Below are 72,089 nucleotides of genomic sequence, written 5' to 3' on the forward strand. Positions count from 1 at the left end.
CCCAAGATAACGCAGAGCCGGTTAATACAAACATTTAAAGAGCCAAATGATGAGGCTCACTGCAGCAGTTACAGAGAGAGGGGGACAGGGGAAGTTGATGGAGGTGGAAGAGCCCCCACGCTCACTTCCTGTTTGGAACGCAGCAGACAGCGGGTGAGATATGTCATTGTAGAAGTTCACTTTGCTGTGGTGTCCTACCCCACTCTTCCCATCGAACTGTGTGAGTGAATGATTGGGGTGGATGGGAGGATGGTGGTACATCTTCAAGTGAGACATGAGGGGGTAACACTTTATAATAACTACACCTTATTTAGCCTTGATAAAGCATGAACAAAGACTTAATTAATAATGATTCACGCTTAGTAACTACTTAATTACTACCTTAATTAGCACTTGCACTTAATTTGTCTGTGCTGTAAATAGTTACTCATAATTATTTCATACTTAATTACTCATGGACTAACCATTTGAGCATTTATTAATCATTAGTAAACTATGAGAGAATGATTTACTAATAATACAATGCAATGATCATTCAGGCAGCTGTTATCTGTTAGTTAAGTCTTTGTGAGAGCTTTTCTAAAGTGAAGACTAATTATCCTTTATTAAACATTTACTAAGCATGAATCATTATTAATTAAGTCTTTGTTCATTATTAATTAAGTCTTTGTTCATGCTGTAAGGCTAAATAAAGTGTAGTTATTATAACGTGTTACCATTCTAAAATGTAAATGTATGATTTTCTACTATATTCCATGTCGAATTTTTCATCTGATTTGCCTGATTTTCCTTTGAAATGGTCGACAAAACGGCATGACTATTACTGACTCATTTAGTCAGAGTAAATCCCCCTTTTGCACACAGCACACTCCGCTCTCTGACACGTCCAATAGCAGCTTTCTCTGTGGGAACAGATTTAGTGTCATCTACATAGAAGTTTGATTTTCTTGTCTCAACCGCTGCACCTGTAAAACTCTGCTCTTTTTTTCAGAGCAAAATTGGAGCAGTTTGGTGACAAAAAGACACCAAATAAATGCACTTTCATCCTGTATCCGGCTGCAGTGGTTGGCACATCTCCATTTGGCCACAGAACCACGCCACAGAAATCTCAGCATGTCTGAGCCTTCTTCATTCTCTCTCACCTGGTGAAACATTCCTTCAGTTTCTGCCATTCTTGACAGAACCTGAGTTGGTCAGATCAGATCTTTGGAGCAGCTCTTTATTTAGGGATGTGTCCTGGAATGAGGTGGTACAATCAAATATGACTCTGATGATACACACTATGGTTGGCTATTTATCACACTTTGCCATTTTTATGTGTAGACCTTTATACATATTTTGTACTCCTGCAAAGCCGTTATGTTTGAACTGTATGGTCAGACATTGAGCTCTTGTTCAGTGAGGTGACAGTTATTTGACATCACAGTGTCTGTTGCAGAGTGGTAAATGTAGTTAATATGATGAAGTGAGATTCAGGAGCAGGACCACGCCTCAGCCGCCCTCTCCTCTCAACAACCACAACTCACCTCGACCACACCTCAAATTTCCCAGAAGCCTATATGTAGCAGCCTTTCCCATCATCCCAGTTTGTCTGGGCTAACTGGACCCCACCCTCCCATCCCCTATTTTGTCTTTCAGTCATAAGACCCCTGCAAGGGCTGGGTCAGTTGCAGATTGAGACGGAGCCTCCACCTAGAGTCTCAACCCAGCCATCCCATCTGGAAAAAAAATGGAAAAAAAAAATAAGAATTTACTACTGTCCCTGTCATGTGTGGTTTACTCCTGAAAGTGTCCCCCTTTTGCATTTTTCTCATACAAGTAGATTATGAAAAACTAGTAAAGATAAAGTGAACATTTTGCATGACATTTACAGGTAATGTGCATGATCAACTACATTTTCTTTGTATGTTTCATGTAATGTTTGTATTCTTTAATTATATGTTGCAAAAAAAAATAAAAAATCAGAGTCTGAAGGGGGAATTGACCCCAGATCGACCATGTGAAAGCCCAGTGACTCACCAACTGAGCAAACTAACTGCTGATTCCAGAGGGAACAATAGCAGATACTGAGGACAATTACAAGTACCTTGGTATTTGTAACTGATATGACGTCTTGTCAGTTGAGGCATGTGAAAAAAACAGAAGTGTGTAGCTGCTTTTTGGAATATTACAAGTCAATATAGAACTTTGTAATAATTAGGATTTTGCAGTAGAAATCTTTTTACAGCCTGATGTTTGTTCACTGTGAGATCAGTGGAAGATGTTTTTTAAGGTTGTAATGCAAGATTTACATTACTGTGTTTACCCCCATACTGACCAACACACACACACACACACACACACACACACACACACACACACACACACACACACACACACACACACACACACACACACACACACACACACACACACACACACACACACACACACACACACACACACACACACACACACACACACACACACACACACACACACACACACACACACACACACACACACACACACACACACACACACACACACACACACACACACACACACACACACACACACACACACACACACACACACACACACACACACACACACACACACACACACACACACACACACACACACACACACACACACACACACACACACACACACACACACACACACACACACACACACACACACACACACACACACACACACACACACACACACACACACACACACACACACACACACACACACACACACACACACACACACACACACACACACACACACACACACACACACACACACACACACACACACACACACACACACACACACACACACACACACACACACACACACACACACACACACACACACACACACACACACACACACACACACACACACACACACACACACACACACACACACACACACACACACACACACACACACACACACACACACACACACACACACACACACACACACACACACACACACACACACACACACACACACACACAACACACACACACACACACACACACACACACACACACACACACACACACACACACACACACACACACACACACACACACACACACACACACACACACACACACACACACACACACACACACACACACACACACACACACACACACACACACACACACACACACACACACACACACACACACACACACACACACACACACACACACACACACACACACACACACACACACACACACACACACACACACACACACACACACAACACACACACACACACACACACACACAAACACACACAAACACACACACACCTATTACCCTGTCTACTCTGGGAGTTCCACATCTGCATCAGTCTCATTTCAGTCTCTGTTTCAGGTAAGGCCATTTAACAGTGTCAGTTTGTTTTTGTCTATATGTTTGCTTTTGTCACAGGAATGTTTGTCTAAGTATCTTTTCCAGTTCAGTAAAGTTATCATCACTCACATCACCAGCTTGTAAACCATTTATTTCATACCTGTAAACTGCTTTTCTTTGTCCCATTCTTTGCAACAAAACCTTGGTCTTTTTTGCCATGGATGTTGAGCTGCCTTGTAATATTTTCTGTACAGAATGTGGCTGTGCTTTTGGGGGTCAAGGAAAGACTATGTCAAGATTGTCTTGTGTTCTTTTGCTGTTTTTATTTGGACAGACACTTAGACAGTCTGCAGTCACTCCCAGTCCCAGTATCACAATGTTTCTCTTTTCCATTGAGAATAATGTGTCACTTATCACCTTGACAAGGACTAGTGGAGTTAAAAAGATCTTTATTTTGTATTTCTACTGGATATGTTTTATCTGCAGTGTTGGGAAGGTGACTTTTAAAATGTATTCCCCTACAGATTACAGATTACACACCCCAAAATGTAGTTTGTAACAGAATCCATTAAATTACTTAAGGTGAGTAATGTAATCTGAATACTTTGGATTACTTGATTTGCTGTAGAGAAACAAAGACTAAGATATCGCAACATAAGATGTTTTATCTGCTAAAAGAAAATAAAAAGCCCAGACTTTACTGAACCAAATTAAAAATATTATTGATAGAAGACGAGGAGACACGTCCACACAGCAGGATTTAGTCCTGTTAAATCCTGGTTTTAGACCTGGTTTAGATCTAGTTTAGGTCTAGTCGGGTCCTTACTCGAACTAGGAAGTACGAGCACATAAGTCCTGTGCTCAGGTCTCTGCACTGGCTCCTGTGCCTCAGAGAATAGACTTTAAAGCAGCTCTGCTTGTACAAGTGTCTCCATGGCCGAGCACCAAAGTCCATCTGTGACATGTTAGTGTCATATGAACCATCTCACACTCTGAGGAGCTCAGGGACCGGCCTCCTGCTGGTGCCCAGAGTCACGACTAAACAAGGGGAGTCAGAGTTTCAGGTTCATGCAGCTAAAACCTGGAACAGTCTGAACATGTGAGACAGACTCTTCTGTGACGCTGTTTAAATCCAGACTCAAAACATTTCTGTTTAACTGTGCATATAACTGAAAGGTTTTCATTCTGCACTCTTCTCTCCAATTTATGTCTCTCTTTTTTTAATTTTAATCTTCATGATTATTTATGTTTTGATTTGTTTTTATTATGATTTTAATGTATTTCTTATTCTGTAAAGCACTTTGAATTACTTTGTGTACGGATTGTGCTGTACAAATAAACTTGCCTTGCCTTGAATTGCCTAGTTTAGACCTGGTTTTAGTTCTGGTTTAGTCCTGTTAAATCCTGGTTTAGTCCCGGTTTAGTCCCGGTTTAGTCCTGGTTTTAGATCTGGTTTAGATCTAGTTTAGGTCTAGTTTAGACCTGATTTAGACCTGGTTTTAGTCCTGGTTTAGTCCTGGTTTTAGATCTGGTTTAGATCTAGTTTAGGTCTAGTTTAGACCTGGTTTTAGACCTGGTTTAGTCCTATTTTAGTCCTGTTTTAGTCATGGCTTAGATCTAGTTTAGACCTGGTTTAGTTTCCAGCAATGAGTGGAATTACCGAAAAAACAGGAAAATACCGCTGTGTAATCCATTTATTTCAACAAAGTAACTGTAATCCAGTTACCACTCACTGAAACAGTAACTGTAACTGAATACAGTTACTCATAATTTGTACTCTGATTATGTAACTCCGGTACATGTAATCTGTTACTCCCCAACACTGTTGATCTGTATTGTGCAGCTTTGGAAACACTTTTGTTTATGAAATGTGAAATAAAGTGGATTAAATTAAGCAGCTGTACCTTTACTTCATATTAGAGATGCACAGATGGGCTATTTTTTCATCCGCATCCACGACACAAAACTCATCATCCGCCCGCTGTCCATTTGCACCCGAGGTTTTGACCAATTTCAAACCCGCACTTGCCCGCCATCCGCCCATTGATTTTAGAACAATCAAATAGCAAACAAACTAAAGAGCCTCAATAAAAATGCAAACTCTACAGCTCATTCATTCCAAAATTGGCTCAACGTGCATGTTCACATTCTTAATTGCCTGTAACAATCCCAAACTTGCCTGGTTGTCTTGCGCAGTTAATTAATTGACAATGTTTGAACCTTCTTGCCTTCATGTTGGATGTTATTGCATTCTGAACATTCTGCCATTGCCCGATGTTATTTTAGAGTCATATGGAGTTCATATGTCTGTGATTTTACATTTTCACATTGATCCAGAGAATGATTTGATTTTCCACAAATACAGCACATAGTTTTACAGTTATTTACTGACATGACAAAACTGCTGCTCTTGTTTTTCTGAGAGCACCGCTGAGCTCTTGAGTCTGCTGCCACTGTGGGGTCCGAACAGGGTTTTCTAGGAACGTCCTGTGCTTCACCACACACAGGATCCTGTAACACACTTGCCTGTTTCTCTATAAATACCACAAGATCTGGAAAACCTGCCTGTTTTTTTTTTATTTATCTCCAAGAGCTCACATGCCACTGTTCTCCACTTTTCTTTGAGTTTTTAAGTATATATAAAATAAATGATAGATCTAATTCTTGCATTGTTTTTAACTGTCCCTTTGTGTTGTAGGATCCTCCAGATAAAGTGCAGAAGTATGTGGAGCATTTCCATCAGTTTCAGGAGTCTTTCAGGTGTCAGAATAATTTTATTATCCCATATTTGCTAAATACTTGTGTGATATTCTAGGCCTATGAGTTAACCATTTATGTACTACAATTCTTTGATTTATAATGTACCAATCACTTGTCACTTGTTGAATAACCTCTGTGTGTTTGACAACTGTGTGCAGTGTCCTATCGCTCTAGTGAACCTCGAGATGATTCCTCACATGAAGCCAACTCCCACTGTCACACATGCAAGAGTTATGATGGTGTCTGACCTAAGGCATCTCCTGTTTGTACTATGCTTAGCTGCACCAGTTTCTTATTATGTCTTGGCTGTTTCCCCTTCCCCTTGAGAATTATCATTCTGTAACTAGGGCCTCCTAATGAAATAAAAAGAGGAGAACAGCCTTGAGTCATCAGAACGTGTGGAGACTGTTGGTTGTGATGCCCACTCTCTGCCCGTTCTCCTCATGAGTAAAACTGAATTCATCTCTTGTCTTTCTTCTTGTTTTTAATGTTTAGATAAGCCTAACACAGGTAAGAGTCTTTTCAATGAATGCATTTGCATCTCATCTCCAAACTGTGTTTTCAAAAGTTTTTGTGTCCATATTTGCAGCCACATGGAACAGTTCCTCTCTGGCTTGACCACTTATATATTGTTCCACATAATAGGGTCTGTCATCTTCATTATTTGCTTCACTCTCAATGTCATGTTTAAATGCTCTCACAAATGTGTGAAACTGTGACAGTAGGAGACTGGGTGGCTCTAAAACGGGACATCATTTTTTCACATATCACATACTCTATGGGCTGCAGTAAAATCATACAAGTTATAAATACTTGTCTGTCATATTTTGTAATTTCAGGTTTGTAAAACCATGGTGTGTCTGCAGAAGGATGGGACAGGCCTGGGAATGGTTTTGCTTCTGGGCTGCTGCTGCTTTTTCTTCATTTATTTTTTTAACAGGGGTCTTGGTGTTCACCAAACTGATGTCATGTAAAGGTGACTGGGCGTGATCACTCTTCTTGTCTTGTCTTGAAAAAAGAAATGAGACCCTTACAAATCTACAACAAAGCAAACAGTGTTTCACACAGGGACTTGCAGCTACTAGTCCCCTACATTTATATAAACATATGAGGAAGGGTTAGTCCCACTGAATATGTTCAAAAATAAAAAGGATTTACACCTGTGTTTCATGAATAAACAGCAGTGTATTCAGTGTTAGTAACTTTACCTCGTGTGCGTGTGTGTGCGTGTGTGCGTAGTGAAAATGTACATGTGTAGAAAGCAGGCTGCATTTTCATCATCATTCAGTCTGTAATTGTAAAACTAAAGAACACCACCCACGATACTTATTTGAAATGTCACACATTTGTTAAATTGGGGTGAACTTGTAAAAAGTGCTTACGATACTCGATTAAGTGACGATACTGATCTTCATCAACAACTGTACAACATAAAGCTACATGAGGTTTTCACCGGAACCTGTTTGACCAACCAACCACAGCAGAACATCACCAACTTACCAGTGGAATGACTGATACATGGAGGTGTGTGATGCGCAAGACCGTGAGGGTGGTTGCAGGTGGAGCGCCCTGGAACACCACTGTGTGCGCACTAATGTGCGCGTTATTGTGCGCACTGGTGTGTGCGCACTGGTGTGTGCGCACTGGTGTGTGCGCACTGGTGTGTGCGCACTGGTGTGTGCGCACTGGTGTGTGCGCACTGGTGTGTGCGCACTGGTGTGTGCGCACTGGTGAGATGAAGGCGGGTGCATGTGCGCGTGCAAATGCGGGTGAAGGCGAAAAACCACAGCTGCATCATGAACCTACAGTCACCTGCCTCCATGGACTACAAAGCACAAAGGCATGATGGGAAATGCAGGGCTGTCACACAAGTGTGATCACGGCTGACTGACAGCTGACTGGACCTGATGTGTTTTGATGAAACGGGACGTCCTGCCCCTCCCTCCTCTTTCTTCACATCACATCTGTCCACTTTTCTACCAGCAGCGCACTTCAGATGAGACAGAACAGGGGCCGGGTGTGGTACATGAGGTGAAAGGCATTGTTAAGTTTATTATGAGTTTTGTGTTCTCTGCTCTGGTGATGTGGGGTCAGTCCGTGGTTTGTGGGAAAACAGGAGAATAACGGTCATTTTAAACACCCTCATTATAAAAGTGGTCAGGTTTTCTGAGGGTTTTCTGTATTTTTACTTGTGCCATTATGGTGGAGGAGCGCTCCTCTCACGTCACATGAAAACTGTCGATAGATCAAACTTAGGCTTCTTCTTAAACATCATGGAAATCATGTTTCTAGCTAAGGCCTTTGTGTGATTATCACACAACACTCTTACATACTTCTCCCTCCGTCTAAAAATACAGACAGGCATCTTTCTGGATTTGCGACACAAACTTGGCCTGTTGTAGTCAAATAGCTGAAACACTTGTAAACTATTCTAGTGCAATACAAAGCTGATGTGCACAGGCTGATGTCGCCCTCATGTGGTCAAGAGCTGTAAACTCAGCCACAGGGAGACGAGACCAAACAGCTAAATGTAATGTTCATTGATACAGATCATTTTGTATTTTCTACTCACACAACTACTCCTAATAATGTCCACCAACCCCATGTCTTCATTAAATAATACATTTACCTAAAAACAGTGGCAGTAGCGCGCCTGAGGAGGTTATACTCTTTTAATACTTCTGTTCAAACCCAACGGTTCATTCGCCTGTTTTTCTTTTTTTTTTTGTATTTTGCACTATTGTCTTTTTCTTGCCTGTGTAATACGTCTTTGAGTTGTTTTATTTTATTTTATTTTAAAGAACTGGGCTATGAAAACTACTCGTTATTATTATTAGGCTACTTCACATATTGAGATAAAATGATTAAAATGAAAAGTGCCATCATCATCATTATGTCTGGGAAACAGTGTGCAGTTGTTAAAATACATTTCCTCTAGCAACATCATAGTAAAAAAAAAAAAAAAAAGCAAATACAGTCGAGGTCTCCATATATTTTTTTACAGGTTTGAGAATAAGAAGAAAAAAAAAAAAAATATATATATATATATATATATATATATATATATATATATATATATATATATATATATATATATATATATATATATATATATATATATATAAAGTGTTTCTCACCTTCCACGGTGGTTAGGTCTCTCACCCTCATTCAGCTCGGGTCGTCTACCAGAGGCCTGGGAGCTTGAGAGTTCTGCGCAGTATCTTTGCTGTTCCCAGTACTGCACTTTTCTGGACTGAGATGTCCATTGTTTTTCCCGGTATCTGTTGTAGCCTCTTCCAGTTTGGGGGTTACAGCCCCGAGTGTCCGATCACCACAGGCACCACTGATGCCTTTACTTTCCAGGCTCTCTCCAGCTCTTCCTTGAGCCCCTGGTATTTCTCTAGCTTCTCGTGTTCCTTTTTCCTGATATTACCATCGCTTGGTATTGCGATGTCAACCACCACGGCTCTGCTCTGTTTCTTATCCACCACCACTATGTCTGGTTGGTCCATCACCATTCTGTCAGTCTGTATCTGGAAGTCCCACAGGATCTTGGCTCGGTCATTCTCCACAACCTTTGGAGGTGTTTCCCACCTTGATCCTGGGGTTTCCAGCCCGTACTCTGCACAGATGTTTCTGTACACTCTGCCCGCAACTTGGTTATGTCGCTCCATGTATGCTTTCCCTGCCAGCATCTTACACCCTGCAGTTATGTGCTGGACTGTCTCAGGAGCCTCTTTGCACAGTCTACACCCTGGGTCTTGTCTGGTGTGGTAGATCTATATATATATATATATATACAGTGTTGTGCAAGTTCACACTTTTCATGAACTAGTTCAAAGTTCAGTTCACACTTGTTCAAAGTGAATAGTTCACGTTCATAGTTCACAATTTTAATTTTGAACTAGTTCAAAGTTCAGTTCATTTTATATTTAGATGAGATCTGTAAATGAAAGGCTGCATTTATTTTTCAAACTGACTTCTAGTTTACTTACAAGATCCACTGTTGGACAAGTGACTTTTAAAACTGTAATGTTTTATTTATGACTTGTTACTGTCATTTCAAAGTCATTTGTTACATTACAATATTACTGTATTTAAAATGTAAAACATTATATGACTATTGCAGCACTTTTAATTTACTCTCACCAAAAGAACTGTTAAGATGCTGAACTTTTGCGCCGTATATGGACTGAACCAGGACTAAACCAGGACTAAACCAGGTCTAAAAACCAGGTCTAAACCAGGTTAAACCAGGTCTAAACCAGGACTAAACCAGAAACTGAACCAGGACTGAACCAGATCTAAACCAGGACTAAACCAGGTCTATACCAGAACTGAACCAGGACTAAACCAGGTCTAAACCAGGTCTAAACCAGGACTAAACCAGGACTAAACCAGAACTGAACCAGGACTGAACCAGGTCTAAACCAGGAATAAACCAAGACTAAACCAGGACTGAACCAGAATTGAACCAGGTCTAAACCAGGACTGAACCAGGACTGAACCAGGTCTAAACCAGGAATAACCCAAGACTAAACCAGGACCTTAACCAGAATTGAACCAGGTCTAAACCAGGTCTAAACCAGAACTGAACCAGGACTAAACCGGACTAAACCAAGACTAAACCAGGACCAAACCAGGACTAATCCTGGACTAGAACTTGGAATCTAGGGTCGTTTTCACACCGCTAGTTCGATTATTTGGTCCGCACCAGGCAATAAAATTGTTATTATGTAGCAAATACACTCCAGTGTGGTCCGCGTTCACACCGGCAAACGAACCAAAACTGGTTCGATTCACGTGTCTCTGTTTCCCCGGTAAAACAGCGATACTCCAGTTATCAACACCGATGTTCCTGTTAATACCACGGGCCGTCCTCATCTCAAATTATCACCATGAACTCATAAAACAGCAACATGTAGAACTTTGTACAAACTCACCGCATCAGCCCAGAGTTCGGGTAACAGCAGCAGCCAACAGCGCTCACAGTAGCGCGCAGCTCCTCAGGACGGGGCTGGGGTCTGGTCCTTGGTCTTCTGTTACAAGCGCGTTGGTCAGATGGTCCGGAGGCTTCATCCTCCATGTGCTGGTTCCAAACGGTGGCGAGCAAGACCAGTGCGCAATGACTGGGTCTGAGCGGGTACGTTCCGTCGTCTGCGCGCTGGTTCTGTGCGAGAAAAGCAAGAATGCGCTGTGGACTACAGGTCCGGCGCGCTGCTCCTGTCCTCCGCGCTCAAGAACCACGGCTGGTTCCAAGGTGGTGCAGCATCCGGACAGAAGCGTGAGTCCAGTTTGGTTTGTTATATGTTGTTCTGAGCGTCCGTCCTTGGCGCATTTGGTTCTTCCCGGGGAAAGCGCTTCCTCAGGTCGAGGCTCCCGCTCCAGCTCCTCTGAGCCCGGCCTGAACCGGAGCTGCCCCCGCTGGTTCAGGACTCTGGTTTGGATCTAGTCCGACTGTATTTCTCACACTAGGCTAAAAACAGGGACTTTTTAAAGTTGTATCAATTGAATGGGCGATTGCCTATTGCCATAAAATTATTTTGGTTAATTAAAGCCTAAAATAACAAATGTTGGTTGCTGTGTGATCACGGGGGAACACCGGGTCGTCTCTGTGCGTGTAGGTCCCGAACAGGCTTACGCACCCCCAATTTTGACTCACTCTGGAGCCACACGTTCGCACATACTTGCTCTAATCTTCGTGTATTACGTTCTCAGTAATGGCCATTGTTGGTAAAATAATTCGAAAATGAATCGCGGCTGCCTCTGGACAACAATCTGTTACTGCGCTGGAGTCGTACAGCGCGTCATTTCAGGCAGAGGAGACGCGTGTCCCTCCCATGATGCATTTCGAATAGTCCGTTTGTCCATACTGTCTATGGTTTGGACCCGGGTTCGCGTTCACACCAGAGGAATCGCACCAAAGTTGGTCATTTGGTGCGGATGCAAGCGAACCGAGACCACCTCTTTTTTGCGGTCTCGGTCCGCTTGATTTGGTTCGGGTCCGAGTCCGATTGACGCTTTCACACCAACGCAAACGAACCGAACTAACCACTTTTGGTTCGAATGGACCGTTTGGTGCGCACCAAATACTGTCGGTGTGAAAACGCCCTAGGAGCGCCCCTGAGAGAACCCCGAGTGCGCTCGGGCGTCAGCTGCGTTTATCTCGGTGGAGCGCGGACTTCTGCGTCGGTCCTTTCGCTCAGGATCACGGTCTACGCGGGCGCACCTCCGGCGTTTCACCACTGCTGATATCGCGGTGATTTTAGCAAATTTGTATGAAGAAAAACGAAAAACCCACCATTTCAGTCCAGGTTAAAAAGCATTTTGACGCGCGTTACTGACATTTGTACCAAGTAAGGGTGTTTTCACACCGACAGTATTTGGTGCGCACCAAACGGTCCATTCGAACCAAAAGTGGTTAGTTCGGTTCGTTTGCGTTGGTGTGAAAGCGTCAATCGGACTCGGACCCGAACCAAATCAAGCGGACCGAGACCGCAAAAAAGAGGTGGTCTCGGTTCGCTTGCATCCGCACCAAATGACCAACTTTGGTGCGATTCCTCTGGTGTGAACGCGAACCCGGGTCCAAACCATAGACAGTATGGACAAACGGACTATTCGAAATGCATCATGGGAGGGACACGCGTCTCCTCTGCCTGAAATGACGCGCTGTACGACTCCAGCGCAGTAACAGATTGTTGTCCAGAGGCAGCCGCGATTCATTTTCGAATTATTTTACCAACAATGGCCATTACTGAGAACGTAATACACGAAGATTAGAGCAAGTATGTGCGAACGTGTGGCTCCAGAGTGAGTCAAAATTGGGGGTGCGTAAGCCTGTTCGGGACCTACACGCACAGAGACGACCCGGTGTTCCCCCGTGATCACACAGCAACCAACATTTGTTATTTTAGGCTTTAATTAACCAAATAATTTTATGGCAATAGGCAATCGCCCATTCAATTGATACAACTTTAAAAAGTCCCTGCTTTTAGCCTAGTGTGAGAAATACAGTCGGACTAGATCCAAACCAGAGTCCCGAACCAGCGGGAGCAGCTCTGGTTCAGGCCGGGCTCAGAGGAGCTGGAGCGGGGAGCCTCGACCTGAGGAAGCGCTTTCCCCGGGAAGAACCAAATGCGCGGAGGACGGACGCTCAGAACAACATATAACAAACCAAACTGGACTCACGCTTCTGTCCGGATGCTGCACCACCTCGGAACCAGCTGCGATTCTTGAGCGCGGAGGACAGGAGCAGCGCGCCCGGACCTGTAGTCCACAGCGCATTCTCGCTTTCCCGCACAGAACCAACGCGCAGACGACGGAACGTACCCGCTCAGACCCAGTCATTGCGCACTGGTCTTTCTCGCCACTGTTTGGAACCAGCACATGGAGGATGAAGCCTCCGGACCATCTGACCAACGAGCTTGTAACAGAAGACCAAGGACCAGACCCCAGCCCCGTCCTGAGGAGCTGCGCGCTACTGTGAGCGCTGCTGCTGTTACCCGAACTCTGGGCTGATGCGGTGAGTTTGTACAAAGTTCTACATGTTGCTGTTTTATGAGTTCATGGTGATAATTTGAGATGAGGACGGCCCGTGGTATTAACAGGAACATCGGTGTTGATAACTGGAGTATCGCTGTTTTACCGGGGAAACAGAGACACGTGAATGAACCAGTTTTTGGTTCGTTTGCCGGTGTGAACGCGGACCACACTGGAGTGTGTTTGCTACATAATAACAATTTTATTGCCTGGTGCGGACCAAATAATCGAACTAGCGGTGTGAAAACGACCTAAAATAATACGCGCGTGGAGCAGCACGTCCTGTGCCTGTAGAGCGTCAAAAAATAGGATCCATCCTATTTTTAGAGGCTCTACACGAGCGTAGGCGTCAAAATACACAAAGAGCATGTATCTGTTGTTGTATTTGTGTATTTACCATCAGCACATTGTGCTCCCTGGGCAGTTGTGTATCAAGTGAAAGAGCCCAGATCCACATAGACTGTTAATTAGTGCTTTGAAATTTACTTTTGAAATCCTTGCGTTTGCCGTGGTCAGCCTGTACAGAAGGTAAATACAAGCAGCTAAACGCGCCCAGTCAAGTTTGATTGACTTCTGATTGAGAGACACAAGAGCCCGTACGTTCCGTTAAAGCTGCCGGTGGAGTCGCCTTCGCGTTGACACGCGGCTGTGGTTTTCGCGAGGTGAAGTGCGAGCAGATCGTCACTCGTCAGGTGAAAACAAATTCCGACGTTTAACTGAACCCCAACAGTGACGTACGTCGTTCATCACACATAATTTGAACAAATTCACGTTCAAGTTCTTGATTTACAAAGTGTTGCGTTCAGTTCAAAGTTCACTGAAAAATGAACGTGTTCAATGAACGCGTTCTTTTGAACGCGTTCATGCACAAACACTGTATATATAATATATATATATATATATAATATATATATTTTAATCATAGTTTATATTTTAATATTAGTATAGCCTCTTGTTCTGTTTAAAGTTGAACCACAACAAACAAGTGCAAGTTCCTGTTTTGTTCCCACACAGTTGATAATCCCTTTCTGTTTCTTCACTGAAAAAAAAAATAAAAATTGACAACAATAACATGACTTTTTTACATTTCTCTGTCCAGCATGTTTAAATCTTACAAAGGTCACTTGATTGTGGTGGATGTGAGACCTGCATGTTTTAATCAGGTTGAGGAAACATGACTTTATTCTAATCTGTGGTGAGGCTCCTCCCTCTGGAATTCTCCTCCCCAAAACCTTTGGAGGGAAAATTCCAATGTAACAGGACACAGGACAGATCCAGGAGCAGAGACACACAGTGTGGAGCAGGAGGATTATGAGAACTGATCTGGAGGTGAGACTTTTCAAAGATTTTATATGTTTCTCTGGACTAGAATGTCGTCATTGTTAAAACATGTTTGTGGTGTTTTATTTGAAATTAATGTCAGGACTGTTTCCATGAAACAAATTGTCTTTGACTGTTCATCTACAAGAGTGTGACAGTTGTATCAGATTTGAATGTGTTTGTTCCAGAGTCGTCTACAAACACAGAGTGACGTCCAGAGCTCTGCTGGAGCTGTGGGGAAGTTCATGAATGTTACAGCTGATGTTTCAGGAAAAAGGAAGATGTTTGAGAACCAACAAAACACAGAGCACAGATGAACAAAGTAAGTAACTCAACTAAAATGATTTTAAAAGATTTTTATTTTTCAAAATGTACTTCTACTGAAACAGTTTTCATGTTTCTCCAGGGTGATGTGGCACTAGGAGACTTTATACCAGATGCCCTCCCTGTTACTGTGTTTAGAGGAAGAAAAGCAGCACATGGTGAGTTTTGTTTCTGCAGATACACTTCTAATGTTCTTGTTCTTCTGTTCTGGTCCATTATTGTAGTAATAAGTACTTTAAATGTATTTAAACATGTACAACAGAGTAGATGATCAGAATGTGATCATCATGTGTTATTCTGTGTCCACAGAGACCAGAGCTTCTTCACTGGAATAAATCTTCACACTGTCCAGCTCCAAACTGTGTGTCTCTGTACTTGTGTGTCTCTGTGTGTTTGATTCTGTTTAAGACAAAACAGAACTGTGGAAAACTAAAGACTGTTTTTGTTTTCTTTTACAGAATTAGATCAATTAAATTAAATTATACAGACTTATACATTTCATGATAAGGTAACATAAGATAAATATGCATATTCAACATGATTTGATCAAATTTCATCAACATGAAAAAGTGACGTTCATGTTCTGAGAAAAATATGTGTAGAGGGAATCCAAATAAGTTTCAAAGCCTAAACATAATTTTATTGCATTGCAAATGCAGCCGCTTTTCATAACTTTTTTACGCAAATCCAGGGACCTTTTTTGTGTGTGTGTGTTTTGTTTTTTGTTTTTTTAAATATTGGCTATCCATGGTTTACAGAATGATGACAAATTCAAAACCATTCAAAACAAAATGCTAAGTCCTCAAACTGTTGCACATAACAGGAAGTTTAAATGCCTGAGTGTGCACTGTGGCTTTCAGTGACAGAACTTCATGTGAAGGATGCTCATAAAACTACAATAAACTCACAGCCGGCCGTCAAGCTCCGCACAAGACACAGGCACGGACGACTGGTCTAAGATTAGATTAGATTTAGATTTATTGCCACTGTACAAAATACAATGAAGCAGTAAAAATGAATAAACACAGACACGTTCTCACATCCAAACCAGTAAAAACATGAAAAAAAATAAATAAATGATTGCACCGAGCCCCTTCAGGTTTTTTCTCTGCGCCTGTGCTCCTGTTGTGCAGCCGGTTTGTGTTTGAGTTTTTAGCTCCAAATTGTTGTGTTGAATGTGTACTTTTTTTTAAATGTGTAAAAGGAGCTCTTTTAATATTGTTAACTAAAATAAAGAAGTGTATTTTTCCCACTATTTACTGCCTTTGGCCTACGTTTTAGCCAGACTGTGTTATATTTAAACAAATACATGAAAGTGGGGATCCCCTTTTCAGCCTCCTCCCCCCTCGGCTACAGCACAAAAAGTTGACAGAGAGTGGTGAGTTTTCAAAGAACAGTGGACGACCCACAGTGTTGGGGAGTAACAGATTACAGGTACCAGAGTTAACTGTATTCAATTACAGTTACTGTTTCAGTGAGTGGTAATTGGATTACAGTTACTTTGTTGAAATAAATGGATTACACAGAGGTATTTTCCTGTTTTCACATTTTGGGCTATATATTTTTCGGTAATTCCACTCATTGCTGGAAACTAAACCAGGTCTAAACTAGATTTTAACCAGGTCTAAAACAGGTCTAAACCAGGACAAAACTAGATCTAAACCAGGACTAAAACCAGGACTAAACTAGGTATAAACCAGGTCTAAACCAGGACTAAACCTGGACTAAACTAGATCTAAAGTAGATCTAAACCAGGCCTAAAACCAGGTCTAAACCAGGACTAAAACATGATTTAACAGGACTAAACGATGATGAGCGGACATGTCTCCTCGTCTTCTATCAACAATATTTTTAATTTGATTAAGTAAAGACTCAGCTTTTTATTTTCTTTTAGCAGACAAAACATCTTAATTGAAGTCTTTGCTTCTCTACAGCAAATCAAGTAATCCAAAGTATTCAGATTACGTTACTCACTTTAAATAAATTAATGGATTATGTTACAAACTACATTTTGGGGTATGTAATCTGTAATCTGTAATCTGTAGGGGAATACATTTTAAAAGTAACTTTCCCAACACTGACGACTGATTACTTTTTTGTTCAATGTAAGGAGCATGCAGTTTGACTGATATGTAAAGAAAGTGTGGTGGTTTTCAAAGAATATAATCTGCGTCATCAGGAGCGATAATGTTGCCCCCAGAGAAAAAAGTTCTGCGACCCCCGGTTTAAAAACTTGAAGATTTGAGACTTGCAAAACAACAGCTTCTTAAAAAACAACACTTGTGGCACAGCACAGTTTAACTCTACAAATCAAAAAGTTTTTATTACAGAGCCATGAAAACGCCCCATGAGTTGTTGTGAAGGTCCTAAAAACCTCCAGATGTCAACAAATTTCTCTATAGCGTGTCCTGAAGCAACCCTGCAGTACACAAACGCACCAGCAGAGGGAGCCACACGAGACTCGCGTAAACAAAATGTAAACTTATGGTTTTCTTTTGACACCCCCCCCCCCGACAATGCTCCACCCCAGCGCGAAGAAAAACACGTTTATCTGCTTTCGGTTTATTTCGATGGCGCTTTTAGAAATTTTGCATGTTTATCTTGGATTTTATTTTACGTTAATGTGGGTAAACTTGACGCAATGTAGATTATACGCACTGCAGACACGCGTTTTAGCGTTTACTTTAGTTTAAATTAGCATGAATTTAATAGAACAATTTCCTAGGTGCAGAATTTCAACATTACTACAATATCTGAAACGAAATATTTTAGACTTTTAGCTTAGACTTACTTTATTTATTTTAAGCGTTTGTAGGGCAGGGGGACATTTGCATATTTCGAAGCTTTTCCGGGTTTCTACAATTGTATGACTCTGCTTTGTTTATTATTTATTTATTGTTACGAAGGAGGGGGGAGGACACCTGATTTGACACTAAGGGGCGTTACCAAAAAAAAAAAAAAAAAAAAAAAAAAAGAAGTTTATTGCCGCCTGTCTTGACTCTTGACGAGCGAGTTGACAGTGGATATCCTGCTGCCACCTCAAGACAAGAGCAACATCAAGACCAACTTCAACCAGCTTTACCCTCCAAGCAAATAAAGCTGCAAACATGAGCAGGTAAGTCCACACTTTCAGCCAATATTGTGCCAATTCGGTGCGTAAAAGTGCCAATTCAGTGCGTAAAAGTGCCAATTCAGTGCGTAAAAGTGCCAATTCAGTGCGTAAACGTTGCCATTTAAGCGAACTTTTCTAACTATGTCTCAAAAAAAGAGGAATTGTTACTAACCAGACAGGGATAACAACAATTTTGCATATAGCTGTAGCCTAAATTGTAAAAGAAAATGAAATCTAATGTTATTTATGTGCAAAAAAAACCTTGTATAAACAGTTTTAAGATTCTTGCATTGTCAAATTATTTAGGAGGGGGAAACTTGGAGGAGTTTCTTTGGAAATCCAGTGGTAATTATTGTTTGGGGATTGTTTGGTAATAGTATGGCTGCAAGATTTAAACCCAAAAGTGTAAAAAAAAAGTGAAGTAATCTATTATTATACATTCAAACTAGAAAAATAACAAGGTGGCATCATGGAAGTAGACGCACATATGTTTTACTTCTCTTTACTTTCTCTTTATTGAACTTGTCTAATTTATTTATTGACTTTTTATAGCCTATATCATTTTTGTTTATTACTGGATGTACTATTTGTGCACCTATCTGTAAGTTCAAAACTAAATCTAGTCACATTGTAATTACTGACAACAACAGCGGATACCTTAGTACTATTTGCTAACACAGTATCATAAATTCATTTTTGGGTTTCAGATGCCATCGCAGCTCTCTATAAACCTATAATATTTCATTACATGCAGATTTTTTGTTGTAATAGAGCAAGTTCATGGGTCTAAAGTCTGAAATCGGTAAAAAACATGAAATATCCAGAAGGTAAATTTACAAAGTACAGCGTAATCGATAGAGACAACTGGCTCTTGCCCCATCTGAGAGTCTGACATGATCACAATCTAGAAAACCACCAGTGTGACCAATAAGATGAAGAGACAGATAAAAAAAAAACAAAAAAAAAAAAAAAACACCCTTTACATTTAGGTTTCCTGTTTTTTTCAATTGTGTCACAAAATCACACTTTGTTACCCACTTTATTATCATATATATATATAGTGTTGGGAGGGTGACTTTTAAATATATATTCCCCTGCAGATGACAGATGACATACCCCAAAATGTAGTTTGTAACGTAATCCATTATGTAATCCAAGTTACTTTAGGTGAGTAATGTAATCTGAATACTTTGGATTACTTGATTTGCTGTAGAGAAGCAAAGATGAGGAAATCGTAACATAAGAAGTTTTGTTTGCTAAAAGAAAATGAAAAGCCCAGACTTTACTGAACCAAATTAAAAATATTATTGATAGAAGAGGAGGAGACACAGTCCATACAGCAGGATTTAGTCCTGTTAAATCCTGTTAAATCCTGTTAGATCATTTTTTGGACCTGGTTTAGACCTGGTTTAGTCCTGGTTTAGACCTGGTTTAGATCCATTAATCCATTTATTTCAACAAAGTAACTGTAATCCAATTACCACTCACTGAAACAGTAGCTGTAACTGAATACAGTTACTCATAATTTGTACTCTGATTACGTAACTCTGGTACATGTAATCTGTTACTCCCCAACACTGCATATATAACATGTAAAAGTAAATATACAAGGCAAAGGATTGCTCCAGTATGAAGTTTATGTTTAGTTTAAGTGACGTACAGTAGAGCTGCTCGATTATGGAAAAAATTATTATCACGTTTATTTTGGTCAATATTGAAATCATGATTATTCAAACGATTATTTTTTAGTTACACAATGCATTTAGTCAGAAAAAAACAAAACACTTTGTTATTGGTAATTTACCCAAAACCTCCAAATGGAAAATAAATATAGGTTACAAATCTGAACCTTAGAGCAGTTTTGTGATGTATAAAACATAAAATAATGAGAACTTCGCACATCAGTTACTTGAGAAGGGTGCCGGAGCAGCCTGAGAACATAGAGCAAAAAATCCCGCACACCGTCCTACTTGCAATAATGTATAAAACATAAAATGAATAAAATATACTTTGAACATGAAACAAGGCAAAAAAACGTAAATGTGTCCAAAATAAACTCTATATCCAGCCGTTCTACAATCTCTATATTTAAAACATAAAATAAATAAACTTATTTATATAAAAATATCTTGAAATAAACTTTGTTAAGCTTTAAATCATTTCAACTTGATTATATGAGTTTGGAGATCGTTTGACACACAAATCGAAATCACGATCAAAACTCAATTCATTGCACATCTTTAACATACAATATAAGTCCTGGTCTCAGTCCCTGTCTCAGTCCTAGTCTCAGTCTTAGTATCAGTTCTGGTCTGGTCCCTGTCTCAGTCCCGGTCTCAGTCCCGGTCTCAGTCCCGGTCTCAGTCCCGGTCTCAGTCCTGGTCTCAGTTCCAGTCTCAGTCCTGGTCTGGTCCTTGTTTCAGTCCTGGATTAATCCTGGTTTAGTTCTGGTTTAGTCCTGGTTTAATCCTGGTTTAGTCCTGGTTTAATCCTGGTTTAGTTCTGGTTTAGTCCTGGTTTAATCCTGGTTTAGTCCTGGTTTAATCCTGGTTTAGTTCTGGTTTAGTCCTGGTTTAATCCTGGTTTAGTTCTGGTTTAGTCCTGGTTTAATCCTGGTTTAGTCCTGGTTTAATCCTGGTTTAGTTCTGGTTTAGTCCTGGTTTAATCCTGGTTTAGTCCTGGTTTAATCCTGGTTTAGTCCTGGTTTAATCCTGGTTTAGTTCTGGTTTAGTCCTGGTTTAGTCCTGGTTCAGTTCAGCATCACAGTTTAAGTCACGAAAATGGAAAATGGCTGTTATCTGTTTTTTACATTTTTCATTTAAACATAAAATCGAAAGCTGAAAAAAACGAATCGTTATCGTTTTTTTTCATTTTTGGTTTTGGAGACAAAGAAGAAAATAGTTGTTTTTTCGTTTTCTTATTTTTGGTTTTATTTTGATAAACAAATGAAAGAGTGATACACAGATTACTGCTGCTACTATCAGATCTACATTTGACGTAATCAAAGCAACTTATCAAAAGAGATTGTATTTAAATGGAACATGCAAAATAGATTTGTATAAGATTTGAACCTTGTTAGAATGGTGTTGTCTTCATCCCAGCTCACTCAAAGTTAAATCTTGATTGATTGATGACTCATTATGTCTGAGTAATCCTGTAATCCTGCACTGTCCTGGAGTCGAGGCTTCCTCTTCTCACCAGTCCCCCATCCTGTCCACATCCCTGAACATAAAAACCCAAACATCTTAGTGCTGCAGGTAGGATTCTAAAATGCCACGCAAAAATCAAATACACCTAAATTAAAAACTGCAAGATGCCACTATAAAGTTCTGCAGTTTTGAACAGGAAGTCAGTAGGTCTGTTTCTATTATTAACAGAGCTGGGTGTCATTAAGAAGTGGCCAATACAACACATATCTCCATACAGTGCACTTTTGGTTTGATACAATATATTTCAAATCGATTTGATATGGTCCCATAAAAAATAAAGGTTAAATGTTGACTGTGAAGTCTTTATTAAACCACTTGTTGTGCAAAGTGATTATGAAATACAAACATTGTAATCATCAGTGAAAATGTCAAATCCGTCTCATCAACGAGTTTCCTTCCTCTGAACAAAATAATTTAGTAAAGTATTTTTAAAAATACTCTCGGCGATATATCGATACTTAATACTGATATTTCTATATTTTTGCACACCCCAATTATTAAGATGTTTTAGATGAATATTTATATACAGCCAACTTCAATATTAAGAGTGAAAAGAAGCATTATATGTCTTCTTTAAGGAGTCAAGTGAAAATCTGAACGGTGAGATTTCAAAGGGTTAGAAGGGAGTTGGCAGAAGATTTAATCAGCAACTGAATAATTCAGCTGTTTTCTGTAATGAATGTAAAGAAGTTTGACTGGCCCATCAAAGACATATCATTATTCATTTATTGATTTACTCATTACTAAGTCAGTTTTTATTTATGTACTGCTTTTCCCAGACATATGTCACAAAGACACTTTACAGAGCATTATTCATTCCTTCACACTGTGGCTGTCATTGTGCCTAAAGACACAACAACAGTTTTTTAATGTTAATGTTTTTAGTGCCCCCTGTAGCACCTGATTTTCCCAGTGGTCTCCCATCCAGGTCCTCCCCAGACCCGACTGCTGAACTTCTGAGGTCTGCCAGGATCAGGCTTTGACAAGCCGGTATGGCCACATTACTAAAACATCTTTAAGTAGGTCATTGTATGCTCCAACCCAACCTAAACTCCAACTGTTGTTTTCTTTACTGTCTGTCTATAAGCTTTTGTCTCATGTACCAGTGTCTATGTAGAAGTGGAACTAAACACTTGAACTGCAGTTTCACTCCTTAACTGTGCACATGTGTTTTAATAACGTTATCTACTACAAACTATTTCCAAACTAAACAAACAAAAAACTAAAACATCTAAGTTTGTGCAGCATTCAGTGGCCACTGCAATTTCAAGTATTTGATGACAAAACAAAACAAATCATGCTGTTGATTCCAAGTGTAACCTTTTACTGCAACGTGATCAGAGATATGTTCAGTATTTAATAGTTTCTATTAACCACGTCATGCTAACGTGGATAAGTTAATGCACAGTAACGACATGTCAGAAAGACATTTTTAGTGAAGATTTATTATACATATTGATGCCAGTCTGCACAATGATATAGTCATATTACATTCAGATTTGATAGTACACCTTGTTCACATCACCTCAAAACTGGGACTAAACTGAGACTAAACCAGGACTTAAACTCTGACTCAACCAAGACTCAATCCAAGATCAAACAAAGTGTGAACCCATCCTAAAAGTCACAATTAGATTAACAACAAGTTTCAGAATATAAGTATTCACAGTGTCTTTGATTTGATTGATGATTTTGAGGAGTCAAAAATGTAATTATCTCATTAGTTTCTTCACAAACAAAACATGTTTAGTGTTTAAGAGAGAGTGAACTCCCAGGAGGATTCACTCTGCTTGTTTTAACTTGTGAAACTCCAAATCCAAAGGGCACCTCAGTCCTCGTGCAATGTCAAGGTCTGTCTTTGTCCAAACATGCTGCTTAGCTTTCTTTAACATTCTGGATATCTTAAATCTATAGTTTTGCATCTGTCACAGGTCATTTACCTTGTGGATCAATAAAGTCTAAGGCCATTTTCCAGACTTTTGTTCCTTTTGGGCTACTTTTTGGAGGTTTCTACCATGTTTGCTCATTAAAAACATGCCTGATGAGGTTCTCCCTGTTCAAACTCTCCTTATGTTAATGTGCACTTGATACTGTTGTCTATATAACTCATCCAGAATGTTTAAGTCACTAATATTGTATATGAGACTTGCTTTAGTCCATTTAGGTTCTGTTTGGTTCATGTTTGCTTCCTTTCTCCCTGCTAACATCGACGGCTTGTATTTCAGCCTCTTACGACATCTGAAAAATCTTTGTCCTTGGATGGCCTTTCCACATATGGTTTCCGTTCAAAACAAAGGAGCAATGTGCAGCGCATAATTCATTCTTCCACAGACATCTGGAACTGAAGCATATCTCCAAGTTTGTCAAACTGTATCAGAACTGTATCAGGGTCTTAACAAGGATCAGACCAGGAGTGTAACACGACTGCAAATACAGGTGCAAACTTGTTCAAATGACAGGACTTCAGCGGGGCTAAAACAGGACTAAATTTTGATTAAAATCAGGATTAAACTAAAGATTAAAGGTGAAGAAAAGCAATACTGTCTAGACCTGAAGTTCAGACTGAATAAGAGCCTGGATCAAGGTGAGTCTTGTGCAAAACTCTGGCTAGAATGATTATCACTACTGGGAGTGTGAGGCTGCACAGACTGTGTGCTCTGTGCTTTTCACAGATAACAGCAGGTTCACCTTGAGCACCTCTGGTCTGGAGAAGACGAGAACACTCTGCTGCCTGCAACATGGTTCATCGTGAGCGGATTGGTGGTGGGTCAGTGATGGTCTGGGGAGGCAGATCCATGAAGGGACGCATAGACCTACAGGCAAGAAAACATCAGTCTGACTGCCATTAGACATGCAGTAGGTCCTGGGTTCCTCCTGACGCCCGACACTGCCCGGCCTCATGTGGCAAGAGTCTGCAGGGACCTGGAGGATGAAGGTTGATGATTGGTACAAATGAATGGCCTTCACGATCACCTGACTTAAACCCGATAGAAGACGTCTGGGACACGATGTTTGGGTCCATGAGATGCCACCAGGTTGACCCTCTACCCTCAAACTGTACAGGAACTCAGCGCTGCCCTCACACAGATCTGGGAGAACATCCCACAAGACACCATCCATCGTCCCATTAGGATCGAGACACGGCATTGTCCAACATGAACACAAGCACGTGGGCCCACACAAGAGATTGAAAAGAATTTTGAGTTGCAGAAATTTAATTCTGTCAAAATGGAGAGAGAGAAAGAGGGAGAGAAAGTAAAGAAACTATTATTTTGTACTAAAAGTGACCTGACTTGGCTACAGACTGGACCAGGGACTTAGATAAAGCCTCTCTTGTTCAGATTATGTAACTGGACATCATCAGATCCTTGGAAGTCAAAGTAATTGGCAATTCTCTGATTTTCATTATTTGCCCTAAATTCCACTGAAGGCACGTGTTCTCATGTGCAGTTACATTTTTTGCTGTTTTATAGCTCTTTTCCTCTCACGCAGCGCACTCTTCTCAACAAAGTCTGAAGTGAAATCAGAGACACTGAACCAATGGTGTGAAAATTCATAGGCTTCTCTCTCTAATGCCAAAAGTTTTCAAATATACTAACGGAAATTCTTCTGCAAATGATATTATGGGAAAGTTGTATTTCTGCATAAATCTCATCCTCTCAGAGCCTCTGTTAATACAATCCATGGAAATATTAAAGATGCACTCTGTAACTTTTCTTTCACCCTCTTTTCTCTGTGGAGATGTTATTGCTTTGTTCAGAATGTTCCACAGTATGGCATTAAACTCATTTATTGCTATGGAGACAAGCAAATGATACCACCAGGCCAAGCTACAGGTCAGACCAGTTGAGAGACAATCTCACTCATCGTAAAAATGCAAGTTTTTCTGTATTTTGAGCAGTTAAAACACATCTTCAGCCAATGCAGAAAAGATTCGTTAAACTCTGTATTAATGCGACGTTTAACTCTGCTCTCAATGGGGACAAGTTAGAAAGTGTGCCTTTTAAGATTTACGAAAATAGACTTTTAAACTAGGTCAAATACAGGGAACAAATTTCCCAGTGGAGACAATAAATTTATCTTAACATTTGTCCATTCCATCGAACAAAACAATGCATTTCTGTAAACAAAAGTCATGATTTGGTTAAAATTTGATTAACTGCACAAGCTTAGACGACAGTATGATTTAAATCTCTACTGCTTTAATCATGAAACATTATAGTGAATGTATCAGTACACTGGAAAAAAACAATATCTAGGTAAGTTCAAATGATTTAAATTATAATGTTTTACTTTATTTGAGGAGATTCAACTTGACAAGTCAAATGTCAAGTCAAACGTGCCCTCGTGTACCAGTGTGCATCACAGGGCAGGTTCAACTTCCTAAACATCCTACCTGTCCATCACTTTGATTACCAAAACTCATTAATAACGACTTATGTAATTTTCAGTCAAATATGTGTTTAAACAACTAAGTCATTTTTAACATTCAAAAGTTATTATCAACATAAAAAATGCATCTGAGTTCTTCAAAAAACACTTTTAAATATGTCAATATGTTTTAATTTGCAGATATAGTATTAATATTCAAAGTTTTTCTATAGAATTCAAGTTCAACGGGGGGTCAACATACCATAATAGGATTCTGACCTCACCGCGGGGTTAAAATCTTATACCACACCAGAACAAAGAGAATGTTTGGTGAATTTTATCAAGAGAAAAGACGTTATTGTCCTTCTTCCTACAGGATTTGGGAAAAGCTTAATATACCTGTTAGCCCCGTTAGTGGTGCATTACATACGTCACGACAAAAATAGCAGGGATTGGTTAAATAAAAAAAGTACCCACCTAGCATTGAGCGAACAAATCCTAACACTGCAAGTTCAGACAGTTTGTACGAAGTGAAACCAACCAATGAATCAGGCTACAAAAATGACTTATCACTTAATAGTCCACTGGCAGATCATTTTACTCTTCAAGTGAATTTTACTCAAATCATGATAAAACTTTCTTAAAGGCTGTATAGAACATTTTTTAAGGGAAAAGAAATACAGCAACAGTTCTTTTTCAAATGTTGTGCATGCGTGACACCACCTTCCTCCTGCACAGCTCCCTCAGTAGAAACACCTCCTCCCGCCTCCTTACTCTAGAAATCACACTTGTTTACAGCCAGTGCGTGTTTAGAATTACTGTTGAAGTGACCTGTCTAGAAATAATTTAATGACCAACACATCAGTTTTTAGACCCTTTGTCTGCTTCAGTCAATCGCTGGAAGGAATCTCCAAGAATCACCTCAGTTTGTCTTCGCTCCTTTTCCCCTTCTCTTCTTCTTTCAGTGACCTCAAAAATTGACTTTCTTTTGTGGCAAACTGGTCGTGGATTCCCCTCCACCATCTCAACAAACTTTGTGCGAACTGCGAGGAAGCTGCAGTTTAAAAAAGCCTCTAAGGCTACGTTCCGATTTTTTTGTGAAATCTGATGTTTTCACAAGGTCATTCACATTTCCAATTAAATGCAACTTGTATGTGATCCCCTGTGTGAACGTTAAACGGCCCGAAAGTGTCCCGCATGTGCACTGGAGACACGACGACGTCAACTGCAGCGAGCGTCTCTGTGTTTACGGAAGTTGTCCAAACATGGACGCAGCATTGAGCACCTGGAGATTTTAAAGTTCCTCTCGTACCGGAGCCAGAACATGAACAACTTACTTGTTTTAAGGAGGAGATTGAGAAGGAGAAGGACGAGGTTTTTGGTCGTGGTGTTTTGTGGGACAGCGGCAGTGACGTCCGTTGAAACGAACGTGTGGATGTGGAGACGGAGCCAAGAGTGGTGAGTGGTGATGTGCTTCACTTCAGTAACACGGAGTTCATTAACAATTTTCACCTACTTCAGTGCAGAATAGTGACGTTTGTGTCTTGTTGATAACGTGTAGGTGGATGAATGCGCTTTGGCCGTTCACACTGAAGTCACATGTCAAAAGATCAGATATGTATCAGTTTCAGGAGCACATATCCAAGTGTCCTGGGTTGCATTTGAAAAAATCGGATCTGTGTCATTCAGACTGACATTAAAAGATCAGATACAGGAACATAGAGACAAAAAATCAGATTTGGGTCACTTCAGGCTGCAGTCTGAACACAGCCTAAGAATCACTCCATAAACCACATAATCCCCGTGCGCCACGAGTCAGTTACACTAGAAACATAGGGAGTTTCATTGACAACCTAACAGCCAATAGATAAAGAGGGAGCCTCTTTATCTGTTGGCTGATGTTTATCTGGCCTCACTACGTCCACAGTTGATAGATTTTCATTCAGTTTTTTTTTTCTTTTTTGGTCATCATAATTACAAGGCTCCTGCTTCTCTGTAATAGTATTTTAAACTTTCATTGACAATTTGAAACAAAAAAAAAAAAACAAAAATTCTCCATACAACCTTTAATTCAAGTCATTTGAACATGGCTAGATTTTGGTTTTAGCAGTATAGTGTTTAAATTTTACAAGCTACTTTGGAGTATCTCTCTGGGTAAATATATTTCTGTGGGTATAAAGCGCTTACCTAAGTTTGACTTGGCAGGGACGCGTGTTTACAGACAAGCGCCCGAAATGTATTTAAAGACGTTACTAAAGCCACACGTTGTAGGATTGGATAAAAAAAAGCAGGTGGTGCACATTCTACCACAAAAGTTGCGCAGTATCGTTAAACAGACAATTAAAACAACAATATTTCCTGGTAGTGTACGCTTCACTGAGAATGACAAAGACTGAGCAATAGGAAGAGTGCGGGGGACCTTGTTTGAGCATAGACCTGCATTAAATGGAAAAACAACTGTCTGGCACATTGTTACGACTTGTTATGGCAAAGTCCTATAAGTTCATTTCAGTTTGTGGTTGCAATTTTAAAAGACGTTGTCCTGACATGACTAAATTATCAGGTTACAATATTTGATTCAGATTATTGCAAACTTGATTTCTTCATTCCAGAGGCGTGGAGTCAGAATATTCTCACCACGTTAAAGTCCCAGTGGAGAATACAGCTTTCCTTAAGTTTAAAAATCAAACACTAGGGGTGAAACAATAACTGAAATATCATGATATCGTATCGTCAAAGTTCTCACAATAATATCGTGGACCATCACAATACTGTCCCACTGTTTGTGTCTCTCTCCTTCTGATGCAGAGAGACACATGTACGGACCTCTGTTAGGTCAAGCTACGCACAGCAACCTACATTCAGTTTGTCGATGAAAATAAACGTAATCAATGAACTTCTTAATGATCAATTATCGATTAATCGACTAATCATGCCCATCCGTAGTTGGAGGCTTAAGAGCGTGTCTAATAGCCCAGAAAATATGGTACTAGAACTTGACTTTCAACATGAAACTTCGGTTCCTGGTCTCTGATTTTATAAATTCAATTTCCCCCATAAAGTGCGATTTATGTCTTAAGTGAGACTTACATATGTTTTTTCTTCTTCATTATGCATTTTTTGGCTGGTGTGACTTATACCGCGGAGCCGAAAAATACACGGTGTTGGGGAGTAACAGATTACATGTACCAGAGTTAAGTAATCAGAGTACAAATTATGAGTAACTGTATTCAGTTACAGTTACTGTTTCAGTGAGTGGTAATTAAATTACAGTTACTTTGTTGAAATAAATGGATTACACAGAGGTATTTTCCTGTTTTCACATTTTGGGCTATATCCCTTTTTTTTTTTTTTTCTGTAATTCCACTTATTGCCAGACATTAAATCAGGTCGAAACCAGGTCTAAACCAGGTCTAAATTGGGACTAAACCAGGACTAAACCAGGACTAAAACCAGGTCTAAACCAGGTCTAAAACCAGATCTAAACCAGTATTAAACCAAGACTAAAACCAGGTCTAAACTATGTCTCAAACAGGATTTAACAGGAATAAACCATGCTGCACAGACCGTGTCTCCTCGTTTTCTATCAATAATATTTTTAATTTAGTTCAGTAAAGTCTGGGCTTTTTATTTTCTTTTATCAGACAAAACATATTGTGAAGATTTCCTCGTCTTTGCTTCTCTACAGCAAATCAAGTAATCCAAAGTATTCAGATCACTTTAAGTAATTTAATGGATTACGTTACAAACTACATTTTGGTGTGTGTAATCTGTAATCTGTAATCTGTAGGTGAATACATTTTAAAAGTAACCTTCCCAACACTGAAAATACAGTAGATACTAAATTATGTAAAAAGGAAATCATTGAACATTTCCTGAATAGTTTAAGAATGCTCTAGTCTGACTATCCCTATGAATATGACCAGGCTGTGTTTGAGTTGGAAATGATTGTCATTTCCTGGTAACAGTACACTCTTAAAAAAAAAAAAAGACATATTACAGACTGTACTGAATTCTTCATTGACTTGAAAATGTGAAAATGCGAGTGGAACAGTTTAGAGCAGAGTTTCCAATATGAGTTTGTTGTATGTTTTGTGTGCAACTTTACGGGGCACATGAGTTGTAGTGGAAAATGCCTGAAGGGTGAACATGAGGGAGAAATTTGCTGTTAACCTGGGAGGAGAACCTGGTAAATGATGTTGTTTACCTCATCTGAACTTTTATATTTAAAGCTTCTATAGATAAAAAGCACATAGCTACCATTTTGGATCAGGTTTTTTAATGTTTATTGCTTTTTTAAAAACTGTAGTACTTGATTTTCAAACCGTGAATGGAGAAAGGAAAGTTCTCAGCTCTCAAAAACCCGTATTCATGTGCATGCATGTGATTTTTTATTTTCAGTGAGACGTTACTGGTTTTCCTCAATGTGTACGCCTTAAAAAACATGCATTTGTACACTGGGGGTCGCCTCTCCACAGATCGGACCTGTTACTTGGCCTAGTGGCTTGGCAGACAGTGACAGTGCACCTATCCTCAAAACTGCTACTTCTAAATTGGTACCTTGTGTCCTGCCAGCTCGCACAGAGGTTATAGTTTATCCAGACACTATTGATTTAAACTCTTCCTTTTTGACCTATTTTTGACGATATGATGCAACGACCCTTTGGCACTTGCGTTACACAGATGCACATTTGCGTTTTAGATTTGAACTTGGGACCTAAAGGTTTGTGAAATACTAAGTGGAAAATGCAAATTCTAAATGACGTATTAACTTTGTATTTATTTTGTGAGGGTAAAGTACAGTTTGTCCAAAGGATCCAGGCCAAAATGAGTAATTTAAGGTTGACCTATTTAACTTTTGTAGTCGAAAGTACATAACATGTTTTCTTTGACTTTACTTTGTCTGAAATGTTCCAAGTAAAGTTAATTTTGAACAAGAAATGCTCAGGTTTATTGTCATACTGTGGAGTATTCCAGGGAAAGCAATAATATCTCCATGGTGTTGCAACACTAAAATTTTTCCCATGTGAGACTATTAAAAGTTCTCCTATTTAACGCAGGTAACCGACACCTAGGCCTGTAACGCTAACAGATTTTTGCTGGACGATTAACTGACCAATAATTTATTGCGATAAACGATAATATTGACATTTTGAGACCAGTTTCAATTGCAAATACACCCTTTCAAAGATCAGTAAACCTTACTTTCTAAAGAACATTTAACACAGGAACTGGAAGACAAACTAAAACAATAGGCCTAAATAAACACACTTGTTCACATAATAGAAACAGAACAGAACAGAAAGCCTTTATTGTCATTATACAAGAGTATAATGTAATTCAGAGCTGCTCCGTCAAAGTGCAAGAATTAATTAATTAATAAATAAAACAAATTAATAGTTCTCATTAAGGATGGTGACAGCTTTAGGGAAGAAGATGTTCCTGAGTCTGTTGGTCTGAGCTGGAATTGACCTGAAGCTCCTGCCAGAAGGCAACAGGTTGAACAGGTGGAATCCAGAGTGTGTATTGTCCTCAGTGACTTTCCTCGCTCTGCTGAGACAGGGGGAGTTGTATAATGTGGTTAAGGAAGGCAGAAGGCAGCCAATAATGTCCTGTGCAGTGTTGGTGACCCTCTGCAGACGCTTCATGTCAGCTTCTGTGCAGCTAGAAACACACTGTCACAGCAGAGGTCAGCAGGTGACCAATGGTGGAACGATAGAAGGTCACCAGCAGCTTGTGTTTAGTGGCTCCTTCTTGAGGAAGTGTAGCCGCTGCTGGGCTATTTAGACCAGTTCTAAATAAATAAATGAATAAATGAAAAGAATAATGTAGTCTTACTGACAGCAAGGACTTGTTCACAAAAATGCACTTGAATAAACCATCGCTGAACCAAATACAACCAAAGCAATAAATAAAATGGATTATTAAGTCTCTGTAACAAAATTGCCCTTAAAAGTGATTTTAGTCGTTGACTTACATTGGTATATAGTGTCTCGTCTCTCTGTTTCTGCTGCTGTTGCCTCATCATTTTGGTCATTTAAATGTTCATATTAACCCGTGACACAGGATGCTGTTTCACTATGATGGAGCTTCTGTCCTGTCTGGTGTTGTGTCGGTGTCTTGTGGGATTTCAGTGGATTTCGGGCTTTCCTGAGGGCGGGGCTAGTTGTGTCGATAGGGTTTGGGTTTATGCCGGCTGTTGGGGTTTGAGACATTTCTTCTCCTCATTTGCGCTCGCTGCATTTGACACACGTGGCTGTTGAGACGTGTCCCACTCACCAGTGTTGATTCGGCATCGTGACTTGTTTTGGCACTCGGCGATGAACTGTTTTGTCACTCTGACAGCGGCGCTTGTGTTGCGGCTTCACGTTTAACTGCACAGACAGCGGCGCTTTCTGCACTCAGGCTGCACACGCATCCGCTGCGATGATGAACACAGCGCACGTTGGTTCAAGCGTCATTACACTTGTTAAATGAGAGGAGTCAGAGAGCGATAGAAACCTAACATTCAGTCTCTTTGAGAGTGACAGAGAGAGGAAAACAAACAAGCTGCAAATAGAATTTATCGCGGCCAGAAAAGTTAGCGAGCTCGTTAAAAGTTATCATACGATTAATTGATTTATTGATTAGCGTTACAGGCCTACACACATAATACATACTAAATCTCAATCAAATCAATTAGCTAATCACAAAATGGCACAGTTATTTACGAAACATATTTTTATTTAGAAAAAAATATTAAATACGCTTTCTCTTGTTCAGAAATGCAGCCATTCAATAGCAGCTCTATCCTAATCGACTTGTTTGTGGCAATGCCCAAAATTAGAAGAATTAACATTGAGCTGGAAGTCCATGTCTATAGAATTTGCTGTCGTGTTGCAGATTTGTTGGTCTGGTTTATGGTTAATATTTCTGTAATTACTGGGTCTATCCATGTAAAACAAACTGACTCAAAGTTCTGTGTCTTCTCTATCAGCAAGTTGTCAGTTGAAAGGACTTCATACCATGAGTTTAAGATGGCAGGTTTGTGGAGCCCATTTCTAACAAATAATGATAAAAGACTCAACATTTGTGAATTGTAAATTTGGATATTTCTTCTAACACGCTCTATCTCCCATAGAGTTAAGTGCCCGCCCTTTGTCTGAAATTAAATTACATTACCAAATTTAACCGCAACCAGTTCAACAAAGAAGTGAAAGAAAAACAAATCAAGCTTGATGTTAATATTTGAATGTAGGGCAGTGCAGTTTTTTGCATCTGGTGAAGACTGTTCTAACAGGGGTCTCCAAATACATTTCAAAACACATGCACACTGTAACACCACTGGGGGTTTTTGTTGGTAAAATAAATGAACAGACTTTAAAAATCACCTTCCCTAATCATTAGTTTATAAAATCCGACCATACCATTCATACTATATAATCATTTGAAACAGATAATAAAATAAATGTGTCAGTCTTCTGTAGCTTTGTGCATGCGGTGTCTGTGGGCTTTATAAATGTTGTTTAGTCAAAGTGCACAAACTTGAATGAGGTTGGCACACTCTTATTTACAAAAGTGCAGCGTGATCTTGTGGTGAGCCTGGTGACCAGTGCCAGGTGTGGAAAGAAAGTAGTAACTATTTATGGGTTTAAACTTCCTGTTTATGGATGCAATTTTGGGCACTTTTCACAAGGACTGCAAAAAATATTAGCAATTTTTCTGACAAGTAGTACAATAGTTAGTGTAGTTCAGTTGACCTTAGTTTACTGTAGTTGGAGCATGTTCAGCTTGTTGTTCACACATGGACACTTTACAATATTTACAAGTCACTTCTTTGTTATTACACTTTCCTTTTGATTATCATTGTTCTTGTTGTGACTGATTATTATCCATCCAGAGGCCGGTGCACACTCCTGCAGAGGCCCGAACACACTCCTGCAGAGGCCCGAACACACTCCTGCAGAGGCCCATACGCACTCCTGCAGAGGCCCATGCACACTCCTGCAGAGGCCCGAACACACTCCTGCAGAGGCCCATACGCACTCCTGCAGAGGCCCATGCACACTCCTGTAGAGGCCCATGCACACTCCTGCAGAGGCCCGAACACACTCCTGCAGAGGCCCATACGCACTCCTGCAGAGGCGCATGCACACTCCTGCAGAGGCCCGAACACACTCCTGCAGAGGCCCATACGCACTCCTGCAGAGGCCCATGCACACTCCTGTAGAGGCCCATGCACACTCCTGCAGAGGCCCGAACACACTCCTGCAGAGGCCCATACGCACTCCTGCAGAGGCCCATGCACACTCCTGTAGAGGCCCGTGCACACTCCTGTAGAGGCCCGCGCACACTCCTGTAGAGGCCCGCGCACACTCCTGTAGAGGCCCGCGCACACTCCTGTAGAGGCCGCGCCACACTCCTGTAGAGGCCCGCGCACACTCCTGTAGAGGCCCGCGCACACTCCTGTAGAGGCCCGCGCACACTCCTGTAGAGGCCCGCGCACACTCGTGCATGTGCAGACACAAAAACAGCAGTGTGCTGGTGTGTGAGTCTATGAACATGTAAATGTTTTGATTCTCATACATGAGTGTCAGTGAACACAATCCACTGTTGGATTGTGAAATCAACAGTGATACAAGATGCTAGCTAAGGAGCTGGCTATGAACATTGAGATGCTGTAGATTTTTTACACTATATGTGACAGCAAACGCTGGGTCCTTGTAAGACACTCCCACATCGCCCTGTGCTGGCGTATCACCACCCACTCTAATCTATACATCATGACCATTTAATGTGAAACTATTCAGAAAAGGGCAGTATTTATCCTAGTTATCCTAGTTATTTTTTGGTATTGGTACTACTATGGAGTAGTTAGTTTTCAGTATTCATTAGTATGTGATTATTGATTCTTCTGATAACTGATAAGAGGGATGCCAGTGGCAAAAAACTGTTGTTGTGTCCTTAGGCAAGACACTTCACCTACATTGCCTAGTATGAAAGTGGTGTGAGCGTGAGTGTTGGTGGTGGTCGGAGGGGCCGATGGTGCAGATTGGCAGCCTCGCTTCCGTCAGTCTGCCCCAGGGCAGCTGTGGCTACAGTAGTAGTTTACCACCACTGAGTGTGGAGTGACTGAATAATGAACTGTAAAGCGCTTTGGGGATCTTGAAAGGCGCTATATAAATGCTATCAATCAATCAATCAATCAACCCCAGAGTCTCCCCCCAGTGTCTGCATGTGTTTTGAACAGTGAGTGTTTGGTGATTCTGGCTGTAACGTTGGTGTTTGTTGTGTATTTGCAGGTGTCTGATTCACAAATCTGAGGTGCAGAGCTTCATTGAGCGCTGTATGACTGCAGTGGGCACAAAGCAGCACCACGCCCACAGTCTGGCCGAGGTACTGGTGGAGGGTGACTACCGCGGGCACTACAGCCACGGCCTCAACCGTATGGGTGAGCGTCTGTACAGGGCTATCTACATTATGACAATATTAGCACTGCAAATAATGATTATTTTAGTAGTCAACTAGTCCACTGAATTTTCAACCAGTGTACAGAGAACAGTGTAGTAGTGCGCCTTGAGGTACTGCCAGGTTTGCCTTGAAAAAAAAAAAAATCTTAATTTCAGTAGTTTAACACATGCTTTTAATTCAATAATTTACCATCTTGAAGTGCCTTGACTCCTGAGGAACTACTGAACCAATGTTGTTGTCCACATAACAGTTCAGGTGATCACTGTAATACATCATTTTCTCTCTATTTTCTCTCTTTACTTCTTGTAATTATATGATTATAATTATATAATTATATGCACTTAGAAATCATGAAGAAAGACTTAATTCAACTTAGAAGAATGATTCAGACTAACTGTATAATTAATGGATTAGCGTACACAGAACTTGAATGAACTCTCTCACTTACTTCTGCTCCTCATGCTGCCCATACCTAGAGAAAACCAGGTACAATCTTTTGCAGATCTTAAATGTAACAACTTAAACTACAGTTGAGTAAAATGTGTTATGTGCACATTCATGTTTTCAGACATGTACGTGAAGGACATCGAGTCGGGGATCTGTGCCAAAGACGGAGAGCCGGTTGTCGAGAAAGAGAGCGCTGCCACGGCTCTGGTGGACGGGCAAAACCTCTTGGGGCCTGTGGTGGGAAACTTCTGTATGAAACTGGCCCTGAAGAAGGCCAGGGAGGCGGGCATTGGCTGGGTCGTTGCACGGGGTAACACACACAATCATAATTACTTTGTTGATATCAAAAGTGAAATGTTTAGTTGAGTTCAATGTTAGAGGTTTTGATGAGGCACATTTTATTTCTTTCCAGTGTTTTATAATCCTACTTGATTTGTATAGTACATTTCTGAACGGACAGTTTCCAAAGTGCTGCACATAATGGCAGTACATAATACTATGACAATAAAAACTACAACAAGGGGACTGTTCCAGATAATCAGTGTTGGGGAATAACAGATTACATGTACCAGAGTTACGTAATCAGAGTACAAATTATGAGTAACTGTATTCAGTTACAGTTACTGTTTCAGTGAGTGGTAATTGGATTACAGTTACTTTGTTGAAATAAATTGATTATAGGGCGGGATTTTCCTGTTTTAACATTTTGGGTTATATCCTTTTTTTTTTTTTTTTTTTTTCGGTAATTCCACGTATTGCTGGAAACTAAACGAGGACTAAACCAGGTCTAAAACCAGGGCTAAACCAGGACTAAAACCAGATCTAAACCAGGTCTAAACCAGGACTAAAACCAGGTCTGAACTAGATCTAAACTAGATCTAAACCAGGTCTAAAACAGGTCTAAAACCAGGTCTAAACCAGGACTAAACCAGGACTAAAACAGGATTAAACAGGACTAAAACAGGACTAAAACAGGTCTAAACCAGGTCTAAAACCAGATCTAAAACAGGTCTAAAACCAGGTCTAAAACCAGGTCTAAACCAGGACTAAACCATGACTAAAACAGGTTTAAAAAGGACTAAAACAGGTCTAAACCAGGACTAAAACCAGATCTAAACCAGGTCTAAACCAGGACTAAAACCAGGTCTGAACTAGATCTAAACTAGATCTAAACCAGGTCTAAAACAGGTCTAAAACCAGGTCTAAACCAGGACTAAACCAGGACTAAAACAGGATTAAACAGGACTAAACCAGGACTAAAACAGGATTAAACAGGACTAAAACAGGACTAAAACAGGTCTAAACCAGGTCTAAAACCAGATCTAAAACAGGTCTAAAACCAGGTCTAAACCAGGACTAAACCAGGACTAAAACAGGATTAAACAGGACTAAAACAGGTCTAAACCAGGTCTAAAACCAGATCTAAACCAGGACTAAACCAGGACTAAACCAGGACTGAACCAGGACTAAAACTGGACTAAAACTGGACTAAAACAGGATTTAACAGGATTTAACAGGACTAAATCATGTGTGGACCGTGTTTCCTCATCTTCTATCAATAATATTTTTAATTTGGTTCAGTAAAGACTCAACTTTTTTATTTTCTTTTAACAGACAAAACTTCTTATGTTACGATTTCCTCGTCTTTGCTTCTCTACAGCAAATCAAGTAGATTACGTTACTCATTTTAAGTAATTTAATAGATTACGTTACAAACTACATTTTGGGGTATGTAATCTGTAATCTGTAATCTGTAGGGGAATCCATTTGAAAAGTCACCTTCCCAACACTGCAGGTAAATGAATTGAAGTTGACACATGTAACTGGCCAAGTACACCATAAACCTGTGTACTGTTCCTGTCTCATTAAATAAATAAACTAAACTAAAAGAAAACTAAACTAAACCTGAATAAGTTACCAAAACTCAAAAAAATTTAGAAGATCGATTGCCTCAAATATTTTAGGTTTATGAACTTAAAACACCAAATGTTTGTGAAAAGAGCTATATAAATAAATTTATTTACTTACTTAAAAGTCACAATCTTCCAGAACTTAAAAGGCTGGATGGCTTACAACTTGTACCTTTTGATAACAGCTGAATTAAAAGTGCTCATTTAACTCAACTCAAATACAATAGTAATAATAAAATGACTCAAAAAGAAGAACATGTTAGAGCCAACTTGACATAATTAAGTTAGTAGGACTATCTTTAAAACTTTGAGTATTCACAACTTAATCGATTAAATTACTTTGAACATTCAGGTTTACGGTGTAAGTTACTGGTCAGATCTGTGGAATGGCAACACCTCTCACAGTAAGAATGCATATATAATGACATAAATGTGAGATAGATACGTTCGTACCGTAATGCGTATCATGGACCAAACAGAAAGGCAAAGACAAGGCATAAAAAATGTAATTAAATGTAATAAAGTCAAAAATAAAAGTAGTTTAACACAGGATCAAATGAGGTAAAAGCCGGGCACAACTGGGGTAACTTCAGACTGAACAGACTAAAACTAATCCGACCAGACAAAGAACAGAGGTGTTTAAATACACGAGGGCCAAGATAGAAAAACTAACTGAGTAAAACAAACTAAATGTTCAGCGTGGATGATCTCTGCCAAGGCTCCTCCGTCTGGCCACCCAAACAAAAAAAAGAACAAGTGTAAGTGTTGGGAAGGTGACTTTTAAAATGTGTTCCCCTACAGATTACAGATTACACACCTCAAAATGTAGTTTGTAATGTAATCTATTAAATTATTTAAGGTGAGAAACGTAATCTGAATACTTTGGATTACTTGATATTGTCATGCTTTTTTAAAACTACATGAATGTACCAACCACATCCTGAAAATTCTTGTTTGTTCTCTTCAAATTGTCTGTTGAGTCCAAGTCTCCATGAACAGGCAACTGTTTACTGTAAAGTAGCAAAGATGAGGAAATCTTAACATAAGAGGTTTGTCTGCTAAAAAAAACAATAACAAGTCTTTCCTTAACTATATTAAAAATAGTATTGATAGAGAAATGATTTGTATATGAGATCACTGCTGCTTTAAATTATGTTCACCTACTGTTAGTGTCATATTGTTTAATCCTGGTTTAGTCCTAGTTTAGTCCTGGTTTAATCCTGGTTTTAGTCCTGGTTTTAGTCCTAGGTTAGTCCTAGTTTAGTCCTGGTTTAGTCCTGCTTTAGTCCTGGTTTTAGTCCTAGTTTAGTCCTGGTTTAGTCCTGGTTTAGTCCTGGTTTAATCCTGGTTTTAGTCCTGGTTTTAGTCCTAGGTTTGTCCTAGTTTAGTCCCGATTTAATCCTGGTTTAGTCCTGGTTTAATCCTGGTTTTAGTCCTGGTTTTAGTCCTAGGTTTGTCCTAGTTTAGTCCCAATTTAATCCTGGTTTAGTCCTGAGTTTAGTCCTGGTTTAACCCTGGTTTTATTTCTGGTTTAGTCCTGGTTTTAGTCCTCCTTAAATCCTGGTTTTGTCCTGGTTTTAGTCCTAGTTTAGTTCTGGTTTAGTCCAAAATGTGAAAACAGGAAAATGCCACTGTGTAATCCATTTATTTCAACAAAGTAACTGTAATCCAATTACCACTCACTGAAACAGTAACTGTAACTGAATACAGTTACTCATAATTTGTACTCTGATTACGTAACTCCGGTACATGTAATCTGTTACTCCCCAACACTGTAATTCACATTTATATTAACTAAAACCTGTGCACCCAAATTAGAATATGAGTCTCAATAAAGGAATTAAATTAAACTATGTGCTGTAATTAACTGAATAACTAAATGAAATAATACTAACACTGTGGAGCACACTGTATAATACACCAGACAAAGCATGAACTTCTACCAAAAATGCTACTGACCAACTTTAATACATAACTTACATCTATCGTAATCAAAAATAGTGTAAATAAAATGCACAAGTAATAGAAACTTGAGACATGCACAGGCAAGCTTATGTGTCTGGTTTGTTTAGAAGTATTTGCATTTACTGTAGGTGATGACATCTGCAGCATTGTAAAGGCACAATCAGGTTTAGCTGGTCTGACCTACAATCCAGATCAAGTCACAGACATATACAAAGAGTAACATGAGCCACTGCATACAGCAAGTTCAAAACTCCTAACATTATTAAATCAATATATACTTACATTTTATTTCAATACTTTTACATTTCACAAGTGACATTTGCAACAAAAATAATCTAGATCTACTAAAATGTTTGACCTGATCAATCTTGTGTTGTTTTTCAGGATCCAATCATTATGGCATCGCTGGGTACTACTCCATGCAGGCTCTCACGGAAAACATGATTGTAAAAATACTTTATCCTCTTGTACTTTTTATATAGTATATAGTTTTTTATTTACATGTTTATAGGACATTTGTTCTGTTGTAAATCCAGTAACCTCTTACTGTCTTTTGTTTTCAGGGAATGTCATTCACAAACACGTCTCCACTCGTCGTCCCCACACGAGCTAAAGAGGTACCTTTTTTTTTTTGCTACTAAATCACAATTGTTACATCAAAATATTAAAAAGAGAAATCTTGTAGTTAGTATGACAAAGAAGCAGAATGTTTATATGTATATATATATATATATATATATATATATATATATATATATATATATATATATATATATATTAGTGCTGTCATGCGATAAAAAAAAAAAAGAGATTAATTAATTATAATCTGTAATTAATTAATCTAATTAATCTCTTTTTAATCTCACCTAAAAAAGAAAAGACTTCAATTTGAGGTATTTTCATTTAAATTCATTATTACATTATTGTGGCAGATCAAAAGACTCATATAGAACAAAAAAAAGTGACTTTATAAAGTCATTTATTGTTTAACAAATCTCTCCAAATTGGCTGTTGATCCCAAGTCTCCATGAATAAGAAACTGTTTGCTGTAAAGTAGCAAAGACGAGGAAATCTGAACATAATAACTTTTGTCTACTTAAAGACAATAAAAAGTCCAGTCTTTCCTTAGCCATATGAAAAATATTATTGATAGAGAAATGTTTTATATATGAGATCACTGGTTTTAGTCCTGGTTTAGACCTGCTTTAGTCCTACTTTAGTCCTAGTTTAGTCCTGGAATGGGTTAGTCCTGGTTTTAGTTCTGGTTTTAGTTCTGGTTTTAGTTCTGGTTTAGTCCTGGTTTAGTCCTAGTTTAGACCTGGTTTAGACCTGGTTTAGACCTGGTTTAGACCTGGTTTTAGTTCTGGTTTTAGTTCTGGTTTTAGTCCTGGTTTAGTCCTGGTTTAGTCCTGGTTTAGACCTGGTTTAGTCCTGGACTGGGTTAGTCCTGGTTTTAGTCTTGGTGTTAGTTCTGGTTTAGAGGCGCACAGGAGGAAGTGCGGTTTACACAGCGTACGGGAGAAAACGTGTTTGTGTGTGTGTGTGTGTGTGTGTGTGTGTGTGTGTGTGTGTGTGTGTGTGTGTGTGTGTGTGTGTGTGTGTGTGTGTGTGTGTGTGTGTGTGTGTGTGTGTGTGTGTGTGTGTGTGTGTGTGTGTGTGTGTGTGTGTGTGTGTGTGTGTGTGTGTGTGTGTGTGTGTGTGTTGTGTGTGTGTGTGTGTGTGTGTGTGTGTGTGTGTGTGTGTGTGTGTGTGTGTGTGTGTGTGTGTGTGTGTGTGTGTGTGTGTGTGTTGTGTGTGTGTGTGTGTGTGTGTGTGTGTGTGTGTGTGTGTGTGTGTGTGTGTGTGTGTGTGTGTGTGTGTGTGTGTGTGTGTGTGTGTGTGTGTGTGTGTGTGTGTGTTGTGTGTGTGTGTGTGTGTGTGTGTGTGTGTGTGTGTGTGTGTGTGTGTGTGTGTGTGTGTGTGTGTGTGTGTGTGTGTGTGTGTGTGTGTGTGTGTGTGTGTGTGTGTGTGTGTGTGTGTGTGTGTGTGTGTGTGTGTGTGTGTGTGTGTGTGTGTGTGTGTGTGTATAGGACAGTAGTGCAGACATCCTGAGTCTATGCAGGTTGTTTTCACCAGTGACATTTAAGTTGGAGGTGATTTTATATTAGTTATTTTCTTTTATATTTCACGTCGGGAGAAGAATTTCCAAGACACAAATGTGTTTTTCCCTGTGCACTGCTGTCCCAACAACACATAAAAACAGGTTTTATAATAAAGCAACTCGCACAGAAACAGTAAAGTTAGAGATTAAAAATGAGATTAACGCGATAAAAAAACATAACGTGCTAAATATGACTGTAATTAATTAATCGCAATTAACGCGATAATGTGACACCCCTAAATATATATATATATATATATATATATATATATATATATATATATATATATATATATATATATATATATATATATATATATATAGCTGCTCCTCTCCATGTCGAGAGGAGCAGCTGCTCTATTCCGAGTTCTTCCCTTGTGACTGGGAGCACCGAGCCAACCTGCAGAAGAAAGTCATTTAAGCGCTTGTATCCACCTTCTTGTTCTTTCAGTCATTACCCAAAGCTCCTGGCCATAGTTGAGGATAGAATGTAGATTGAGCCATAAATGGAGAGCTTTACCTTTGGACTCAGCTCCTTCTTCACCACAACAGTCTGATACAGCAAACGCATCACTGCACACGCTGGGAGGGCATCTGACACACACGATGCATCACTGCACACGCTGGGAGGGCATCTGACACACACGATGCATCACTGCACACACTGGGAGGGCATCTGACACACACGATGCATCACTGCACACACTGGGAGGGCATCTGACACACACGATGCATCACTGCACACGCTGGGAGGGCATCTGACACACACGATGCATCACTGCACACGCTGGGAGGGCATCTGACACACACGCTGCATCACTGCACACGCTGGGAGGGCATCTGACACACACGCTGCATCACTGCACACGCTGGGAGGGCATCTGACACACACGCTGCATCACTGCACACGCTGGGAGGGCATCTGACACACACACGCTGCATCACTGCACACGCTGGGAGGGCATCTGACACACACGCTGCATCACTGCACACGCTGGGAGGGCATCTGACACACACACGCTGCATCACTGCACCTATCTGCCGGTCAATCTGACGCTGCATCCTTTCCTCCAAGACCCCGAGATACTTGAACTCGTTCACTTGAGGCAGGGACACTCCACCCACCTGTAGAGGGCACCACCTATTTCCTGTCGAGGACCATGACCTTGGATTTGGAGGAGCTGATTTATTCAGAACGACATTATTTAAATTAGAAACACTGTAATTAATTTGTTATGATGTGCTTTAAGCTAAAATAACTTAATTGTGGCTTGATATGTCTGATTTGTAACATTATGTTGCATTTAGTGCACGCTGGGCACCAACCCCATCAGTGTGGCAGCTCCAGCCAACGATGGAGACAGCTTTGTCCTGGACATGGCAACTTCTGCTGTCGCCCTGGGAAAGGTAACTTTAACCATAATCAGTGGGTTTAACTGACAGCACCTCTAAGAATCCAGCCTGGACTACAATTACAGCACAACTATTACCTTAAAGATATGTTTCACAAAGTTAGCACAAGCTACATGGAGCAGATGAGAGGGACACATGGAGCAGAAAATGCAAAATCAATATAAAATTTGATTATTTGGTTTATTTGGTGACAAATTGTAGTTTTCATAGGTTTGATATTATGATGTAAATTGTCCAAAATAATAATAATAATAATAAAAAATAGGCCTTTATATCTTCTATAAATTGCTCTTGTTCTATTCTTGAGCAAGACACGTATTGCCTTTTTACACTGATCAGGAGTATAGTGTTGCATCAGATGTAAAAACCTGCATCTGTAACTCCAACATTAAAATCAAAATGACAAAAGATAATAATAATAATAATTAAAAAAAAAAAAAAAAAAAACTGTTTAACAGAGCGTTCTATTCCCTCTTTGGTTTGATGAGTACTGGTTTATTATGTCTTCAGGCAAGACACATTCCTTACTTAATCCAGTCATTAGTAGAGTACAATAGCTGACACATGATTTTTCTTTTGAAGGTTGTGCTTTCAATCAGATTTGGCATTGTCAGCATAAACAGGATTACAACAGAGGTTTCTGTAATCACTTTTTCTACAGGTGGAAAGTGTATTTAGTCTTTACTCAAGTTATCTATGGTCCATATGTCCTCCCTGTGTTGCTCTGGTTTTCTCCAGCTTCCCTCCACTGTCCACATTCACTTATTGGTTGGTTTAGGAAACCAATATGGCTTCTTGCTTCCGTGTTAAACAATAGTTGTAACTCACTGTACTATCATGATTTATCTTGGGCTATAACCAACTACCACGAGAATGAGAATAGTCAATCTCATCTGAACTCTGCAGCGGCTAGAACTGGGATGGAAAACTGCTGGGAATGGTCAGAGAAGCTGACTGTAAGAATGTGTTGTAGCCCAGGCCCGGCTGTGGTTCTCACCACAAACTACAAATAATGTGTTGTGAAGAAGGAATTATATTACAATCCAATAGAAATTGCAATTTGAGATGGTGCAATCATTAAACTGCTAAAACTGCAATTATTTAGACAATACAGTTCCTCAGCAAAGAACTAAATATCCCTTCTAAGATGACCTCTTGAAAGGTGCTGTATAAATCCATACAATATTGATTATATTTCTACACACAAAAGCAATAACCCAACATTATTCATTATTATTCATTATTCATTCTCCTCACCTCTGTATAAACTTTGTCCAGATCGAGCTGCATCACCGTAGAGGAGATGAGATCCCGATCGGCTGGGGCCAAGATTCTCAGGGTAAAATGACCCCTGACCCCTCCAAAGTCTTGAGTGGAGGAGGACTGGTGCCCATCGGAGGCAGCGAGGCCACAGGTAAAAACACACACTCAGGAGCCATCAGCATCATATTTGTAGTGTTAAATTGGCTCCCTGGGTTTTCTCAACTGGAGCTAAATGAAAATGTGCACATCTTTTTAGCCTGTAGTGTTCAGTTTGAGTAAGAGTCTCCCAATGAATCTATTAAAGACAGAACGCTCAACTTATGTAATGAGACCAAGACGATGAGACCAGCGTCCAAGAGGCTCTCCACTCTTACTGTCTTTGGAATGACTTTGTTTTAAATGTTGTCTTTTCCTTCAGGGGGTTACAAAGGCTACGGCCTGGGCATGATGGTGGAGGTGTTCTGTGGGATTCTGGCCGGAGCTGAGTACAGTAATCGCATCCGAACCTGGAAAGTCACAGATAAAGTCGCCAATCTGGTACGAACAGTTTTGGTGTTGGTAGAAAAACATAACAGGCAAAATGACTGAGGTGATTTTATGTGCATTTATTCCCTTTAGCAGATGGTAATGCATTTTTGCATTAAAAACAAATAAATAAACTAATAATTTTGTTTCATACTTGTTCCTCAGTTTAAATATTTACACACATACATATTGTTTATATTTGTCAGTAATGAAATGAGATTGTTTAAAGTGATTCTTCAGTTCATTTATAGCAGCCCTACAGTGTACAAACCTAGACACACTTTATCTTGTTGGTTCATTGATAAGAGTTGTTTATCAGAGGTGAGGTTGATGGATAACCAGCCTCTGATGCTGTTTGAAGTACCTCATCTCTCTGTCGCCATTTGTTTTTCAGGGTCAGTGTTTTGTGGCGATAAACCCGGAGAACTTTGCTCCAGGATTCACTGACAGGATGTCCGACCTGCTGTCCATCCAGAGAGGCATGGACCCGGTGAGTAGCACTGGGCTAAAAAAACAAACAAACTATTCAGTCACAGTCAGAACTATAGTTAAAGGTACTGTAGCTGATAGCAGTACTTCAGAGGTGCTCACATTTTTTCAGCATGTGAGCTACTTACAATATGACCAAGTCAGAATGATCTACCTAATACAAAGCCAAACAAACTGCACTGAAACACTCTGTGCCCCTTTTTTGGACCCTCCCCCACAGTTTGAGAACCTCTTCTTTAAGAGAACTTCCTCTGGCACTTTACACAAAACTGTGGAAAAAGTGAAGGAAGATTTTTAAACCTGTTTTATAAAGTTCCAAACTGGAGTTTCATTCTTTTCTGGTTTTGCAGTGATATTTACCAGCCTCTGCACATTTACCAAACCAAACGCACATCGTGACAAACACAGATGCATCTGTGCACTTTTGTTAGACAAACTTCAGCCAAATGTGGCAGTAGGTCTGTTCTGTAGATCCGCTCTATGCTGTAGACCTGCTTTGTGCCAACACTGGAACACAGATTTAGACTGGTTTTTGCTTCACGTTTGGTCTTGCTCTTCTAATCAGCGCACTGTGGGAGGGGCTTGTGTTCCCTGTACGCAGGAAGGAGCGAGAGCGTGAAAAGGCGAGGGGCGGCGTGCTGACGTGAGGCAGATGGACAGGTAGGATGTTTAGGAAGTTGAACCTGCCCTGTGATGCACGCTGGTACACGAGGGCACACGCTGTCGCAGACGAGCCGTGCATAGGGAGCGTGTGTGTTTGTGATGCGCCGTAGAGTCTCCGCGGGTTTCAAATGAGCACACAGGCTGCACTGAGACGCCCCACACGCTCCTGCACCCGCTACAAGTTTATTACCAACAGCAGCGGCCGGAATGAAATATGATCACACTTGTTGAGTGTCAGACCTCGAGTGAGAGACAAGACCGAGTCCAAACGCGAGTCCGAGACGAGACACGGAGATCTACCCACACGACCTTGGCGATCGACTGGTAGATCAGGATTGACGTATTGAGCACCACTGTAGTACTTGAAGGTGCTCTATTTGATTGTGAATGTCTCAGAAATGTGTGCGTTTGCATTCCGAGCTACATCTTGATTAAAGTGGCACCTAAATCTCAGACAGTCAAAAGCTTTATAATAAGATACAGACAGAATGCAGCAGACTTAATTTGAGCACAAGAGTTGCTTATAATATTTGTCTATTATTTAAGAAGATGTATTCTGTATAGCATGTATAACAAGACACATTTTCACAATCGATCACAATCAATCACATAAAGTTGTTTTAATCTTAGTCTCCATGGAGATGCTGTTGCTTTGCCTGTAATCAGTGTTGGGAAGGTGACTTTTAAAATGTATTCCCCTACAGATTACAGATTAAACACACCAGAATGTAGTTTGTAACATAATCCATAAAATTACTTAAAGTGAGTAACGTAATCTGAATACTTTGGATTACTTGCTATTGTCATGTTTTTTAAAACTACATGAATGTAACAACCACATCCTGAAAATTCATATTTGTTCAGTTTTTATTTGACCATATAAAAAATATTATTGATAGAGAAATTATTTTTATATGAGATCACTGCTGCTTTAAATTATGTTCACCTACTGTTAAGTGTCATATTGTATTAGTTTAGTTCTGGTTTAGACCTGGTTTAGTCCTGGTTTAGACCTGGTTTAGTCCTGGTTTAGACCTGGTTTTAGTTCTGGTTTAGTCCTGGTTTAGTCCTGATTTTAGTCCTGGTTTAGACCTGGTTTTAGTCCTGGTTTTGTCCTGGTTTTAGTCCTGGTTTTAGTCCTGCTTTAGTCCTGGTTTTGTCCTGGTTTAGACCTGGTTTTAGTTCTGGTTTTAGTCCTGGTTTAGCCCAAAATGTGAAAACAGGAAAATACCGCCCAGTAATCCATTTATTTCAACCAAGTAACTGTAATCCAATTACCACTCACTGAAACAGTAACTGTAACTGAATACAGTTACTCATCATTTGTACTCTGATTACTCCGGTACATGTAATCTGTTACTCCCCAACACTGCCTGTAATGTTCCATACTGTGGTGTTCAACTAATCTATTGCCATGAGCACAAGCAGGTGATGCCAGAGTTTGGACTAAACCCAGAACTAAACCTTGACTACAGTCCCTGACAAAAGTCTTGTCTCTTATCCATTTTGTAGAAACAAAAGCTTATAACCTGACTTTAAATTAATCGATTGGTTTTAGAAATGTCTCATATGAAAGTCAAAACCCTCCCAAATTATGGGAGGGTATATATAATATACTAAAATAAATTTCCTTCACTGAAGAAAGATTGAAGACATCAATTAGTGGGTGAGTATAAAAAGAACCCCAGCACACCAGACCTTCACATCAACTGCAACTTGACCTCTGACAACATGCCTAAGATCCACCCTGAGACCAAAGCATTAATTATCAAGAGACTGAAGACCAGATCCACTGCTGAGGTGGTGACACCTTCAATGTGTCTTCAAGTACAAAGAATAAGAAAAAGATCTGAAATGACTGGAGATGTTTTTGACAAGCCCAGGTCTGGCAGAAACTGCAAGACAACTGCTCGGGAGGACCGTTTGTTGATTCAAAAATCCAAGGCCCCTTTTCCACTGCAGCAGACTCCACCAGGCCTGGTCACCTCAAGTCCCTGTGTCAACCACAACAGTTTGTAGAATTCTGTCTGGAAATGGCCTCCATGGTCGAATCAGTGCACAGAAACCAGCACTAAACAAAAGGCAATTAAAAAACTGTGTGGCATTTGCCAAGGCCCACAGCCTGCTAAAAGGATGGACACTGGAAAAGTGGCAGAAGGTGGATTTCTCAGATGAATCCTCGGTTGAATTACATCACAGCCGCCGCAAATATTGCAGGAGACCTACTGGAGCCACATGGATCCAAGATTCACCCAGAAAACAGTTAAGTTTGGTTAGGGAGGAAAAATCCTGGTCTGTGGTTCCATCCAGTCTGGGGGTGTGTGAGACATTTGCAGGGTGGAAGGCAAATATCAATAACCTAAAATATCAAGAAGTTTTAGCTCCTCTTACATTCCCAACCATAAAAGGGGTCAAATTTTGCAGCAGGATGGTGCTCCATCACGATGGTGCTCCATCACATACTTCTATCTCTACATCAAAGTTTCTCAAGGTGAAGAAGATCCAGGTGGTCCAGGACTGACCAGCCCAGTCACCAGACATGAACATCATTGAGCATGTCTGGGGTAGAATGAAAGAGGAAACATGAAGACAAAACCAAAGAATCTTGATGAACTCTGGGAGGCATGTAAGACGCTTTCTTTACTATTCCTGATGACTTCATCAACAAATTGTATGAATCATTGTTGAACTGCATGGATGCGTCCTTCAAGCTCATGGAAGTCATACAAGATATTAAATATGGATCTCACAGCACCACTACTTCATTCACTGACGTTATGCAACATATTTTTGTATTTGAAGAAAATTATTTGTTCAATTTTCTGTAGGCGACAAAACTTTTGTCTTGCCAAAATCTGACCTTTCTGTGTTCATTAAATGATCGATATTTCTTCAGTGAAGCAAATTTATTTTAGTTTATTGAGCATCATTTGGGAGGGTTTTAGCTTCATATGAGACATTTCTAAAACCAGTCGATTAATTTAAAGTCAGGTTATAAGCTTTTGTTTCTACAAAATGGATAAGCGAGACTTGTCAGGGACTGTAGACCAGAACATAAAGTGGAACTAGAACAGGAGACTGCTTCAGGACTGACTGGGATCATACGAGGACCAGACGTGTGAAAATGGTGCATGCAGCTTTATATAAAATTTTTCCTGGACCGTCATTGCTTGTGGAAGGCACATGAAACATTTTAATCCTCAAAACAGTGTCAAAATGTCAAATGTGTCACATAAATGAGTTTTCTTTCACTCCACAAGCAACAAAACTGTGGCACTGTAACAAAATAATTTAGTAAAACACACGTAAAAATACTCTTGGTGATATATCGATACAGTAGCCCATGATATTGATACTGTATCATCACATTAAACGATACGATATATCGATATTCCAATATTTTTGCATACCCCTAGTATAAACGTCACCTGCTTTGTACTGAACAAAAGCACAAATTATGATTTAATATAGTTACTTTTATGTGTTTAATGTCAGTACCACAAGCATTAAACAATATTTAACCAATTTCTTCTCCACTTTTTAAAGGGCAAAAATTAGACTGAGGGGCCATAATAGTCTCCTCAGTTAAAAGGAAACACTCTTATCAATTGGAACAAATAATGTGTACAAGTGTATACAAGTTTGCACATTGTTTTTATTTCATATTAACCCGTTGGCGTGTGTGCTCCAGGCTGACCCCGAGACCCCAGTGCTGACTGCAGGAGACCCAGAGAGGGCCAACATCAAGAAGTGTGAGGAGATGGGTGGCATCCCTTATCACCTCAACGTGGTCAACCACATGGTGAGGTTTCAGGGCGACTCGAGGGAACTCAACTCACACACAACCCTGGCTCTGTGCAGTTTGTAAAGGACTCAGAATGATTTCATTTTAATTTGCAGCCAGTGTTGCCAGATTGGTTTTAGTGAGTTCCACCCAGTCATGTTTGAAAGCCCGCTCTCTTCAGGAAAAAACACTCAACACTATTTTGTCATTCATCTTTGAATAAATGTAATCCATTGTTGGGCTTCTGAAAAACATTGCCAGTATTGAGAAAACACGTTAAATCTAAAACACTATTTTCATTTATCACAGAGAAAAAAAATTTAATTTAGCCTAATACTAGAATAAACATGTTTTAACGTAATCTATTGGCTTTTTAAAAACATTGCTAAGATTGAGAAAACATTTTTATGTATAACCTTTGGTGAAACGTAGAACAGCGTTTTCATCACACATCAAAATGAATTTCATCAGTGGTCAAATACAGCCTCGACTACTGCAAGACCAGCAGACAAACACAGAGCCGACTCACACATCGAAGAATTGAATCTGTGCAACAGCTGAACACCGGGGGCACCCACACAGTTCTGCATTATTGCGTTATCGTGTTATTGCGTTATTGCGTATCGTGTTGATTGGTGTGAAAACAAAAAACGCCCAAACTTGTTGAAAGTCGCCCAAATATGATGTGCCCGTCTAAGGCTTCCCCTCCCGCCTGACGTAGTCAAAAGAAGCCCAACTGGGCGGACACCTGCCTAATCTGACAACCTGACAACTGTTTGCAGCCATACAAAGGAATACTTTGAACTACACAAGACTTAAATAGACTTAAACAATCGAAAAGGGGTGGTCATATCCCGCGTGCCCTGCAGTAGCTTCTTACACACAATATGATGTATCATTTTTTGAGCAATAAATGAACCAATTTATACTTTAAACCACTAAGCTCTTCACATTAAGGAGCCATTGATCCCTTTGCATTTACCATATCTTCCACATTTATGCACAAACACTGGAGACTAGAGGGGTGAAGTGTCTTGCCCAAGTACACTGTCAGGAAGGAGATTCTAACCCTCTACCACACCACATGATTATCTTAATATTCTAGAATTTACCCATTTAAAACAATAGCTTGAAATCAACATGAAATAGCTGTATTAAACCTTTTTAAGACTGAATTAGTGTAATAATATGTGTCATTTTTTTTCCAGAACGCGTGCGCCAAGAGGATCGGAGTGACCCAGCTGTTACCGGTGGACAGAATCATTGCAAACTAAAATAAAACCCCAAAGCAATTTCTTCACATTAACTTCAACCATTTAAAAAACATTTAACTAAAACCAAAGTAAACAATGATTTTATGAACTAAGTAGCGGGAGCCAAAGAAAAGCTACGTTTATTATTTGACAGTTTTACTAGTGTATTTCTATTTTTCATGTTTGTATTTTGTAGTTTACATCTCAGCCTGAGCTGCAAGTACTGTACACACTATTATCATTCCTAAGTGCCTTATTCAATAAAACCAGATGTTACTGAGGATATGTGAGTAAACATGACTATAAATGATTTCTTTATATTTGTTATTGTCTGAGTGGTGTTGGAAAACTATGTGGTGCTTTAGGTTCAGATTGTCTTGGCCTGGGTGAGACCTGGTTTAGTTCTGGTTCATGTTGTCTCTCTCATTTAGATAAAATGGGCAACGATAGACGCATTAAATGCTTTTAAACAAAAACATTTGAAATTTCAGGCAAATGATTAGGCATTATCCGAGGAGAGCCACTGTCCAGGAGGAAACATGAAGAAATGAAGAAATCCTACCAACCTGGAGGAGTTAGTTAGTTACAGCAGATCCAAGGAAAAACATCAGATATCTAGCTTCAGAAACGGCTCAAACTGGACGCTTTTACAGTTTTTCTCTTGTTGGTTTGGCTCATTTCTTGAAACAGAAATGACACTCTCAAACAACATGGACAAATCTCTAAACTATCTTGCAGTCCTTCACATCAGAATCACATTTCTCATTGATTTCATCAAATTGTAAATGTCTTAGTGCACATGTGAAGTGTCTCAGTAGATCTATGCACATGGTTCTGTACAAGTCGCCTACAGTTTGCACAATGATCCACGTTTAGCACATTTCCCAAATAAATCGATCTTGCTGATTTAAATTGATGAGTTGATTCTCAGTCTGATGGTTTTTCTCTCCAAAAACATGTCAGCATCATTTCACTGTCTGAGTCATCATCTGCACAAGATGTTCAAGTGTCAAAATTAGTCAAGAACATGACACCATATAACATTATATATGATTTTGTTTGGAACATTTGATAAATTCATGACAATAATTGTCAGTCAGGTGAAATTAGAACTTCCTGTCACACTATGTGATCATGTGGGACAGTGTGAATTTACACTGTGACTCACCAGGCCTGGTTCACTTCAATCTAAAGACTCTCTTTTCTTCAGTTCAATTGAGTTTTTTTCCACTTGGAGGTTGAGAGTGTATGAACACTGGTCTCCAGACCTGCTCTGTGGATTGGATGCTGCGTGTGAGGACATCACAGGGGAGGGGACGGTTGAGACATTTGCAACGTCTTCACAGTCATCAGAGGAAGGGAAACAACGACAGCCATGAGCAGTCAAAGTGTTACTGTAGAAACTTTATTTGCTTTATTTACAGCACTGTAGACTAGATATAATTTGTCTTTTTTTGTGTGTGTTTATATTTGGTACGTGTGCAGAATACTGTCTACATTTTTTGTACTCTGATGTGTGGAAGTGACTTTATGTGTGTGAATAAAATGGTTAGAGTTTTGTTGGCAGTGTGAGAGCAGTGTGTGTGTGTGTGTGTGTGTGTGTGTGTGTGTGTGTGTGTGTGTGTGTGTGTGTGTGTGTGTGTGTGTGTGTGAGAGAGAGAGAGAGAGAGCAGTGTGTGTGTGTGTGAGAGAGAGAGAGAGAGCAGTGTGTGTGTGTGAGAGAGAGAGAGAGAGCAGTGTGTGTGTGTGAGAGAGAGAGCAGTGTGTGTGTGTGTGAGAGAGAGAGCAGTGTGTGTGTGTGATGTCAAACTGTGAAATCCTTTTTTTCAGTTTTATTCATAATTGTATTGCGTTGGCTATTCCTCTACCATAGTGACAAAACATCGAGTCATTTTGAGCTGCAGTGACACAAGACCAAGGGGACAATGTATTTTGGGGACAATGACTATTTCTATGAGAAAGGAGTTCAGTTTTGACACATGGGTAAAGTGTTTTGGGACAGATCTGAGCTTCTGCAGGTGATCCATGGTGTTGTGCGGAACCATCCAGGTTATTTTTGACAAAAGCACAAAGTGAATGCAAAAGAGCCAAAACAACTGAGAAGAATCTTTACAATTTTGATGCTCCTGACTCTTTATATGGGAAAGGAAGGTTTTGGGAGAGATCTGAGCTTTTGCAGGTGAGCTGTAATGTTGTGCAGAACTATCAGACTGTTTGGTCAAATGATCTTATAGTTTTAAGAATGTCATTTCTGTTTCAAGAAATGAGCCAAAACAACGGAGAAAAACTGTAACTACTGGGTGGAATTTAAGGTCAACACCACTAGAGGGCGACAGAGCACGTCATATGTAGCTTCAGGTTTAGAATCGGACAAACTGCTGCTCCACAAGGGAAATGATTTGAAATGGCTTGACTAATTAACTATACATTTAAGGCTGTACATTAGATAAACATTCTGGTCTGATAAATTTGCTAATTAAGTTAGTTGGGCCTTCAGTAGACCAAACATAAACCTATATAACCTATTATGTATGTATATGTAATAGACAGAACCCTGAACACAGCATTTAGGTTATTATTCTTTTATTATTATTATTATTATTATTATTATTATTATTATTATTATTATTATTATTATTATTATTATTATTATTATTATTATTATTATTATTATTATTATTATTATTATTATTATTATTATTATTATTATTATTATTATTATTATTATTATTTGTTTATTTATTTCATTCATTAAGTATAAAAAGATATTAACTGTGCCACAACATTAAACATACAAGAAATGAATGAAAAGGAGCAGAAAGAAGAAGTGTCGTCTTATGTTCTCCGCCCCCTTTCCCTTTTCCAGACAGAACATCAACAATGAGAGTTACTTTAAAACAGTTCACATCAATACATTTCAGTTCAGGCACATCAGTCACATCAATTGCAAACAGAAATCTTCATTACTATGCACAACATCTTCATGATCATTGTACTTGATCCCTTTAAAATCTTTGTCAAGACTCTTCCATAACTGAACTCCTTTCACAGTGACGCTTTGTTCCATAAACTTGACTCTGGATCTGTTTTTTTTTAAACATGTAGGTTTCATTTAAATTGTAGTGGTTTGTTTTCGTCTCAAACACTCTTTGAATATTTACAATTGACACTCTACACCAGGGGTGTCAAACTCATTTTGGTCTGGGGGCCGTATCCAACCCACTTTGATCCCAAAGGGGCCTAAAAAAAAAAAAAAAAGGCATATAAACCCCAAAAATAGCAATAAAGTCAAATATTTGTGCAGAGAAACACAAATCTATTACAGAAATCTTTTTTAATTGATGAACTCTTTCTTTTACAAAATATTATAATATTATGAACAACCTGAAACTTTAAGAAAAATTCAATTTCAACACAATGTTTGAACATGAGTTTGTATGTAAACAGGAATAAGTCCATTTTTCTTGTAAAATCCTGCACTCGGCTCCACTTTTCTCATTTGTGACATTTTTCTGATGAGGGTGTCACGGTCAACAGTCAAAACGATCGTCCTTTAAGAGCGTTTGGAAAGAGACAAGTCTTCATTTGTGCTGCTCTGGTGGGAGGGGCCACGTACAGAGACGCTGGAGACACTGCTGTGATAAACACCACACAAAATGATCAATATTTTAATAGAAAATATAATTATAATATTTTAGGAGAAAATCAGCCGAGGGCCAGATGAAAGGGGTGTCAAACATACGACTCTACATTTTGCTTTCTCATGACTTTGAGGAAACTTAAGTCAACAATATTCTGCATTTTCAACACTTTAAGTATAATAACTGTGGGTGATAATTCTCAAGGCCCTTTTCTGTCAAATAAATCAAGTCTGCAGGTGACTTTTACATGTTGAGTCTCAAATTTGCACACAGTCCATCAGGTCTGGTGCAATTATGGAGTCATACAAGGTTAATAATGCTGCAGTTTTTAAACTTTCATGATTTTATAATTCTGTTTTCTACATGATAAACACGTGTTTTTTCAGACATTAGACACAATTTTCAAAAGTCACCAAATTGATTTTTGTCCTTCCATCCAGACCCGGGGAGGTGTCCTGTGGCAGATGCCTCAGATTGAGAGCCTAATCTCCCATGCTAAAAGTCCGGGCCCGGCCTGTGCTCGCTGGATGTCCCGTTCACACTCGGGCAGCTGTGGACAAAAGCGGAGAAACCAACAAATCAATGCTCTTTGGTGGGACAGGTTTTCGGGGAGGGGACGGAGAGTGGTCGAGATTACGTTTGGAGGGATTAGGGGCCAGTTCTGAGGCAACAGCTACGGGGGCCTCTGGTTTGGACTCGGGACCTGATTTGGCCCCGTGCCCTCGCTGTGGATTAAGTCCTGGGCCCCTAAAGTCCCGGGTCTGAGGATTAGGTCCGAACTCTGGCAGGTGCCTCCTTTTGTGGGACGGGGATCGAACCAGCGACCAAGTGCTGAGCGGCTGTGATGGTAAAAGGCAGTGACAGCAGACACGAGGCTGACCTTTGTTTATGGACAAATAGGCTGCAGGCTCATTTTTACACACTCACTAAAGTTGATTTTAATGACTCGCCCCTTTATAAACACACTTCTTTTGAATGTCATTATTTTGTGTTTGTGTTTCTTTCTGTTATTTATTGAATAGGCTGTAAAATATAATGACACAAATGCCTATGAGTTTATCATCAGTTTCTTTGCCAACTGTTGAAGAACCTCAGTAAATTCAAATGTCAAATGTTTCTTTTTACTTTTTAACACACTGGTTTATACAAACATGATCATGTCTGAAATGTCCCATTTTAACAATCAATGTAGCCTATTTGAAATAGCAGGACCATGTTGGATTTTTTATAATGTAGATTACTATGGATAAGCCTAATTATGTTTCGGTCTAATCTCTTCTGACAAGAAGTTCAATTTAGACAAAATTATTGACCCACAAGGGAAATCATTTGGACACAGTAACTCACACATCACAATATAATATAATAACAAAGAGTAAAAAATATATAAATGATAATAATACATTCTAAATAAGTAGCAAAAAAGAGCAAGAGACACATGTCAAATAAAACATAATTACATAAATGTACAAGTCAAAATAAAACAGAAAGATAAGCAATAAAATAAAATAAAAAATCTTAGCTTTAAACAAGAGGTCATAAGAAGAAGGTGCAACAATGATCTGATGATTGACAGGCACAACAATGATACTGTGAGGTGTACAGTTGTAGGAGTATTATCTGTTCATAAGGGTGAGTTGTTGTACAGTTGTAGGGAGTATTATCTGTTACATAAGGGTGAGTTGTTGTACAGTTGTAGGGAGTATTATCTGTTACATAAGGGTGAGTTGTTGTACAGTTGTAGGGAGTATTATCTGTTACATAAGGGTGAGTTGTTGTACAGTTGTAGGGAGTATTATCTGTTACATAAGTGAGTTGTTGTACAGTTGTAGGGAGTATTATCTGTTACATAAGGTGAGTTGTTGTACAGTTGTAGGGAGTATTATCTGTTACATAAGGGTGAGTTGTACAGTTGTAGGGAGTATTATCTGTTACATAAGAGTGAGTTGTTGTACAGTTGTAGGGAGTATTATCTGTTACATAAGGGTGAGTTGTACAGTTGTAGGGAGTATTATCTGTTACATAAGGGTGAGTTGTTGTACAGTTGTAGGGAGTATTATCTGTTACATAAGGGTGAGTTGTTGTACAGTTGTAGGGAGTATTATCTGTTACATAAGGGTGAGTTGTTGTTACAGTTGTAGGGAGTATTATCTGTTACATAAGGGTGAGTTGTTGTACAGTTGTAGGGAGTATTATCTGTTACATAAGGGTGAGTTGTTGTACAGTTGTAGGGAGTATTATCTGTTACATAAGGGTGAATTGTTTTACAGTTGTAGGGAGTATTATCTGTTACATAAGGGTGAGTTGTTGTACAGTTGTAGGGAGTATTATCTGTTACATAAGGGTGAGTTGTTGTACAGTTGTAGGGAGTATTATCTGTTACATAAGGGTGAGTTGTTGTACAGTTGTAGGGAGTATTATCTGTTACATAAGGGTGAATTGTTTTACAGTTGTAGGGAGTATTATCTGTTACATAAGGGTGAGTTGTACAGTTGTAGGGAGTATTATCTGTTACATAAGGGTGAGTTGTTGTGCAGTTGTAGGGAGTATTATCTGTCCCTCACTGTGACAAATGTCTCCAGTTCACAGTCGATCACATGAGCAGTTTTATGGATCAGTTTGTGGATCTGCCCAATGTCCCTTTTCCTGGAGCTGCTCCTCCAGCAGAACACAGACAAGTCCAGGGTGTTGGAACCACAGACTGGGAGAAAATCTCCAGGAACTTGCTGCACACACTGAAAGACCTGAGCTTTCACAGGAAGTCGAGTGTCCTCATGTTCTTCTTGTGCACAGCATTACTGTTGTCCCTCCAGTCCAGTCTGTTGTTCACAAGGACATCAAGGTTCTTGTATCAGTCACTAGTTCCACCTCATGGCCCTTGGATGGTGATGAGCTCCACTGGTGTCCTCTTCCTCCTGAAATCAATCACCAGTTCCTTGGTCTTGTCAGTGTTCAGGACCAGATGGTTTGTCTGGGAACAAAAATTTGCAATCAGTTTCCTGTTCTCCAGCTCCTGACCATCTCTGATACACCCAACCACTGCAGAGTCATCAGAGAACTACAGATGGCAGCTGCCCCGTTAATATTGTGTAATAGTGTTTTTGAGTGCAAAAAAAAAAAAGCTGTATTATTATTATTATTATTATTATTATTATTATTATTATTATTATTATTATTATTATTATTATTATTATTATTGATATGAGTGTAGGCTGTGTTGTTACAGGGCAGGAGGAGAGTGTGGTTTTCCTGTCAGTGGGATCAGGAGATTACAGTAAGAAGTCAAACTGACTTTCCCAGTGTACGGATCAGATCAGATTAGTGCAGCCTAACACACTGTAACTATTACATAACCTACTTAAAAGTGAACTGTGTAACTTTTCTCTCTTTGTAGATCCATTGCTTATAGTATTTTTTCAATCGCAGGTTTGAATAGTTAAAAAATCACGCAGGTCACCACATCCCACCTGCTGCTGCTGCTGTTGGTGCAAATGAATCAAATAAAACACAGAGACCCTCCACCAGAAAGTTCAACTTCTCTTGTGCCTTTTTCAGTCAGTTTTGGAGACCTAAGAAACGTATTTTGTTGTAGTGAATCTTCTGTTTTTTTTGTTTTTTGTTTTTTTTAAACAGTTCATCTGTCATAGATTTGACCCTGGCCCACCATCTGAAATGATGACACCAAAGTTTAGAATGTCAAGAAAGTTTTATCTCATGAAAATGCAGGATTATATTTCTATAGAGCTCCCGCAGTTAGCATCCTGCAGTCCCAGCATGCACCTCCAAAAAGAATAAGTTTGTGTATTGTCAATTTGCCTAACATGAATTGTTGCATAGAAATGTGGATTGTAGAAAATAAAATCACAAACTAAAGTTTAAATCAGTGTTTTTGTGAGTTTATTACATTGACATGAAAGATTGAACTGCTCTGTACTTACAGCATCTGCACATTTATCTGAGCACACTGCAGTTTTTATCAATTTCACCTCATTTAATTTATATTTTTCACACATCTCCAGGGACACTTTTTGATATAAGGAGGTGAACAGTAAACTCGATGTCCTTTTGCAGAGTTAAGGCAAAATCAGTTTGATCTACAGTCGTGGATAAAGTTGTTGGTACCCCTCTGGTAATGAAAGAAAAATCAACCATTTTTACTGAAATAACTTGAAACTAAGAAAAGCAATAATAAATAAAAAAATCCTGAAAAATAACCAATGACTGTTTTTGATTTTTATTTATTTCTTTTTTTTTCAATAGAAGAACAAAACTAATGAAACTGGCCTGAACAAAAATGATGGTTCCCCTAGAAAAGCTTGTAAACACTTGGGCAATAGGGACATGTTAAACTTGAGTGTGTCTCTAATCTGCATCTCAAGTGTGTTCAAACTTGTCCACAGTCAGTCTGTGTGTTTAAAGGGCGACATGTGTCATTGTGCTGTTTGGAGACATGATGGACACAACACTGAACATGGAGCAGAGAAAGAGAAGAAGAGAACTGTGTCAGGAGACTAGAAAGAAAATGATAAACAAACAGGTTAAAGATAAAGACAATAAGACCATCTCCAAGCAGCTGATGATCCTGTGATTACAGTTACACATGTTCTTCACAAGTTTAATGTCCACAGGACTGAAGCCAACCTCCCTGGACGCGGCTGCAAGAGGAACATTGATGACAAATTGAAGAGATGGATCATACGAATGGAACCAAAGAGCCCAGAACAACCTCCAAACAAATTAAATGTGAACTTGAAGGGCAAAGTACATCAGTGTCAGATCACACCATCCATCAGTGTTTGAGCCAATGTGGACTTCATGTGAGGACACCACTGTTGAAAATAAAAAAGTCACAGTGCAGATTGACAAACCACAAAGCTTCTGGGAGAATGTTCTTTGGACAGATGAGACAAAACTAGAGCTCTTTGGCAAAACACATCAGCTCTATGTTCACAGACGCAAAAATGAAACAGACCAAGAAAAGAACACTGTCCCTACTGTGAAACACAGAGGAGGTTTGGTTTTGTTCTGGGCCTGTTTTGCTGCATCTGGCACAGAGTGTCTTGAATCTGTGCAAGGTACAACAGAATGTCAAAACTATCAAGGTATTTTGTAACAAAATGTGTTCCCTAGTGTCAGAAAGCTTGGTCTCAGTCGTAGGTCATGGGAATTCCAACAGGACAATGACCCAAAACACACAGTTAAAAACACACAAGAATGACCAAGAACAAAACACTGGACTGTTCTGGAGTGTTCTTCTGTGAACCCAGATCTTAGGCTATGTTCAGACTGCAGGGATTAACACTCAATTCAGATTTTTTTGTGAAATCCGATGTTTTTTCGAGGTCGTTCACATTTCCAATTAAATGCGACTTGTATGTGACTCCAGTGTGAACATTAAACAGCCCGAAAGTGTCCCACATGTGCACTGGAGACACGACGACGTCAACCGCAGTGAGCGTGCTCTGTGTTTACAGAAGTTGTCCAAAAATGGACGCAGCATTGAGCACCTGGAGATTTTAAAGTTCCTCTCGTACCGGAGCCAGAACATGAACAACTTACTTGTTTTAAGGAGGAGATTGAGAAGGAGAAGGACGAGGTTTTTGGTCGTGATGTTTTGTGGGGCAGCGGCAGCGACGTCCGTTGAAAGGAACATGTGGATGTGGAGACGGAGCCAAGAGTGGTGAGTGGTGATGTGCTTCACTTCAGTAACATGGAGTTCATTAACAATTTTCACCTACTTCAGTGCAGAATAGTGACGTTTGTGTCTTGTTGATAACGTGTAGGTGGATGAATGCACTTTGGCCGTTCAGACTGAAGTCACATGTCAAAAGATCAGATATGTATCAGTTTCAGGAGCACATATCCAAGTGTCCTGGGTCACATTTGAAAAAATCGGATCTGTGTGGTTCAGACTGTCATTAAAAGATCAGATACAGGAACATAGGTCACTTCAGGCTGCAGTATGAACGCAGCCTTAGTTCTACTGAACATCTGTGAAAAGAGCTTAAACATGCGTCTGGAGAAGAAATCCTACAAACCTAAGACAACTAGAGCAGTTTTCTCATGAGAAATGGGTCAAAATACCAGTTGATCAGTGCAGAAATCTCACTAACAGTTGCAGAAATCATTTGTTTGCAGAGTTTGCCTCAAAAGGTTGTGCAAAAAATATTAAATTAAAGTACCATCATTTTTGTCCAGGCCAGTTTCATTATTTTGTTTTTTCTAATAATTCTGTTGAACCACAGGTGAAAAGCAATGTTTGATTTTTGTTGGACAATTTCCTGTACATTTTTATTCATGAGTGCTTTTATCAGTTTCAAGTTATTTCAGTGGTTGTTGTTGATTTTTCTTTCATACCAGAGGGAACCAACAATTTTGTCCACAACTGTCTATATATATATGTATATAATATTCTTTAAAATCACAGCCATGCCAGGTTTGGATAATGTTTGATCTGATTAGTTTTTAGATAAATCATTGTCTACAATTTTATTTAATGTAAAACATAAATAAATAAAAGCGACTTGGTGCCATTCATTTCTCATAAATCACCACTGCCCCTGTCAGATTTAAGGCGCATCTCATTTCTCTTTCCTCGCTTCCTTCTCCTCGATTCCTCTCCTCAGTCCTCCGTTTTCCAGCTGTCAATTGAATGTGTCATATTAAGGAAAACCATGAAGTGAAGGAGTAACCTGAGGGAGGCTTCAGGAGCAGACACCAGAGACAAGAATCAGACTTTACTGGTCTCAGTGAGGAGTTTAGATCCTCTCTCGTCTGTTTCCTCTGTGGGCGGGTCTGAGATGCAGCCTGTGTTATGTCGGTGCATGTGATCTGTAGGGCCTTGCTTCCTTCTCCTTGATTCCTCGATTCTGCAGGAAATAGGTGAGGAAGTCTTATCCACAGAGGAGACACGGGGAGGAGAGACGAGTCGAAATCTGTTTTTTGTTTGTTTGTTTGTCTTGTTTTCCCATTTTATTGTTTTTCGTTCAAGAAGAAGGAAGTGAGAAAAGAGAAATGAGATGCGGCCGGGGTCTTCAGCCTTAATTGTATTATTGGGGGGGTGTAGTGCTGCCCCCTGCTGGTTCCTTAATGAACCAGAGGCACTTGCTGGTCTGTTGGTCGCAGCTGTGGCTCCTCAGTAGAACTTCTTTGCCCTTGAATCATTGTCCTGCTGGCCTCTTACCTTTGAACTCACGCAGACAGAATGCACCGGAGCATGTGGTGAGGTCAAGTCCCGCTGTGTGAGAAACAAACCTCCATCTGCTGCTTTGTTTTCACTAAATGTTTTCATAAATTACCCAAATTCAGTGAAATCATTTTGAAATTTGTTTGGGAAACATATTCTGCAGCACTCATAATGAAATGAAGTTTTGATGTGTACATTTGAAGAAAATAAAACTTGCTTCCAACATATGAAACGTTTACTGACATTAAAGGTGCACTGTGTAACTTTCCTGCTAGTGTTTATACAGCACCTCCTTGTTTCCATGGAGATATCACTCAGTTGCCTGTTTCTGTTTTGTTAAATACCTTGAAAAACATTCTGCCGTGATGAGGGTTGCTCTTCCACAGATCTGACTCCTATATCGGCTGGTCATGTCACCTCCCTAACTGTCTCTATGAAGATAATCATTTAATGCCACACTGTGGGAAATTGAATGTAAGTAGGTAAGTAAGTGTAAGTAAATAGCTAAGTAAGGCTTTATTTATACAGCACCTTCCACAGATAAAAAATCACAATGGGTTTTACAGAACAATGAACAAGAAGTACAAGAACAGAGGAATTACTCCGTCAAGTCACTTCTTGTCTAAAAAGCCGTGTGTCTTGAACTGCTTTTTAAAACAGTCGATAGAGTCGACCTCACAGAGGTCTAGGGGCAGAGGATTATATCATTTGGGGGCCACAGCCTGAAAGCACATGTTTTAAATGGGGTCTTTGGGACCATCAGGCCCTGGGCCCTGACCTGAGGACCGGAGGGTGTGACCTGAGGTGTAAGGATGAAGTAAGTCACTGATATACCAGGCCCTGTCCATTTAGAGCATTGTAAGTTAAAAATAAGATTTCAAGATCAACACAGAACTTAACAGGAAGCCAGAGCAGTGAGGATGACACTGGTGTGACGTGTGTTCACCTGTCTGCTCCTGTTAAAAACCTTGCACCTGTCTCTTGGACAAGTTACAGCTGCTTAAATGTAGAAGTATTAAAATAAGTAAAAACGGAATTACAAAAATCTAAACAACATGAAATAAAAGAGTGAATAATTATTTTGAGATCAGCATTTGATAAAATTGTTCTCAGTTTCTACTAAAAAACACTTGGCTGCAGTGAACCTCTAAAGACCCTGATGTGTCCAACAGACACACTGCAGATTTCCAACACTGGACTGAGGGCTCAGTGAGCCCAGAACATCCTTTATTAGAGGATCAACATTTTTTTCATCTGGTGCCAGAATAAGAGTTTCTGTTTTTCCATCATTAAGTTGCAAAAAGTTTTCAGCAAGTAAATTTTTGATCCCAGAGAAGCACTGCAGAAGTGTTTTCAGTCTGTCCATCTCTGTTTCTTTAAAAGAATAATAGAATATCATCAGCATACAAATGACACAATTCACTCTTCAAACAATTCCTCTTGCATAATTCCTTGTCTGATGTGCAACCTGCACCATAAAGAAGTTACTTGGCTTGGCACAGAACAAAAATTGCTCCAATTGCTCTAATTACTCAAAAACAAAAGCTGAAAATTCAGATTTGAAACCTGTCAATGACCTCAAAATAAATAAAAAAAAACACATTAATTGCCATTTTTCCTTTGGATGGTCAGTGATGACCTTTGACCTTATGAACTAAAGACAGTTCACTCTTCCTAAGCCTATAAAAAGGTAAGAAGAAGAGCACATGTGTCAGAGTCTTCCTCTCCTCACAGCTCTCTCTTTGTGTCAGTCTGTTACATCAGAAGGAAAAGCGCCACTTCAGTGTGTGAAAAACCAAAAGTATTTTTTTGATCTTAACAAAACACTAAACATTTCATTTGAAGCCCATTCTCGCCCCATTTTCACTCTGTCACTTTTCCAGTAAGGATCAGTTAGTCAGAAGATGACAGGACTGTGCTCGTATCAGCCCTCCTCCTGCTCAACTGTGTGTGTGATGTAGAGAATCCTGCAGTTAGAGGGACTTTCTGCTGGAGACCTGCTCGTCCTCATGGTTATGGTCTGTTCCACTATTAACCAATAAAAAAGTGGGCTCGCTTCTCCACAGATCACCTCTCTCTAACCTTCCTTGTCTCCGTCTCTTGCTTTTCTCCAACCAGCCCCAACCATGCATAAACGTTACGTTTTTTGGTTCTTATGAGCCAAATTCTGAAACTCTTTGATTGACTATGTCAGAAAATCCTGACGGTGAAAGCTTTGAGGATTCATTCAGAATGTATTTTCACAATAAAACAGCTGGCTTAGTGTGTTGTATTTTCTAATGCCATAGATAATATGATAGGATTAGTTGAACTTCAAACTTTAAAACACTAATCATTTTGTGTAACAAGCTCAGCTCATAGTGTCAAACTCAAAGAAGTGTTAGTGTGGCCTGTGCAGGTCCGTAGCTCTCACTTACAAATATGGAAGCGTTTGGAGTTTTTCAATGGGGACTTTAGACAGAATGTGGATTGGCCGGCCTCTCCTCAGCAGCAGGTCACACGTGAATGACATGAGACAGCGAAGGTGACGAGGGCCTTTTGTCTTTTGTGCAAACGACCAACGACTCGAGCCTCAGATTTCAGCTCGCTCTCTCCCCTCTCTCCTCATTTCCTGTCATTAAACACTTTCCATCCCATCCACTTTCCATTCATCCCAAAGTGAGCGTCCTCCCTGCTCCATTTAACAACTCTTTATCTGCACTTTGCATTTGAACGCGAGCATGTTAGCACGCTGTTTACAAGGGTGTCTCATTTTGGAGCTTTTCTTTTCAGACGCTGCCTCCGTAGATCATGTGTCTTTAGTGCGCAGTGAAGGCTGTTTATGCACTGGGCAGGGAACGCCACATGCAAATGTCTGTTTCACTCACACGTGGAGAAGACAAGCGTAGTGCACTGGAGGTATCAAGGAATCACGGTACTGAGGACCAGATGTTCTTATTTACCCAGGACGGTCCCAGATTCGAGCCCTGTGTCCTATGTCCCAGCAGATTCAGACCACTGAAAATGTAACATTTAAACAAACTTATAAAGACGACTGAGAAGACTGAACACAAATGCCCCCAAAAAGAAAATCTGATTTTGCAGTTTACAAACTGCAAGTTGTGAAATCTGCAGCTGAAAACAGAAATTGAGCAGCAGAAAGAAAGTGAAAGAGAAACTTGTGACACTTGATGCACCATGAAACATTCCTGAAGTCACTGGATGGATGGACAAAGTCTGGACTTCAGTGACAATGAAACCATCCTGTCAGGATTCAGAAAGACCCGAATAATTCTAACTGGAACTGATGCTGAGTCTGACGACAGCGACACAGAAGAGGAAGTGGCGCTCTGTTTACCTCCGGAGATCGAGGCCGAGTCCCATATGGAAAACAAACTGAAAAAAATAAATAAATAAGAATTTACCAGTGTCTTTGTAGTAAATCTTTATATAAGGTTAATATGTGTCATGTGTGGTTTCCTCCTGAAAGTGTCCCCCTTTTGTATTTTTCTCATACAAGTATATTATGAAAAACTAGTAAAGATAAAGTGAACATTTTGCATGACATTTACAGGTAATGTGCATGATCAACTACATTTTCTTTGTTGCCACTACCTATGAATGGAACAATAGGAGATGTTGAGAACAGTTACAAGTACTCTGGTCTCCTTGAAGAGGCAACAAGGAAAGGGGCGACAGGATTTTGCAGAGTAAAACACTTTTCACAGCCTGATGTATGTTTACTGTGATATCAGTGGAAGAGTGTGTGTCTTATGTTTTTTAAGGTTGTAATGCAATATTTACATTTATTTACATTACTGTGTTTACCCACATGCTGCCCAACACACCTGGTTTAGTCCTGGTTTAATCCTGGTTTAGTCCCTGTTTTAGTCCTGGTTTTAGTTCTGGTTTAGCCCATAATGTGAAAACAGGAGAATGCCGCCGTGTAATCCATTTATTTCAACAAAGTAACTGTAATCCAATTACCACTCATTAAAACTGTAACTGAATACAGTTACTCATAATTTGTACTCTGATTACGTAACTCCAGTACATGTAATCTGTTACTCCCCAACACTGGTTATAATATATGCATGTTTTTTACAATTATTACTTTGTGTGTTCATATGACCATTTACACCAAGTGACAAACCGTGAAGAAAAGTTAAACAATTATCCAGTAATTCATGTCTTAGTGAGTGAGATTTCATTCCCTATTTCAGTCACTGCTTGTACTTCTGTGGCAAATATGCACCACCAAACACACAGCTGAACTATAACACACAAGACACATTCACACAGGCTCTGTATGGAGAAAGTGTCATGTTCAAGGACAGTAAGAGAAGAGGAAGATCTCAGTTAAATGAACATGTGTATGAGTTGGTCCCCGAGAAAAAAAGAACCAAAAGGAAAGATGTTGTTTTGAGCCAAAATAAAAACAGACTTGTGTTCAAACTTTTCCTGGCTGCTCCCGGTCACTTCCATTTGCTCCATTTGACGTCGGGACAACAGCTTCCAAAACACATCTGCACTTCCTGCTCTGATGGTTTTTGACACTTGAAGGCGCTAACTCCTGCTCAGCCAGTGTCACAGTGATGTGATGTGAGCTGTCCTTCACACTATGGACCATTACAGGGAGAAGTGTACAGAGTCAAAAAGCCCCCTGTCCCGGTTTATCGTCCTCTGGGTACGTTTCTGTATTTCAATAGACACATCAAGAATCTCGGATTTCCGGTCATTGCGCAATGCATACTGGGAAGGATTTTCTGAAAAAGTGAGCATCAAACCTCAACAAAAGTGATATGGTTCAAAAGACTTGAAAAGATCAACTTTGACAATAGACACATCCCACTGGGAAAACAAATACGGAGGTTTGATGCTCACTTTTTCAGAGAATCCTTCCCAGTATGAATTGCGCAATGACCAGAAGTCTGAGATTCTTGATGTGTCTATTGCCTCTTTAATCCAGGGACGGTGTTTGTTGTCCTATGTCAAAGTGATGTTTGCTCCTTCCAAGTCCAGAATGTGCTTCTCTCTTTTACAGCTTTTTACTTTCACACACCTGGGATACTGTCCTGAGGAAGTGGGACTGCAGGTGGCGCTGTCGTCCTGCTTCCACCGGTAGGAAAACAGCGCCAGAACCTGAATAAACCATCCGAGAGAGACGACACAGCAACATCACGAGACTCTGAGGAAGAGCACAGGGAGCAGGTCTGAAAACAGACTCTTGGTATAACATAACTTTTTTTTTATTGTTTGCTAAGTAAAAAGTGTGTGGTTAGCATGCTAGTTGCTGTTAGCTTTACTATGATGACAAAACTCAGCTCTGGTCTCTGGAGCACTTCTAAATTAAGTGCAGTGAATAATTCAATGCAACGCCTGATTTGTCCACTAGTCTGTGCCCCTTCAATCTGATGATGCTTCAGTAGAGTTTGGATGCCTCTGCTTAAGTTCAGAGGTCACAAATACAAAATGCACCAGGGGTCTCCAACCTTTTTCCTCCGGTGAGCCCCCTTTACAAAACAAAAACGCCAGAGAGATACTAGTTTTAGCGGTCACAAGAAATGTAGTATACGGGTCCGGTCAAGTGGTAACGGAGGGAAACAGGGGCAGAGTTTTGACATTCAAATGTGTCTTATTCAGAAACTAGAGGGACTATTGAAATAAAGTATCAGAATGTAGGAAAGAGTTACACTCCAACAGGGTCAAGTTAAACCTGTGATATTCTTTCAAGTTGTTGACAAAAAATGTAAAAACTCATGTCAGTAACGGAGGGAATGAAATATGCAGCACTTTTTGGTCAATAAATCCAAACAGTGATAACTCTTGGTTCTCACTCACATATCCTTAACAAACTGGTTTGAATATTTGCTTCATATAGTTTTCTACCATATGGTACAAGATTAGGTTGAAAAACCTCTGACTTTTTGACTATTGAGATTTTTTATGAAGAAAGGTCATGGTAACGGAGGGAAAAGTAACGGAGGGAAAATTGTACAAACAAGTAGAAGGTGCAGGATTTTACATCATTTGTCGCTTTTTTCTTCCAGATACTTTAATATTACTTCAAAATGAAAGGAAACTATTTCTATAAAATATATTTTTTTAAATCATGTACCTTCATATAACAACAGAATAACACAAGATATGATGAAATACATCCATTTATTGACATGATTTGCAGGTCTGTGAAATTTGGGAAATAATTTTTGTTCCATGTTTCATACATGGTCTGTTTAAAACATATGGAACTTTAGAACCAAAAATGGAACAGAAAAAAGGTCAACAGTTTCATAAACTAGAGAACATATGTATCTGTTCAATACATTTTTATATCAGATGCATTAACTTGAATTTTTGGCCTTGCTTTACTTCTGCTTGACCGGGCCCATATAAAAGAACCTCAAGTCTTAGATGAACCTCAAGTCTTAGATGAAATACAGTTAGATTAGAGTGACCAGACGTCCCTGTTTACCCAGGACAGTCCCAGTTTTGAGCCTGTGTCCCCTGTCCCAGCAGATTTATACAAAACCAGTGATTATTGTATTTTTCAAACTATACGTCGCACTTTTTTTCATGGTTTGGGTGTTTCCTGCGACTTATACTCTGGTGAAACAGAAAATATTAAAATTTTCACACTGACAGCCACAAGAGGGCGCTCTAGTCTTGTGTGTGAGTATCTGCTGCTCCTTTTCCTCCTGTACCACTGTCACTTCACTCTACTGCACATGTCTCCTGCAGAAAGAGCCTCTGTTCTGTCTGTATCATGTCAGTCGATCGTACCATTACTTCTGCACCAATGAACAATTCAACATCTAAACAAAATTATAAAGACGACTGAGAAGACTGAACACATATGCCCCTAAAAAGAAAATCATATTTTGCAGATTACAAGTGGCAAGTCGTGAAATCTGCAGCTGAAAACAGTAACTGAGCAGCAGGAAGAAAGTTTGGAATGAGTGAGAAACTTGTTCAAGGTTCAAGGTTCTTTATTTGTCATTCAAACATGCGAGAGAAACACATGACAGAACGAAATGTGCTCCCCGAGGCCCAGTGATCCAGAAAGAGATAAAAACAATAGTAAATAAGCAATGTTAAAAAGTAAATACATCAAAACAACAACATTTAGCAGTTCCAATGAACAAGTAGTAAAAAAAAATACATGGCAAGATAGAGAGGCAGCCCAAGCAGGAAGTCAGTGTGCACTGTTCAAAAGTCTGACAGCCTCAAGAAAGAAGCTGAACTTCAGCCGAGATGTTCTGGTTTTAATGCTCCTCCTTGTGACACCAGGAGGATGCACCATGAAACTTTTCTGAAGTCACTGGATGGATGGACAAAGCCTGGACTTCAGTGACAACGAAACCATCCTGTCGGGATTCAGAAAGACCAGAATAATTCTAACTGTAACTGATGTTGAGTCTGACGACAGCTACACAGAAGAGGAAGAGGTGCTCTGTTTACCTCCAGAGGTCGAGGTCAAGTGGCTCAGAAGTGACACCGAGGATGAAGAATTGAATGGATTTAGTGATTTGGAGTGAGATGGAGAGTTTGGTAAACTTGTTCTGTTCTGTTGTTTATGTTATAGTTTATCTGAAGAACTGTTCATATGTGACGTTAACAGTCTGTTGTTTTCTCTTCTATTGTCAGTACCATATTTTCCGGGCTATTATTCACTCTGGATTATAAGGCGCACTGTCATTAAATGGTCTATTTTCAAACTTTTTTCCACAAATAAACCGCACCGGACTTTAAACAAAACACAACAGTTGGATGAGTCTGTCGGATTTTGTTTGTTCGTTCACGGTGACTCTGGGCTTTGTTCAGTTGTGGGGTGTAGGGAGGGTGCTGTCTGGGACCAACGGATTGTCGACGTGTTCGCAGTGACTCAGTTTTTCAGTTGTGTCTAGAAGTGGCACATTGCACTCGCTTTTTCGGTTCATTCCTCCGTTCCGTTCCTCGTCGGCGTGGAGTGATGAGTGTGTCTGTGGGTGAGTTTCGCTGTGCGGTCCCTGTCTGCTTACTAGAACTTGACTATCAACAGGAAATGTTGGTTCCTGGTCTCTGATTTTATAAAATAAATTTTCCCCAAAAAGTGCGTCTTATAGTCCAGTGCCACTTATGTATGTTTTTGTCTTCTTCGTTATGTTTTTTTTTTTTTGTCTGGTAATAATCCAAAAAAGTTTTATATAAAGAAATCCCAAGTGTCCCTATTTTTGACCAATTTGATCCGTGCCGACAGTAAAGACAAATCATACACCATTTTAACATGTTTTATCTGAATCCTAAAAGATTTGTATATGACAGTGAAAACACTTACAAGATCTTTGGTAAATATGTGCAGCATGAAACATAAAAAACTTTGTAACCTGCAAGAGCTGAATATGACACTAATCCCACACACAATCTCCTCACAAGTGTTGGACAAAGGTCATTTATTTCATAGAAAAACAAGTGAAATGATGATTGTTTCCTTAAACTTGATTACTGTGTTGTGTGTGTGTGAGAGTGAGAAAGAAAATGACACAGTGTGTGTTTGCGTGTGTGTGTTTGTGTGTGTATGTATGTGTGTGTGTATGTGTGTGTTTGTGCGTGTGTGTGTGTGTTTGTGTGTGTGTGGTGTGTTTGTGTATGTGTGCGTGTGTGCATGTGCGTGTGTGTGTATGTGCATGTGCGTGTGTGTGTGTGTGTGTGTGCATGTGCGTGTGTGTATGTGTGTGTTTGTGCGTGTGTGTGTGTGTGTTTGTGTGTATGGGTGTGTTTGTGTATGCGTGTGTGTGTGTATGTGTTAACATGGGGGTAAACACAGTAATGGAAATGTTGCATTACAACCTTAAAAAACATAAGACACACACTCTTCCACTGATGTGAAAAGATTTTTACTCTGCAAAATCCTGTAGCCACTTTCCTTGTTGCCTCTTCGAGGAACCATTTACTTGTGGGATACCAGATACTTGTAACTGTCCTCAACACCTACTATTGTTCCCATCTACAAGTAGTAGTTGATTAGCTTAGCTAGTAAGTCATTGGACTTTCACATGGGCAATTTGAGTTCAAATCCCCCTTCTGATTCAAATTTTGTTTAGTTTTGTTTTTTTAACTACAACATATAATTAAAGAATACAAACATTACATGGAACATACAAAGAAAATGTAGCTGATCATGCACATTACCTGTAAATGTCATGCAAAATGTTCACTTTATCTTTACTAGATTTTCATAATATAGTTGTATGAGAAAAATGTAAAAGGGGAAACATTTTCAGGAGTAAAACACACATGACACATATGAACCTTATATAAAGATTTACTACAAAGACACTGGTAAATTCTTTTTTTTTTCAGTTTTTTTCCATATGGGTGGGCCGAGTGCAGAACAGTTTTCCGTAATTACACGCTCAATTTCACACTTTTATCATCACCAACCACCACAAACCAGGGGTGTCCCAGTTTTTAAAATTTTGAAAATCTGATCACCCTGAGTTAGATGCCTATAAAACTAACTATTATCCATTTATTAGTGCACAAAGTTAGGCATCAAAATGGTACAGAGATCCCTTGGCGAGCTACTTAAAGGGGGTGGAGAACTTCTGGTTTAAACAGACTCCATTAAACCACATTAAAGCCATGAGCTCTACTTTTTTCTTTGTATATTTCCTGTGTTCCTCTGCCCCTTTGTCCGATAATGCTTAAATAACGCCCAAAACACTTTCAAAATACAACAACAGAGGTTTTTAGTAAAAGGTCAAAACAAAAGTGCATTTCTTTCTTTCACAATTTGGCCCGGTTCATAGAGATTTGTGTGTTTGGTAAATATTGGGGTTTCCTTTTCTGTGCAGACAATGGGGAGACAATAGGTGGCACAAGTTGCATTGTGGATCAAAGCTCAGTGGGGCTTTTGATGGTCACAGGGCCACACCTTGTTTCTGAAAGAGTACAGCAAGCCCGCCCTTTTGTTTTGGGGGAGCTCTCAGCTT

General features: G+C 39.7%; 1 protein-coding gene and 1 long non-coding RNA gene across 2 annotated transcripts; both read left to right on the forward strand.

Annotated features, from left to right (window-relative positions):
- Positions 1-14,794: 14,794 nt before the first annotated feature.
- LOC129409366 (uncharacterized) lies at positions 14,795-15,473 on the forward strand. Its single transcript, XR_008632376.1, has 3 exons — positions 14,795-15,000; positions 15,180-15,313; positions 15,398-15,473. It is a non-coding gene; the product is annotated as an uncharacterized LOC129409366 (long non-coding RNA).
- A 2,391-nt stretch (positions 15,474-17,864) lies between these two features.
- Positions 17,865-52,180, forward strand: LOC110164268 (uncharacterized oxidoreductase YjmC-like). Its single transcript, XM_020929305.2, has 11 exons — positions 17,865-18,430; positions 35,289-35,437; positions 36,026-36,214; positions 40,164-40,225; positions 40,343-40,396; positions 43,228-43,326; positions 44,611-44,746; positions 45,014-45,132; positions 45,515-45,610; positions 49,964-50,074; positions 51,265-52,180. Exons 1-11 carry the CDS (start codon positions 18,423-18,425, stop codon positions 51,328-51,330), a joined length of 1,089 nt encoding a protein of 362 aa, XP_020784964.2. The 5' UTR covers positions 17,865-18,422; the 3' UTR covers positions 51,331-52,180.
- Positions 52,181-72,089: the final 19,909 nt, after the last annotated feature.

The sequence above is a fragment of the Boleophthalmus pectinirostris genome, unplaced genomic scaffold (genome assembly GCF_026225935.1).
Source record: "Boleophthalmus pectinirostris isolate CB_2022bp ecotype Guang Dong unplaced genomic scaffold, ASM2622593v1 HiC_scaffold_2, whole genome shotgun sequence".
NCBI lineage: Eukaryota > Metazoa > Chordata > Actinopteri > Gobiiformes > Gobiidae > Boleophthalmus > Boleophthalmus pectinirostris.

What these genes read in the sequence shown, in the direction of transcription:
- LOC110164268 (XM_020929305.2), top strand. An exon ending in CAGATAAAGTCGCCAATCTG is followed by an intron (nt 45,133 to 45,514) that starts GTACGAACAGTT and finishes TTTGTTTTTCAG; the next exon opens with GGTCAGTGTTTTGTGGCGAT. An exon ending in TCCAGAGAGGCATGGACCCG is followed by an intron (nt 45,611 to 49,963) that starts GTGAGTAGCACT and finishes TGTGTGCTCCAG; the next exon opens with GCTGACCCCGAGACCCCAGT.